The sequence below is a fragment of the Tauraco erythrolophus genome, chromosome 14 (genome assembly GCF_009769465.1).
Source record: "Tauraco erythrolophus isolate bTauEry1 chromosome 14, bTauEry1.pri, whole genome shotgun sequence".
Lineage (NCBI taxonomy): Eukaryota > Metazoa > Chordata > Aves > Musophagiformes > Musophagidae > Tauraco > Tauraco erythrolophus.
In genome coordinates, this window is record NC_141478.1 from 19731806 (window position 1) to 19792753 (window position 60948).

Below are 60948 nucleotides of genomic sequence, written 5' to 3' on the forward strand. Positions count from 1 at the left end.
TGCAATGCAGCACTGGGAAGTCTTTGCACAGACTTGACTTGCGTGTGCCGGGAAGGAAAGTGTTAAAATCCCAGGCAAGTGTCGCCCAGAAGCATTCTCCCCCTTTTTCAGCTGCTTTTCCAAGAGGCATACGGAGCTTTCAGGACATAAAAACTAAGCGGCCAGCACAGTACTGGAAGCAACCAGCTCTCCACCGCCTCGGCGCCCCGCTCCGCGGCCTCAGGGCGCTCCTGCTCCGCACCTCCGCGCTCGGGAGCAGCTGTGCGTCACCCGCCGGCGCTCGGCAGCGCAGCCGCGGAACACGCGCAGAGCGAGCCCCGTAACTGGGAAAACGGGTCAGCAGAGTGAGCGTTTCTGCAGCTGGTCCCCGCGCAGAGAAAGGCCCGTCCCAGCCGGTGCCTGGGTCCGAGCGGCAGCGCGCTGCCAGGGGCGAATACAGCTGGATGGAGGCTCCAAGCGGCCGGAGCGTCCCACCGAATGCAAGTATTCCTTCTCACGTTAAGTAAATAAAATAATAATAATAATAAAAACACACACACACACAAAAAAAACAGTAAGATTGAAGTAGTTTAAATAGACGTTAATCTGACTCCTTCAGCTCAAACAAGCACAGGAGGAAAGAAAAAAATGTTAGCACAGCCTAAGCAAAGGTAGGAAGTACCACTAGGGGGCTCGCAGTGTGCTCCAAAGAAATACGCCCCTATTTCCATATTTCCGAGAAAATAAAAAAATAAATAAATAAAATAAAAGAGCATGTAAGAGATGCAGACAGATAGAATGAATAAACTCAAACAAAATCACATCATCCAACACCTGCAGAAGGTTAAGCTCTTACAACAACAGTAGGAAGAAGGCTGAGTGAGAAAGGATGGGAACAGGGAGCAGAGACCTGTTACGACCAAGTTTCTTTAGGCTGCTCACTTCCCATTTGAGCACACGGGAACTGGTTCATAAATATTTAATAATATTCCTACTCTCTTTACCTACAGCTCTGCCAATGGTCACTATTTCCTCAGCAAGTTAGCATGTTCAGTAAAAACACCTGGAGAATTATCTTCTGCTTTTTCCTACAGCTTCTCACGATCCTGACCTGGTAACAGCATTGGTGTTGGGTAGGTAGTAAAACCATTCTGTGAGGTGCTGAACCATAGGCTGTTCTAAGAGACAACTTATTTAGATTCTAGTGTTTAGCAATGCGGATTTGATTAACCACAAACCACCACTGTCCTGTGCCACAAAAACACAAGGTATTGCCACATACACAAAATAAATGGCTTGGGATAAGAATGTATTCAACGATATTCAGCGATAAGCAAACATCAGAATTTTAACAAAGAAAGGGATTCTATCAAGAGAATATATTGTAGCACAGTTTCAAAATAAGAAGCAGCTACAGTAGTAAGGACTATACAAACTCTGAATGAGAGTGCAGCAAGCATCTATTCAAATATCAGTTGAACCGACTGTTTGTCAGACGACCAGACTGACCCCTCTTTCTCTAGCCACTAGTGCTGTGGGTTTTTTTTCTTTTCCCCAGGGTACAGTAGCATTGGATTCTTGGTACGTTCAAAAAGATTCTCTACGAGCGAGTTACAATGTAAAGAAGAAAAAAATCCAAACATGCAAAATACAGTATTTCTACTTATTAAAAGCGCACTTTTAACACACAGTTCTGAAAGTTCTTGCACATCCTCAACTCTGAATGAACTTCTTTGTTGGCTTTAGTGGTTATGCCCCTAATTAAGCATGTTTCATTGGCTTTAGTGGTTATGCCTATAATTAAGCATGTTTCCTGTCATGATCCAGTGCTACCGAAATGCAAGAGCTAGCAGCTGTTCTCGCTCAGACCAGACCAGTACATAGCCAAATGATTTGTATGAAATAGCACTCCTTTCACAGCCACCTAATTCCAGTTGTCTGCCTATGCAAATCACATTAAATGTAAAGTGCCAAATTATCTATAATGTCATTATACAGAAGTGAATTGACACCAGGGGTGGATTTGGCTCCCTATCTCTTAATCTCGTGATTCTGTATACATAACAGTATTCTTACAGTGAAAAGACTGGGATCTCATGTTTTCATTTTTTTTTACCTGCTATCATATCCCTGGCTGTCTGGTCCCACTGTATCCTAGATGACACACATATCAGCTAGTGTCTATCTTTAGAATCAAAGTAATGATAATGAAAAGCAGAAGGGCTAAATGGAAAGTACCAACTAGGTAAGACTTACTTGTGGTTACAAAGTAGGCCAGAGGCAAAGTCCCTGAGGTTCACAGACATATTCCTGTTTATGCCTTTGGGTCTGGCTTTCCACTCTGTCCCCTCTACTTCTCTTGCATATGAGAAATGCTTTGGTTTCATGCGAACACAGCAAAATTCTGCAGGAAAACTGGTATGGCTAAAAGAGTTGATTGCTTTATAAGAGTTAGAAGTTCTTGCTTCAAAAGAAAGACAGCTTACTGAGGGAACAGCACCCACTGAGTATATGGACAGAAAATAAACTGTTTCTTCAAATCTCCGTTCCATACTCTGAAGAGTATTTTTGATTATTAAATAAAATTAAAATCCACGTATTTTTAGAAAGAAGATTCAAACACTGATTGCTGAGGGTTCCACTACACTAGCTAGTGTTTCTCAAGCATGCTACCTGTATTTCACTGCATAATTGTCTTACTATACCAACTGGTTAAAATTTAAAGACAGTGTAACGTACAAACTCTTTTTCACTCCTTCTATCTGTTTGTATGTATCAAAAATTGGATAATTTTCCAGTTTGCTCTTTTTCACTTCTTCTGTTTGTGTTTATCAAAGATTAGTTTAATTTGCCAGTTGAGAGTTAGGCAATACTTACTCCCAGCACAAGTTACTGCAACAAATCAATACTTTTTTATGTACACAGCAAGATTTGACCTTAGTGTTATCAGTACCAGCCTTTCATCACACTTCACTGTATTTCAGTTTCTCTAAATTGTTTGCCAAAGCAAGTGATTTTAAGCTATTTAGCAACACATAGCATATATCTTGAAATCAGTCACAAATAAAGTTTACTAAGTCATCTATACAACAGCCTTACCGTTACACTGGCCATTATACCAGAGAACATGGTTAAGTAGCCACCGTTTATCTGCTTTAAAAGTTTACTTCACGGAGTAGAAAATATACTATCAAGCATGTACACCAGATTTAGTATTTTACAGCAAGATGTCTGTCAGCTGCAACAGCTTAACACCCACCTAAGGCCACAATCTGACCCCAGCTGCAGGGATCTGTTTCCGCAGCCTGAGCTCAGGGAGTGGGACAAATCATAGCACTCCAGATCGCCTTCCGTTGAGGCCCTGAGCAACCTGATCTAGTTGGAGATATCCCTGTTCCTTGCAGGGGGGTTGGACTAGATGACCTTTGAAGGTCCCTTCCAGCCCTAACGATTCTATGATTCCATGCAGCCTCTTGCTTTGAGCTTGGCTAGCCATGGCTGCTACACCAGGTGCCTTTGCTCTGACTTCTTAGTAGAGGTGCAAGTTTAATAACCACCACCAGACAGGTCATACCCCCTTAAATTGCCTCTATGAATTATGTAGTGACAATTTGACTGTGGTTTAAGTATGAAAGTTCTTACTCCTCAAAGGCAGATCAAGATAGTACGAACAGAGATCACTTTACCTGTTAGGAGACAGAGAGTTCTAACAACCAAGTTGCCTTCTACTGCCTTCACTGTTCACGTTGGTTCGCTACAACTTTTTTGAGTTTTCATACAGAGACATAATCAAAAGTTATGCTTTCAACTGGGGAAAAAAAAGAATCTGCAAGATTTCACGCCCATTACACCAAATATTGCAACAATTTATCTCCCATATAGATGTTCCGTTGCAGATTAGCTCTTCATAAAGATGCACTCTGTTAGCAAAAGGAACAGTTTTGATCTAGAAGGGCTACCTGTACATTTGTTCTGTTGCTACTTTCCACGAGTTAAGTTAGGGTCCCTTCTACTGCAAGAGTAAGTAACAATGATCACAAGGGAAAAGTTTTGTCCTCTACCGATGCCGTTGAAATTTGCCCCGAGTCTTTGGGGTTTGTTTTTTTTACTTGAACCCTACTCACAATTCTGTTTGCTTACAGATCAATGAGGAATAATAATATCCTATGGAGATAAAATAATTAAAACGCTTGTGAGGCCCCGGAAGGAAAAATGCTACAGAATTACAAAACATTACCATACTTCACCAACTGTTACAACTTGCCTCTTATTTAATAGTTATTGCAAACTATAAATAAAAAATAAGCTGTAAATACACAGTTACAAAATAGAAATCCTAAAATAACTGAAAATGATGGTTTGATGCTACTGCAGTAGATAGAAAAGTAGCTTTTCTAACACATGCCAAATAGGATGCTTAGACCCAACTAAATTTGTCTGGAAGTGACAACCTCTAAGAGAATGCTTCACGGGACTGAGCCCTGTCTTATGAATGAATAAACAGAACTTCAGAAAGATGCAAGACTCACAGCCCTCAAACTGACAAAAGATATCAACTGACTAAATGCACTTGTTATGATGAGCGAGAACTTTCTGTAGAGAATTCTTAATGCTAAAGAAAACAAACAGAAAGAAAAACCTTGTGCCAAATTTGTTGGTTTTATGATCTCATCTATCTAGCTTAATAAAATACACTATCTTGGAAGATGGAAGTTTCTGACTGCATTTCATTAAGCCTAATTCATCCATAATAAATCAAGCAAAAATTACTTCTTTTCTTTTCAAGGTGCTTTACATAAGACAATGCTTTGCCTCAGGGACAAAGTAACAATAAAAAAAATAATGGTTTCCTAAGCAGACTACATTTAATACCCTTAATTTCCTCATAGGGAGTCTCAATACAGCAATCACTAGGGGAAAGAAACTACTGCTATCTCTATATAGGCATCTTTTTTCAAGGCAAAATAACTACCGATGGGTTTATTACTGTGTTGTTGTTTCGCCCTTCTCAGGACAGATCCAAACCAGCCACTGTAAATGGATTATTATTGTAGTATTGTTATGGTAGCACCTGCAAGACACAGATCAGAAACCTGTTGCAATAGCTGTTGAAAATACATGTAAAAAATAATCTCTGCTCCCAATTTACAATTAAAGTGTAAAAAGTACATGCAGATACAGTCAGAAAACACAAGAAAACAATGTGAATATACTGATCAGCGTGGTGTAGCAATAATGAACTCAACATTTACAGAGTCCTTTGGTAAGCATCATGGCAGAAGAAACAAGACATACAATGAAAAGAGTAGAACAGATGTATGCATCTCATGGGAAGCAGTACAGCAAAAACATTAAAAATTCAGCTAGTATGTCCTAGAAACATCACAGGTCAATCTGAGACAAAAGCTATCCTCAATTTACAAAAGGGGAGGGAAAAAAGCAGTGAATGGGACATGTAAGCTGTGGAAAGTAAAGATGGCACAACAAAAGAGCCAATAGGTGCAAAGCATGATCAAGCTTTGAACCAAAAATTATTTTACAGAAACATTTAGAACAGATATCTGCAGGGCCAATTTGGATTTTAAAAGCTAAAATGAAAAAACAGCAGAAGAAAATCACTATCAGGAGAAGACTGCACACTTGCCATTACAGACAGCATCTGAGAGACTATTCTCTACTCGAAGCACTAACAAAAATAAAATAAAATAATAAAAAAACCCACCACCGCCAACAAAAAATATACACACAGTAGGCTGTTTCAGCAAGGGAAAAACTGTGAGTACTCTCTGGTGCCCAGTTATGGGGGAGGCAGCGGTGTGGTGTGTGTGAGGGGAAGAGTAAGCAACTCCTAGAAAATAGGGGCTACTAATGCTGTGCAATTTGGAGAATTTCTACTTACTCACATTTTCGAGACGAGCAAACTGAACACACAATCTTAGTCCTGCGTTTGCAGGCCCATACAGGACAGAAGTAAGGAAATGGAAAGGCTGAAAGTATTCCAGTAACTCCATCAGTAAAAACTGGCACCAAATTATACTGAGACAGACCGAAATCTTTATATTGCCAAAAAGTGTAAGAAGCCAAAGGTCGTTTTGGTTTTCCTTCATATTGTCTTTTGAGTTTAAACTTTCAGGATATATTAGATTCATATTTTATATCACTACTGAGTTTAGAAATTCAGTCTTGATTTTAAATCAAAGCCGAGAGCCTCGTTTATTCCTATAACTAATTATTTGAATTGGCAACAAAACAGCTGACATACATCGGCTGAACACAATTGCAAGCAATGGCAACACCGTTATTTAGAGAGCAGAGCCTACTCTATCACGATAGCGAGTCTCCGCATCGCTGTCTAAGCAGACCATCCAGAAGGTGGAAGCATTATCACCGTTCCACAAACAAGAAAATGTCTTCAAGGAAGTCAGGTGAAGCGGATATTCCCAGAGGCCTGAACTCAAACTGCCCGAGCTCTAGCTCGGTGCTTTACTCTGAGGGACATGCCGAGCTACCTTACCACCCTTACGCACACAGGAGAACAAGCGTTTCATAGCTGCCTGAGGTGGGACTTGACGGCAGCTGTCTCAGTTTTATCGGCGGTAACTGCGGCGCGCTGCGCTCCGCTCGGGAAGGGATTTCCGCAGCGCGGGGCCTGCCACAGCGCAGCCGGACCCCGCCCTGGAACTGACACACGGCACCTTCAGAAGTTTTAAAAATAATGAGACAAGCACCTCAGAAATTCAGGCAAAAATCTTAAACTGCCCCTATTCCAACAGCTTTTTTTTGACACTTTGAAGTGCATGGTTCTTTCTCTGCTGCAACAAATACCTGACACTCCTCTTTTTTTTTTTTTTAACAACAACTATTTTTTTCTTGTAAACGACCCAATTCTAGGAGCCGAAATTTTACGAAAGCGTCAAACGCTTCAAAACCGGAGGCCCCTCGGAAAACCGTTTCCGTTCGTCACTACGCGGCTGCCATCACGGTACCTCCGCACACACCGCGCCCGGGGCTGGCCGCGGCTCTCCGCCGGGCTCCGTCCACCCCAGCACCTCACCACCGCCAACAGGGATGTCTCTCCGGCACCGGGGCAGCCGGGCGGGATCCGGGCGGGCCAGCGGCACGCAGCGGCCGGGCGCTCCCCGCGGTACCTCAGCGCACCGCGGCGGAGGCGGGGGGAGAAAAGAGGGGAACGTTTCCCGCCACACAGGGCTGGCGCCGTCCGTCTGCGCCAGGGCGGGGAAGGACGCTGGGCCCGGGTAACGGCGGGCGGAGCTGGGCAGGAACGGCCGCCCAGGCCGCCCCTCGGCGCTGGCGCTGCCGCAGCCGCAGCCCCCCCGGGGGCGGGCCTCATGGCCGCGGGGGCGGGGCGCGCCGCTCTCCGCGCGCCGGTTCCGGTCTCGAGGCGAGCGCGAGTGTTGCCGGGCGCCAGCGAGCCGCCGTGCCTGTGAGCGCCATGGCCGCTGCTGCGTGGATGCCGACGGTAAGCGGGAGGGAACGAGCCCCGCTCCAGTGCCGCCTCGGGGCGGGCGGCCGGCTGCAGCGCGCCCGTGACCTTGGCCGCGGCGGCCCCTCGGCGCTGCCTGAGGCAGGGTCGCCGGGGAGGCTCGCCCGCCCGCAAGGTCGCGGTGCCGCCGGGCCCTGGCAGCGCCCCGCGGGACTCGCGGCCCCATGGCGGCCCCGCCGCGGCGGCGGGCTCCCTGCCCGGGGCGCTGGCGGGCCGTTACTTCAGCGGGCGCCCGGGGGAGGGGAGGGCCGGGGCGGGCCGGGCCGGGCCGGGGGGAGCGTCGCGCCGTCCCTGTCGGTGCGGCCTGGCGGGGAGGTCGCGCCGTAGAGGTCACGGCATCGGCGCGGCGCCGCGGTCGGGCCGAGGAGGGAGCAGCGCTCGGGCAGCGAGGGGCCATCCCCGGGGCGCGCCGGCAGCTGCGCATCTTGCAAACGGTAAAGACCGAAAACGTCATTCCTGAAAAGAGCACGCGACTCCGGTCATTACCGAGTCTTCTGGGAAAAAACGGAGCTACCGGGCTATGTCCGGCTGCTTTCTGGCCCGCTACCTGTCCTTCGGGATTTACGGGCTCGGAACTATTCCGAGGAGCAGCCGCCATGCCTGGGGCTGTCACGGAGATGCTGCTGCCTTTTGCTTTGAGTAAAAGAAATTTCTTTTACACCTTTTAATAGCCTCTTGGAGGCTAAGCCATGGAGGAAGCCCCACTTCTCCTATCTGCTGCAGTAAATGGAAGAAATGTCAAGAGTTAATCAAGATTTTAAGGTCAGAACGGAGCGATTTTGTTTAGCCTGATTCTCTGCTAGCATCACAGATGTTGAACTAACGTGCCAGAGCCATGACTTCTGGCAAGACTGCTCCCTTTCCAGGGCTATTCTGGAATGTGAATCCTGACTCCCTATGCGGGAACTGTACCATGGGGGCACTTAAGACTTGTCTAGTCAGGTTCATGTTTTCATTTAATTGCTCCAGCTGCTGCCTCAAAAAGACGGCTTGCTGTGCTGAACATTGCTTGCCTGTTGCAATGACCTTTTACATCTCACGTTGGGTTACAAGTAAAAATAAATTCTAGCTTAAAGTACTTCTTCAACAGCATTCATTACAACATACAAGAGAATTGCGTTGTTTCTAGCTGCTTCTGTTAGTGCCAACATAGTTCATCCCTTTTGCCATACAGCTACATTTAGGCATACGTGTCGGTAAGGCTAAGGGAGAACACATAAAGGTAAGAGAGAACACATCCACATTGGGCAGGAGAGGAATACAGACTGTCAAACACGTTGCTGTCTCGCCTCATAGCTGCAGACTGCGTACGTGAGTATGGTAGAATTGAAGTAGTGTCAGTCTGTTTACACTTTGAAGTCTTCTAGCTCTTAAGTCACAGAAGCGTGACAAATCCTAGAGAGGAGGGTAAGATTGGGAGGCTGTAATTTTTTTGTGCAGTTATGTTATCGATGCTGATACGATTGGGGATTTTGTCCGTGGTGCTCAGCTAGGCAAGAGCTCAAGCTGAGGTGTCATCCCAGTTTTGAAGCTTAATGCCAGTTTGGAATATTCAGATCTTAGACACTGTAATTCTTTGACTGTGCTGTGTAGACTCGTTGCTATGGTGAATTTTGTCTTTAATGTGCATTTCAATCACACTTTTTAAAAACCGTCAGGCACGCAGAAGGCAACAGTACAAAACCTGCGGATGTAAAAGGTGGAAGAACAAAATTCACCACAGTTTGAATGAAAAGTGACACTAATGCAAAGTAGGTTTGGAAACATTACCTGAAACATGTAAAGATACTGTCCACCCGTCAGTGAAAGTGTTTGATTTTTCACTTTGCTTTCCACGAATCTTAATCCTTAGCAATCACCTATTTAGTTAAGAGTTACTGCAACCTTATTCCAAAGGTGTTGGTCTAAGGACTCGGGTTATTTGCAGGAAGATCCCCGCACCCCCAGGCAAGATAGGAGAGTGTGGCACACTGGGAAGCATGGCTGTCCTGGGTTCACCTTGCGCTAAGAATACCCACAAGAGGTGTTTGCCACAGAATGTTACCAGCTTGGCAAAGCCTTAGTTACTCGTTTCATTTGGATTTTTATTCTAGTTTGAGACAGGAAGTGAAAAGCAACATGATTTTAAAATGCAGATTTGCTGCAATATTGTTAACTTTTTAAAATCCCATTTGTATAGTAAAATAGCATCTTTTTGTTTTACATTGTTCCAGGTTTCTCGATTGCTAGGTGCTTTCAAAAACCAAAAACAGGTGACCAGAAGTTTTGGTAATGCTGTGAGTATAATAGTACTGTTTTTTTCCTTTAAGAAGTTTCTCAAGAAAGGGGTTCAGAAATCTATGAGATTGCGGTTGTTTTTCTTTAGTTTCTGAAAAAATAAGACCTGAATAAGTGAACATGTATGCTTTTAATGCCATGTCGAATTTATATTGGTTAATTACTGTCTTTGGCAATTGCATATTAAAGCGTAAGTGATAATACAAAAGGCTGTAGAAAACGATAGAAGTGGCATGAAAACTTTTCATGGAATATGGACATAAGCCAGTCTTCTGAAACTCATCTGTAAATGGGCAAATATTGGGCAAAGTAGAAAGATTGTTGAGAAGCTTCTCATTTCCTTTATTTTGCAGACTTTCCTCTAAGCACTAGATTTACTTTACTGCTGCTTTTAGAATACCTTGTATCTAAAGTTCTGCATTTTCAAGGCCCTCTTTATTTTAGATGCTGATTGTGTATTTCCTTGTAGATGTTTTACCTTCTTTAGGTGTATGTGTCTGAAGTGCCCATGGGCCTTTTTTTTCAGTGAAGGTGGCCTTGAAAACTGCTCAGGCAGAAGCAGTGAATGTCTTTGGCTCAAATTAATTAAAAAAGCAGTCAATATATATTGAAATTTTGAATATTTTGTGTGGGGAAGGATGGAAACATACTTTGTGAGTTGATTCTAATTGGGGTTTTGCAAATAATGCTATATCTGAGCTGCCTTTTTTGAAGGTAATAAGGAGCCCTTACAGAACTGATGGAAACCTATAAATGAGACAAAAGAGCACATATGATTAGAATAGTGATTTTTTTTTTTCCCCGAAGTGGAGTGCTTTCTTCCACTGTTATTTAATGAGCCTGGGCTGTGCAATTTATTTCATCTGTTTGAAGATGATAAAAAAAACAAAGACTTGAGAATATTATGGGAGGAAAATAACTTGATATTGTTAAAAATGCCTCAGAGTTTTAGGAAGTCACTTGAGAAGTTTAGGTGTGCATGAGATATTTTATTTTCAAGGTGAATGTAGGTTTTCATAAATTTAATCTTTTCTAGCATGTGTCTGTATTACACAGCATGTTGATAATATTGGAGACATACTGGTAACAGAGCCGCAACTAGATACTACTATCTCCTCACCAAATTTCAAGAAGAAAGCATGCTGAGCTTATTTCAAGGAGCACTGAGCAAGAACCTGCCTTTCAGATTAAATATCTCTGTTTTGAAATAGGAATAGGATTTTTAAACCATTCTCTCAACGTTTGCACACTCCCTTTGAAAGCAAGCTAGTCATTCTTGCTTCTGTCCTGTACTGCAATTCTTCATAGTGAATATTTGGTAGCTGTAACTTTCTTTTCTTTTCTATTAGTTACTTGGTTCCTACAACACATGAAGTTGTTGTCTACGTAAAAAACAAGCATTCATTTGTTGTACTACTGGTATTTCTTTACCTAGGTACAAACAGTAACTCTAATCCCAGGAGATGGCATAGGACCTGAGATTTCTGCTGCTGTCATGAAGATCTTTGATGCTGCCAAAGTAAGTCCTGTTTGTCTTGCTGTAAGCATTGTAAGTTTAACTACAAGTATTAACGAGGTGTATTAAAAATGTTTTCCCTTTAACTTCCAAAAGATCAAGTCATGTTTAAGCTATTAACAATTCTTGACAATAGAAAGAGTCTATAGCATCAGCTAATAAAAGACAGGATTGCGATGCCAAGGCAGGGCTTGAAACTGTTAGCTGGCAGAGGAGTACAGAGTTCAGAGCAAATGCTGTGTTTAATTTTTGGAAATATGAACTCAATATATCATGTGAAATCATCTTATGGATGTAGCAATCCTGAGCAACTGATAGAGGACGTTATTTCATTCATTGTGACTTCTAGTGCAGATGAAAGTGTGTGAAAAGACTGGCTTATTCTTCGAAATCAAACTGCAATTATTCTGCTGCACTGCCAAAAACATTCACTTAAGTTATATGACATCTGAGTATATCCAAGAACTGTTGTACTACCTATCTGAGGAACTTCACCAGAAATTGTCCGGTTTCCATGAAAGGAAATAGAGCTCCTCAGGAAAGATGCCTGTTAAATTGTTCCACATTAGTTACACCACCAAGGCGTATTCCCTTTCTATTACAACTATCCGACTTAGATTTGGAAAAAGCGAAGATCTCTTAAATTATATATGGAAACTTTATATCAGTGTTGGTTGTTTCTGGGGAATCAAGCAGGAGGGCTTGAGGAGTAAAACCTAAGTTTACGTGTGAGTGCATCTGCAATACTTCATCAGGTTTGTTTGTTTTAAAGGGGATTCTCCAGTATGTTATGCTTAGATTGGTTCTGTTTGCTTATGAAGGCACTTTTATCTTTTCCTTTGTGGTCCTTCCTGATGAAATGAATGGGTGGGCAGCCTGTCTCCACTGACAGTCCCGTGGTGGATGCAAATTCAGAAAGCATTGTGGAACACTTGCAGATTTTCAGTTAGATAGATATCTATGTTATGTACTGTCTTCCAGGCAGCATGGATGGTGACTTCTCAAGGAATGCAGTTGTCAAATGTCTTGTCTCTTGTATACAAAGAACTCAACAGCTCTGAGAGCTTGAAAGAAGTAGCAGCATGTATATTGCAATTCTAATGAATTCTGTGTATGTGATGCCCAGGGAGTCATCCTGTGGTATTCAAAGTTTATAATGATATGTTGCTCATACTATTTCATTTTCACTTACTTAATTACATTAAAAAAAGAATGTTTATTTTTGAGTTCAATCATCTCCTGTTCACTCACTCGCCAGAGAAAAATTGTTTAGGAAGGCCTAGACAGAATTCCTTATGCACCTTTTTGTGAAAGGGAAGTTAAAACTTGAAGCAAAAGTCATGATATTAAAGTTAACATAGACTAAATGTGTTTAGGCTCCGATTCAGTGGGAAGAGAGGAATGTTACCGCCATCCAAGGACCAGGAGGGAAGTGGATGATACCTCCAGATGCCAAAGAATCCATGGATAAAAACAAAATGGGATTAAAAGGTACTTTAGGGGTTAATAATTAAATACTGGTGGTTTTATCATGAATCTGATTTAAAGCCAAAGTCCTTCATCTGTAGCACAATAAAATGGCTAATTACAGAGGACAGCCCGTTCTGTAATCTTAAAACGGTCCCTTCATTTCAAAGCCGTAACTTTCAGTGATCCTCAAGGCAATAGTTAAAGGTGGGTATTGTGACATGCCAACCTTTGGACTTGATGCAGAGTGCGCCTCTAGTGCAGTTGATACACAATAGTATGTGATAGTATCTTTTATTTCAGTGGGAAAACTTTTGTAAAAACTCCTATTCCACGTAAGGTCACAATTTGGCCTTTTAACAGCTGATTAATATCACTGCGTAGTACTCTTGAAAGCACAGAGAATTCCCATGGCACCTCAGCATAAGGGTTAGATAGGAGTTTGGAGATGCTCTGTAAGAGACCCACTTTGTAGAGTTTCAACTCTGAAATTCATGGAGGAGTTTGTCTTCTCATTTTCTCATTCATGCTCTTTTTTTTTTTTTTTTTTTTTTTTTACCTCAGGGCCTTTGAAGACCCCGATTGCTGCAGGGCACCCATCAATGAACCTGCTTCTGCGTAAAACCTTCGACCTTTACGCAAACGTGCGTCCCTGCGTCTCAATTGAAGGGTACAAAACCCCATACACAGATGTGAACATCGTCACGATTCGAGAGAACACCGAAGGCGAATACAGTGGAATTGAGCACGTGGTATGTTGCTGAAGTGGTGTGTTTCTGGTGGGTTTTCTGTGTTTCATGAATGAGAACTTTGCCCATCTCAGCAGCCTAGTACTAAGAGGTTTGGGTGGTGTTTTTTAAGTTTGCTACCTACAAAAAAGCTATTTTATTGTGAAACACGTTGTTGAGACTGCCTCACTCAGAATTCTACGACTTTGCTCCATACTACTGACTTGAAAAATGGGTTTATGCTCTTACTATCGATGCAACTACTGTCTTCCAGATTGTTGAAGGTGTCGTGCAAAGCATCAAGCTGATCACAGAAGAAGCTAGCAAGCGTATTGCAGAATTTGCGTTTGAGTATGCCAGAAATAATCAGAGAAGCCACGTCACTGCTGTGCACAAGGCAAATATTATGTATGTTGACACTTCTTTTGAGAAGAACAACAAATAGTAATATGCATTTAATGATGAATAACTTTTTTAACCTTCTTCAAATGTGCAACTTCTGTGGATGCTAGTGGGAGTAAGTAAAATGGGCAATAAGTAAAGTAAATGCCTCCTAAGTAAAATGGGCAGTACTGACCCAGTATTGATAGGGCTGTAATAACTTAATTACTAATGTTATTATTAGTAAGTGTGTAGTTATCCTGTGACTTGCCTTGCAAAGGTCTTATTTTAAAAACAGCCTTAACTAGGAAAATTAATTTAAAAACTGAGGATGAAAATGGCTTGTCTTTTACAGTTTCCAAGCTCCTTTGTACTGAACTGAGTTGTAACACGTGATATTATGTAATACTGCCTTTACAAACTCAGTAGGCCTGTAGTAGATGACTCACTATGAGCATTGATGTATGCCTGTTAAACTCCTGATGCAAAAATATTTTAGGAGGAAACTTAAAAAGCTTAACTTCTCTGACTGTGATATATTTAAAATACTATTTATATTTAACATAAGGCATAATTAGTCACAAATATTAAGTTCCTACACTCTCATTTTTTTATTTCATCCCCTGTTGCATGCAGTTTTATCTTCAGTATTGCTTTCTTACAATAACTGCAATATTCTTTTGCTTATTTAATTGCAGGAGAATGTCTGATGGGCTTTTCTTGAGAAAATGCAGGGAGGCAGCAGAAAACTGTAAAGATATTAAATTTAATGAAATGTATCTGGATACTGTGTGCCTGAACGTGAGTATTTATATGTTTTAATTGTGGTTATTTTTAAGTTTAAATTCTTACCCTTAATGAAAATATACTTCTTCCAGATGGTTCAGGATCCATCACAATTTGATGTGCTTGTTATGCCAAACTTGTATGGTGACATCCTCAGGTATGGAGATTTTAATTTAAGCTAACCCAACATGTAACACACTGTTACTTTCCCAACAGTTACTCAGGTTATATGCTCGCCAGATGGGTGATGATTTTATGCATACAGAGTTTAAAACTTTACAAATCAGACTCTAAATGGGATGAAAGGATGGTATTATTACACTTCAATTATTAATATATTATTAGGAGGGGCTATATGATGAGAATGTGCTTCTTATTTAGAAAAAAAAAAAGTTTCTGCTTGTGGAGGCTATGAATATTGTTCAGATGGGGCAGAAAAGAAATTTCTCCTAATGTGTGAAGAATATAATGGCTTAAATTGTAGTAAAGAATGCTCAGTTAGATAGTGAGGAAAAACTTTCTAATCTTAAGCACTAAAATAGGTTGTGTAAGATGATGTTTAGAGCAAGCTAGCCATACAGTTAAATGACTCTGCATAGTCACTGAAGAAGGAAATGTGTGGCCTCTAAATATCCTATCAGCTCTTGTTTAGGTACTTGATACCTTAAAGGCAAAATCCATCAGCACACATTTTACATTCTGTAAAATGTGTAAGTAGAGTGTAAATTCAATTAAATACTGCGTGTAAAATTAAGTATCTTAATCTGAACGTGTAAGCGTATGACATAACATTGCTTCTCCTTGCACCTCTAAGGAGAAACTGAGAAAATAGCCTGAATCAGAATTTGTTTAAAAGTTCAACAGCAATTTACATCTTAGAATTCAGCTCCTGATTTTGTACAGATAATAAATGTAAAGGTAACTTACGTATAAGAAGAAATGCTTGTTGAGCTTCTCTTAAAATTGCACTCTCTGATAAGGCTCTCTGTTACCTCTACGAAAAATCAGACTCCAACTAATGCTTCTTGCTTTAAGAATTGGTGGAGGAGTCCGTAGGGCCCTCACAGCAGCTCTTACGCTGGTGACTAAAAGAGATCAAATCAAATGAGTCTCGTCATCAGTATCATTTCAACTCACTTTACCTAATTCAGTATCACTGATTTTAACGTTCTCATAGAAATTCCATAAATAGTTTCACAGTTCTAAATATTTTCAGTAAATTTGAGTCAGTTCTTGAAGAAGGGCACTTTTGTCACTGGGGAAAATCTCACCCACAGTGCTTTTTGGAAGTGTGAACGTAATTCCAAACAGGTTTCTTGGCCTGAATAGGTACAGAGGGAAGTCTCTTATCTTGAAGCATTAAACACCTAAACTGACAAACGTGACTGTATCAATTTTTTTCCCCAAACTCTATATAAAAGATAATTGGTTTATTTTTAGCTTAAAGGTAAAATATTGTTCTGCAAGGTCATCCAAACTTTTCTGCTTGTGAGTCCTTGATTAGCTAAGTTGTAGGCAATGAAACAGTCTGCTAAAATAGCAGTTTTAAGAGCCTTGTTTATCAGTATGTTCAGCTTTGAGGATACAGTATGATGACTTTAGGCAGAGTTCGTTTGTCCTTCCCCATGTTAATTCTGGAGGAAACCAAATGCACAGTGCTTACAGCTGATCATCTGCTAATGACAGACTTGTGACTTACGGGCTGTTCAGAAAAGAAAGGGGGAAAGCTAGTCTGGTGTCACCTGGAACATGGTCCTTAAGCTGCATGCAATAAACTTTAAAACTCTTAGTAATTCATCTACCTGAGCAAATTTCTTCCCATCTTTTTTAGAAGGACTTTACATATGAAAAGTAGTTCTCTGGCCTCTTCAGAGGAGGAAGTAAGACTTCTAGATAGTTACAGGGAACCGTACATTACAATTTTTGCTAGTTTTTGAGACATCTACAGGTATTCTGTGCTTTGAGTACCTTTTGTTGCATCTATGTCTCAGTCAGCTTTACTCTAGTATTTGGAATTTCCTTTTAATTTTCCTTTATTAAATTGTCTCCTGCTAGTAGTTCTACAAATTTTCAAATGTTCTAATGGAGTACAAGAGGCTAACAGCATCTCTTCTTTCCCAATGTTGTTCTCAGACTGTGTGGGTATATAAAATTACTGTTGCAATAAAATGAGAAACAAAAATATCTTAATACCTTGCAGACAGGCAACTGAATATGAAAAAACTTGTGGGTTTTTCTGTTTGGGTTATTTCTTTTTTTTCAGTGACTTGTGTGCTGGACTGATTGGGGGTCTTGGAGTAACACCAAGTGGAAATATTGGTGCTAATGGAGTTGCAATTTTTGAATCCGTAAGTCATCTTATGCAAGCTATAGTAGTAATAACTACTTAGTCTCAACTTGAGAATCTAAAGCTTTTCCATGACATACAATGTGGCTGTGATTTAACTAAGTTCTCTGTAGAACTATATTTTACTGCGAAGATGCTGAAACTTTACCCAGAGAGAGTAGTTCAAATTAGTTTTTTGCATGTCCTTTTGCTGACACTTTGTTTTCCCTGTTTTTTGTAAGATAAAAACCCCCTGTGAAATAGAACTTGAGATACTAGGTAACCTAGTTCCTCCTTTCTGATGCCTTTGAACTGAATTGTTCTGGTCTTTCCTGTCTCTTTTCCACTAACTGTCCTATTTTAATATGCTTGTGCATGAGGACTGTGTTTCAGGTTGCTTGCATACACTTGAATTGCCCAGGAAATTTTAATCAGCATATTGACATCATAACAGATAGGTTCACTTTTATTTCCAGGTTCATGGAACAGCACCAGACATTGCAGGAAAAGACTTGGCAAATCCAACTGCCCTTCTTCTGAGTGCTGTAATGATGTTGCGTCACATGGGACTACACAAACATGCCACAAAAATTGAGACAGCTTGCTTTGCTACAATTAAAGATGGAAAGGTAATAGTAGAGTGCGCAAATAAATGCAGTGAATTAAAATCATATTCTATCACAGCAAAAATTAACTTAGAACACTAACACCAGAACAGTGGGTGACCTGCTGTGCTAGCCTGACGCAAGAGCAGTGCTGTTATCCTTCTCTGATACTAATTATCTTATCTTTGGTGGTATTAAATCTGCCCAGCTCAGTGATAAGGACAGGCTGTAGCATTCCTTGTGTCTTGGTAATGCTCATCTTACATTTCCACATCTTTGTCAAATGTAAAAGCTAGAACGGGATGTCTGTTTTCCATTAAGGGGATTAGAGGTTTAAGTAACTGGCAGTATTTCACTTCTGAAGTTTATAATGCATACAAAGCACATATATGTAAATCTGGATCCTCAAGTGAAGGACATGGATCCTGAAGTGTGTAGGGACATGGCAGTGCTAGGTTAAACAGTTGGACTTGATGATCTTAAAGGTCTTCTCCATCGTAAAGGATTCTGTGGTTCTGCGACACTCATTCACCTTTCACAGGCATCCACATCTTAATCATCCACTTTGTTTATAGCATTTCGGTCCTGACTGTAATACCTCTGCTCCTATTTTTTCAGGTCAATTAATTTCTTTTTTCCTCCTAACTGCTTTCACTCCTTTTTTTGACTACAGAAGAACAGTTTTGATCCAGTATTTACATTTCCCCTTAAGATTTTATGTGATCTCCCTACGGCAATAAGTGTCTCCAGATTCAAGACTCAAATGGACTGTTCTGGAGGAGCTCACACTCTGAAACCTGACTTGAATTTGTGCTCTTAGTGTTATTGGTTCACTCATCTACCTTGACATCCACCTTTTCAAAACATGGCTGGAAAGATCCTGAAGTTTGCAGTTAGCTGTGCTGGTTCAGTTATTTTAGGCAGGAGCATAAGAAGCTGCTTTGTAATTAGAAGAAGCATGCTTAAACAAAAAGCTGTCATCAGTTAATAAGTGGTCTGTTTGCAGCTACCTTACTTTGTGTAGGAGCCAGTTAGAAAAACAAAACACTAAACTTACAGGTAAACAAAGAGGTGCTCCTGTAAAGTTCCCATTTACTGCTCTGGAAATTATATCCTCCATCTGCAGGTCAGTAATTCTATGGAAGATAACATAGTGCAAGTTTTGTGACATGGCTACTTGTTTACTAGTTACTTACAATGTTATGATTATGTGCTCACAATGGAGAGAATCTTTTTGAATTGAAAAAAGCATCATGCAGTTAAAATGACAAGATACTAAAATAGTAACTAAAGCAGTAACCTTTATTGCCTCTCGTGCTTGCTGTTTCTCCCTTTCCTCCCTTCTCCTCAGCCATTTCATTAAGATCTCTCTGTGTGTCATGGAAGGGGAAACTAAGGATTTTAAATTACCTCCTAGACTGCTTTAGTCTTGCTAGGTTGGACGAGCAATGTTGCCCACTGGTTTTATGATTTTACTATCTTTGTGCTGCCAGACAGGAACTGTACTTGATGAAAAAATTTACGTGATGAAACTGTCAACATGCAGCATTAAGAGCTACGTGTGCTTTTACTTGCAAAAGACAAAAATACTTGACAATTGATTACACTATTATGTGGCTAAGGGACTTTGGAGAGCTTTAGCCAAACGCACTTTGTTCTTGTAGTTAAGGTTTGAAATCTGATCACATAATGCTGGATGTTCATACTCAAGTTCTCTACCTGCTTCAGTCTGCATAGTCCTTATTGATGTAGTCTACAGGGTACGCCGAAAAACTCAAACTTGATGTATTCTCCCTCACCCCCATTAGGATCTGTAACATAACATGTAAGAAGAACACACAGAACTGTTTAGAAACAAGGCTGGCCCCATAAAACATTTTAGTAATTTTTTTTTCCTTCTTTCAGGTCTTGACAAAAGACTTGGGAGGTAGCGCCAAGTGTTCGGAATTCACAGAGGAGATCTGCCGCAGAGTACAGGACACAGACTAAACTTCTCATGCAATCTGTAATAACTCCGAAACGACACATCAAGTACCTGATATCCATATGCATACAGTTTGCTTGTCTCTTAAGAGAGCAAACTTTCTAGTTAGGGCCTCTCCATTAATAAATTTAGTCCAAACGGCTACAAATCATGCTTGTGCCTGCTTTCAGTGGACTTTTCTAAGTGCTTTGTCTTATTTATTTTTTTTCTATCTGGTGAACATTTTTATGTAAGTGAATTCTTTTATTGCCACTGGAACTGTCTACAATTTTCCATTTCAACGGGAGGTTTTTACTTTCCACAAAGAAAAATTATGCAAACAAACCAGTAACAGAATTAGTGAAAATGTAAAAGCACCTTAATGGTTAAAACCTATTTTATTGATCTTACTGAAATTTAAAAGATAGGTTTTCAGCCTAACAATAGCACAAGATGACCTTGATACAGAAACGGGTATTAAATAACTTAAAATAGCAATTTCATGTTAAAAGCAATGAAAAAAACACTTCAGATACTCTGGTGATTCCTGAAATACAGCCTCGCCCTCCAAGGGCATGAGTAAAGATATACAGAATTCTAGAGGTTTAATCTATTTGTGTGTTTTTAAAACCCCATAAACATTAACCAGCAAGGGGAGAGAATTAATGTTGAAGTAAAATTATTTTTCAAATCTATATACCAAAATAATTCTTAGAAATTTTCCTCTCTGAAACACACTTTACAACAGAGTTCTAATGAGAGTAAATTACACAAAATTACTTCTGCCGTATATTGTGAGGGAAAAGTACTAACTTTACAAATTTATACTAAATATTTCATGACTTATGCTAGAATGCTTTTTGTGTTGTACTTTTATGCGTAGTCTGTTCAGTGTGTCTTACTGTATTGACTAGTAATTTTAATCTAGAAACTCTGAATGTAAGGAACTAGTCCTAAATGGATTAAGAGAGATTGAAGGTTTGGCTCTGGTGCCTATGTTCCAGAAATACATTTCATCCCTATTCAGGGGATCTGAGACTATTTTTTCCTGCTTACTATGCTTAATGGGCGCAAAAGCAACTCTCTTCCCTCCCTCCTTCATCACATACAGATTGTTATGTGAGTCATTCTGATCTGTATGTCTTAAGGTATGCTTCCATTAGTACGTCCTACGAGAAAATGTGTATTTTAAAACTCATGACTATAGCACAGGATTATCCCTACTGTCAGAACGAGGCTTCTTAAAGCTTAATTCTATTAATAGAAAGTAACTAAATGGAGTAATATCTATTAAGACTGTTCAGGCTGGTTGTTTCAGAAGTAAAATCAATTTTGAGTAACTTCTCCCAGTGTCCCTCTATAAAGTAAGCATCCCAGCTTTTTTCATACAGCCTAACAACATATTGGAGGAGGGACAATGAGCTTTATTCCTCGTGCACTCTGCTTTTGGTGAATAGGGCAACGTTTCTTTCTGTGTTTTACAAGTTGCTCCTTCCTTGTTTCCTTTAGATTAATATTATTAAAGAACTTCTGGATTACCATTACGCACAAAATTGGGAAAAATAAACTTTTCCAAGTCCTATTGCTTGTTTCGTTTGTATAATCCTAGGCTGCTATCTTGTCTTACGTGTTGAGCTGATTGTTGGTACTTGCAAGAAATCTTAAGTCTGTAAGATGTGCAAGACTGGTACCGGAACTTTGATGGAAACAATAACCTCTTCTGCATGATTTCTTTGACCAAGAACAGTGGCTGGAGCCTGCCCGCTTGTGTTGGCCATTGTAACACTCTGCAGAAGAACTGCAGCTCACATTGGTAAGAATCGGTACAATGTGAATACTGAAACGTGCAGGTAGTGTTGCGACACTGACAAACATTGCTTCTAAATATTTTTGCTTAAAAAAACCTCAAAAAACTGCCAACAATTTTAAAGAAGGTTCTGTTCTAAATAGCATTTTAATGTGCGAGCTCCTGTATTTGCTACTTTGTGTCTTTGAATCTTAGGGAGATATTCCCCCAACTGTTTTGATTATTTTTTTTTTTTTTTTAAGGAGAAATAGTAATGCTTATTTCAACATGAATTTAAGAAACAGTGAGTTGCTGCTTTCACAAAAGTCTGAATTCTAGTCACTGTAAAAATGGAAGAGTGTCTTTAGTTTTGGAAACGTTGTGTTAGTGCACAAAAATAAACTCTTCTCTGGGAGGAAAAAAAACAGCCCTTTTGAGTATTGTTTAAAGTAATTATCTTTATCATTGTAGTGGTATAAGTTTCACTAAGCAGTACTGCTAACTACTAATCTACCAAAATGTATCATGAGCTACAGGTAGCCTCCTATAGAACAAAAAAAATGGGAAGGGAAGATCATTGTATAAAAAATTTTCCTTCTGTTTCAGCCTAGCAGAATTAATTAATTATACCCGCTTTGTACAACACAAGAAGATGCTTTTGATCTTAATCATTTAGGGCATAAATTAAAAACAGTATTAGAAAACATGCCATGTAAATGCTTTTGCAAAAAGAGCACAAACTATTAGGTGAGTATCAGTAACAACTAAATTAACACAGCAGATCTCTAGTGGTTCAGCTCAATAGACTGCAAAACCCAAACAAGCATAATCTTCATTAATGCTTTTGATTAGGAAATACTTCCTTTAGCTCACAGATCTTTCGTAATGCTTGGACGAAAGACGACTTATTCTTCATAGAAGGAGTCTACTTCATTTCTGTATTTCTCAAGCACGGTGAGCCGTTTTAACTTCATTGTCGGACCTTAAAAGAGGGAGTTAATCACAATAACAGAAATAGGAACAAAAATTCATAGTCAATTTGAACTTTGGTTCCTAAGATACTTTATTGAAGAGCCCGTTTGGAGGAACATCTCTCTGTAAGTGGAGATACCTGCTAAAAGTGAGAAGCAGCGTATGTAAGGTTGCCTCCACATAAGCATGAGGATGATGACTGACTACTACTACTTTTTTTCATTAAAAATAATTGAAAGGATGATGTTTTTGAAAGCTTTTAAGCAATTTCCAGTTTATTCAAAGAGCCTGGTAATGTGTTTGGGGCTCTGTTGTCAGGCTTTCGGCTGTCTTGCTTCTCTTTTTTTTTTTTTAATGAGAAATTTTCAGTGTTATTACTGGAAGTTATTAAAACTGTAATGCACAAGGAATTAACCAGAATGTTTGTTTAAACATGATTTAAACATGTTAAACATGATTGTTTAATTGCCCAAAGCAATCTGAAATTTAACTATACAGCTGTATTTGTAAGTGAGCACAGATTGATACATCTGTACACAGCAAAACCTCTGATTTTTGTATTCTTTAACATATGCTGCGTAACGTTTTTTCGCTTTCCCTCTAGTGGCTGTACCCAGAATTTGGCATAAAAGCTGTATTAGCAGTTTTAGATCATCAGCCTCTTTACTGTGTGTATACCTCAATATAAATCAGTAAATCTTACCTAGTTCTCCCCCAGAAATGGAAAAATCCCTTGGCAGGACTATCCATTTTTGAATACAATGAACCCTATTAGTAGCATTCATGTTGACTTTGTTGATTCCCTCCTGAATGGCCTGGTAGATCGCCTGGTCTCTTGTAGCTACAATCTCTGACACTTTAGTGGCTTTACTACCCGTCTTCTCGCAGAAGTCTCTAGCTTGCTCAGTGAGAACATCAGTGGGATCAGATGTATCTGGGTCCGGCACGCTCTAAAATATCAAATGAAGTGAATCATCAATAGTTCACTCTTCCCAGTGATCTGATCAGGTCCTCCCTGACTAGTAAGAATCAAAAAGGCTCAGCATCAACACCCAAACATTCTGTAAGCCTTAAAAAGCAGAAACACCTACAGGCGATAGTGCTTTTCATTCCACTTGGCTACCAAATGCAAATATTTTTGGCTTATACACAGATAACAGACAGACTTAAAATGTGTTGATAAATTAGGCAACAAAGTCCATCCACAGACCTTGAATTTCTACCACATTTTCCAAATTACTCCATTGTTACAAGGGAACATTCAGATCATCATTAAATTGAATTACAGTGGTATAACGTAAACAGCTTGAGATAGAAGCATTCTTTGAAGTTAGACTTGTTCCATTAGTATTTCTATTGTACCAGTAGATGGGGAGTTACCAGTCGTAGAAGTAAACAACTTGAGAAAAACCAAAGAGTAGTTCACTATGTGAATGTACACAGAACAAAATGCAAATGTTTTAGAAAAAAGTGATTTCTCAATTGCAGCATGTACCACAGCGAAACTATTAATTATTTTGTTCTACAGTCATCCTTCTTGAGCAATATGGAAAGAACAAATTGTAGAGAAATGTTTCTGTTGGAAAGTTTCTGTTAGAAATTGGTTTTGCCCCTAACAGGAACATTTGTTGGTTTTGCTTGTCTGTAAGAATAAAAGCTATTACTGTGCTCCGTTACAGAGATTTCTCACTCTGTCAACATTTCTTAAATAAAAATTTGCATTTAAATAAAAAAAAAAAGGTCTTGTATGTATAGGAGAAACAGCAGTAAACACATAGATGTTTAGCAGAACATGTAATCATAAGAAGGATTTGTAATTGCTGTATTTTTTTTCTCCACTACCATCCTCCCATCTAATTTTGGGTCGTTTTACAAACAGTTCAAAATTCTTCTTGTTTTGTTAGGTGCAGGTGTATAATTTCACTGAAATCAATATTTAAACTGGTGTACCTTGAGGGTCAGCAACATGGACAAAAACTTCTTTTTATCTCCAATCACCATAGCATGACTAACAATTGGGAGTTCTTTTTTAACAGCATCTTCGATTGGAATTGGAGGCACGTTTTCACCTCCAGCTGTAATAATCAAATCTAGGCAAAAAAGAAAGGCTATTAGTTGAATTCAAATAAATTCTGAAGATCAGGTTAATGTCTGGTTTGACCCACTTTTCTTACTCTGACATAAATCGCAAGAGAGATTGTTTCCAAAGACAATGTTTTCAAGGAGAACAAAGCCTATTAATTATCTTCAAAATAAAAATGCTAATATTTTTAAAATATGTGCTTAAGTTCTCAGTTCTCCCTTAGTGTAACATATTTGCTCCAGATAACTTTTATGTAATCCAGCAACAGGTTAGGTATTCTCAAGGCACTGTAGCATAACCTGTAATTTTTCTACGAGAAATCACCTCTTCCAAATTAGCATAGGATTCATTCATTATTTCACTGTTGCTGTCTCACAAAAAGAAAGTTCATTGTTAACATCGTGATTAAAACTAATTCTTAAAGCCACCAAGAGGGGTCAGACAAAAACAAGTTACTAGTGCAGGAAGACTCCTTAAAAGCAACATGGAAAGAAGGGAGAGAGGAGCGTGAGGAGGAAGTAAAGGTCTAAAAGAGGAAGTCTGCTGTGGAAGTAGTGATTCCTGCCCTACTTTTGAGATGAGGGGAATATGGCAGACTGGAATCTTAATATTTTTAAGGTTTGTAAACGCTGGTAGTGATACCTTATTCTATTGATAAAGGAATGCACATTTTTATTTGAATGCATTTGTTCTGAGGTGTAATACGTCTATTCGTTGGAATTATTACAAATTTGAGTATTATTTAAGTAAATTCCAACTCTTTGCTTTCATTACACTGGCGACTTCTCACTGTCCTCAAACAATAGTCTTAGCAGCATTTCAGAACATGCTTCAAAAATAGTGCAGACAAACGGTATAACTCATCTTCTGTGTCATAATGCAGCTGACTGTATGTGTTAAGGATCGGGTTGGTACCCGATTCCCTGCCAGCAATCAGCTTGAAGAATTTAGATGCAACCAAGGGAATATAGCACCCTTTCAGCATTCACAGGTTTGGGCCCTACCATCTCTACTGCTCCATGAGAACCATGATGAGAAATAACTTCCGGTCAACCTTATCATGTGGAATAGGCATTGATCTTGCAACTATCAAAGCTATTTCTCTCCCTAGTCGACACTGCACACCTTTGAGAAAGCACAAGTAGTGTTTATAGAATGAGAGACTTCTGTCAAACCACAGATACACACCGCAGTCAGTTGTGTATCCAAACTTGCAAGAGGTCTTTTTTTTTTTCCTTTCATTCCCCCCTCCTTTTGTCTTAGTCCTGTCTTTGTCTTAGATCCTTTAGCAATCTCTATGCCATTTATTTTTTCATTGTCTGAGATGTCAGCTTCTTCCCAGCTGATCCAGACAACCACAACAATTCTAACTTCTTCCACACCTCTACAAATACTCCCCCTGTAAGGACTTCTCTAGCTACATCTTCATGCTTTGCAGCTAATGAGTCCTAAAACTCCTAAGACCCACAGAAGCAAAGGAAGAAGTCCTGTCTCAGTCACTAGAAGAAAAGCCTCTCTACTACCTTCTATTAGATTTTACCTTATTTGAGCTTGGATTTAAAACTTTAACGAAACTGGACAGTCAGTTATTTTACCCTAGATGGTCTACCTATCCTGTAATTTAGAGTAATTGTTATTAGGTCAGCAATCAAGGAAGATGTAAGTGAAAACAAATATTTGTTATGACAGAATGAAACTCGGCACTGGCAACTGCTGCGCTAAAAGAAAATGAATCAGAGAAGAAAGCAAATCAAAATCAAGATAGCTGCATTTGGTGCAGGCTATTAATAGTATCTACTCAAGTCCCGATTCCTAACAGGACACTACATCATCCTATGACAAATTCACGCATCCATGTTATCTCCCTCGTGATTCATCTTATATTCTAAGATGATAGTTACTCAGTTTTCAAATCTTCTTCAGTTACATCTCAGCTGTGACCAGCCCACTCTCTGAATATGTATCATGAAAAAAAGATTCCAAGTAAGCAAGTGACCAGTCTTACTCATATAGGACTTCAAGCTATGGACTGTGAGACCACCGGGGTTTATTGCTTTAGCTTTAACCTTCCCTTATGCTCTCAAGCTTCAATACTAGTCTCTGCAAACGCATCACCTAAGGCATCAGAGGAACCTAGCTCTGACCTACAGCTACAACTTTTATACAACAGAGGGTTGTCTCTCGTTACTGTCTAAACATTCTAATGTGCAATTAAGACAATTTAGCAAGATTCAAAGGGAGACTGGGCAGCTTAATAGATCATTAGAATTAAAGAAGACACATTAAATCTGCATTATTATTTTACATTACCAATTGTAATAAATACTGAACAAAGGTCTGGGAGATAAAAAGCCTCATTGTAGGAACTGAATTATCTCCACCTATTACAGACTAGAGGGCCTGAACAGGGCACACCATGCCTTTCCTCATAGGAAAGTTTATTTTACCTTCCTGTTAGGTCAACAGTGCTGCCATTAGAGGAAAGATGCTTAATTAGATGGGCACATGTGACTGAACAGTTACCATAAACATGGACCAAGATTTTGCTTACTACCTTTAATTCTTCCAGTGACATAGAGAAAGCCATCCTTGTCTAGTTTTCCCAGATCTCCAGAATGTAGCCACCCATCCTCATCAAAGGCTTCTTTTGTTTTGTCTTCCATATTTAAATAACCCATGAAAACAGTCCTTCCCCAGAAACAGATCTCTCCATTGCCTTCTGCATCTTCATCCACCAATTTCACCCTGCAGCCAGGTGCTGGTTTACCACAGCTATTGGAGAAGAATAGAAAACACCATAAGGAGCACAGAAATACAAAATATAACACTGACAAGATGTCTAACACGTGAAATCCCTGAACCACCAAAATATTAGTGACTGTAAATAACACCCTGCTGTAACTGTTTCAAAGTTACGGAATATTAATTCACTAGGGCAGATACGTTAGAGTACCTAAGCTCTTTTCAGCTGTCTACCTTGCCCCATGCTTTTTGGGTTTTTTTTTCCCTCTCCATCTTCAGGTGAAAAAACACTTTTGTATTTGAGGTCCTGCATTTTAATGTTATCCTACTCTAGGCCAGGGCTAGGATATGCATCAGATTTACTAACTGTGTCCTGCATATAATGCTGTAGATCACTTCCAGTGCTCTTGGCATGGCACTCTGCAGAGGCAATGTGTCCTTGCCTCCCAAAGTCACAACAGAGTGGCAATGCACTGAGAGAAAATAAAATAAGTGATAAGATCTTTGCTGAACTTAGTAAATACTCTTCTCCTAGATACAATAAAATATACCACATTTGGGGAAAAAAAAAAAAAAAAAGTAAAATTACCTGTGCTGCCTGTAAATACGAGGCCCAGATAGGCAATGCGGACCTGTGGTCTCACTCATCCCATAGGCCTCATACAGAGTGATGTTCAGACCCAAGAAGAAATACAGCGTTTCTTCGTTGAGAGGAGCAGCACCACAAAAGTGCTTCTGACAGCAAGAAAGACCCAGCGCACCGCGTATTTTTGCAAGCACTAAGTAGTCTGCTAATCTCGTCCAGAACTGCTTTAAATCACTGCTGAGTACAAACCACATGAGAAGGAGACAGTAAGTCAGAGCAACCTGTGAAATCTCCAAAACAAAATCAGACACAAATTTAGTTTAGAGATATATTTGCCACTTGGTTTTGGGTGTTGACAGAAGTGACATCAGTAAGAACAGGTTACATATTTGTCCTTTTATCATTTATTCAGTGTCTTTCATTGCTAGTGAACTCTAACTCTTGAGGTGTCTGAGTACTGCACATACATAAAGAATCTATAAAAATGTAGTGTATAAAACAAAGCTCTCGTATTCCTGATTCTTTGTAAGTTAAATGCACCTCTGAGAACTTATACCCCATTAAACCGTGAAACTTGGAGGACCGATCTGAGAAGCTGAATGATCAGACAAGCAAAGCAGTATCACTGCATGAGCTTTTGGAATACCATTTTCTGTAAGCAATTTCACACTCCATCGTATCAACACTTTAACAGACTTTGGAACAGGCAAAAAGTGGGAATTAAGTTAATATTTGAATTTATACAACATTCTTTTTCTAGGCAATCTTATGGAGAAAAATACCACCGTTACTCAGAACACAGATAATGCACTTAGAGCTCAGAGAATTCACAGGGGGTCCCTGAGTTTGTGTACAGAGATGAGATGTTCTTACTCACATGGTGCGTACCCAAACTGGCATGAGCCAGTCTGTCTGGGCTGTCCCCCAGAATTTACCCCCTCTCATACACCTCCTCCAAATTCATGCCCCTTCCTTCCACAAACCAGTAACGAGCACTTGCACAACCACATGGTGCACTGCATCAGGGAACTCTCCCAGCTGAAAACTAACCAGTTCAGTTCACCAAAGACACAGAGCTGGGGGATGTGTTCGTGGGAGTAGGTTCTCAGGGAGGATGGAGGGGCACTTTGAACAGTCACTCGTGTTTAAGAACAGCCTACTCTTATTGATAACTACTCTCTCCCTCTTGCATTATATTTGCTGTGTTGCCAGGCCAAATTTTACCCATTTACATTCCGAGTCTCACTGATGCTTTGTGGTTTATTATAAGCAGATAGCTACTTCCAGGTTGACGAAATCTAACTCATAATACATACCTGCTTGAGCAGTTTAGGTTTCTCTCTAAGCTAAGTGACATAGCCCATGACAGGATTTTCTTCTTCATAAATCCTGACTGAGCAGAAGCATCCTTTAATTTCTCCATGATTTTCTCCCATACTCGGGGAACTCCCATGTGAGATGTTGGCTGCACTTCTTTTAGTGTGTTGATCAAGCTGCCCTGTTAAAATCATTACACCATTTCAAAACATTGCAAAAAGCCCACAGCAGTGATAAAGAGGCTTGGTGATGTAGTCTGCATCTTGCAACGCTAACATGTTGAACATCACTAAACACGTAGGCTATAAAAAAGGACTGCTGGACCTACTCCAGTCAGACATATGCACTAACATGTGCCAGCTCTGACACATCAGGGGAGGTACACACACAAGAAGGAAAACATATCAGTGGGTTAGTTCCTTCTGTCTCCCTTTCCTCCAAAAATTGCTTGTATTTCTTTTGCTTTAGATGCATATTCTTCTGCCTTAATAGAAGCTTATGGATCTGGATTTTGCATTTTAACTGGAGTCTAGAGCACTGGATCGCAAGTCTAATGGATTCTATTTTTCCATAATTCTTACAATAATGGACTCTCAATTTTCATCTTCTGCACATCTTCAAAGACAATACTCTCTCCTTGGCATCTTTTCTAAGAAGAAGTGCAAGCTTAATTAGGTGCAATACAAGACAGATACCTTCAGAGCATCTGGCTCAGCAAAGTAAACTTGCTCTCCCCATTTGATTCCAGTCCACAGGTCATACATCTGCGCAGCTACGTGGCTGAGTGGGAGATAACTGACTATAGACTCCTGTTGGACCTCTGCAGGTTGCATATCTCCTGCTCTGCTGCAATGTGCTGATGTCCAAGTTACCTGATTAAATAATAAAACACATTAGGTATGGTGTTTTGGTTTGTTTTTTTTTTTCTTTTTTCCTTTTAACACAAAGTAAGGATCTTCATGCTATGCTAAGGTAACTATGCAGAATCTGTGCTCACAGAAATTGCTGAAGACATTGCAATCTTTGATAACACACCAGACTGTCAATTCCCTGGGGGACACTCAGTCAAAAGCAAGATGAACTTAGCAGCAACACAGCTTGCAGATAACATAAGTAAATGCAGTCTTTCTGCTGCCTGACTGGGCTATGAACACTACCAACTCCTCACGCCCTAGGGACACACTGAGCAGGGCAGCCATGGGCTGGATGGACAAGGAGCAAATTGATCTGCCTCTTCTTTTGCAACTCTCCTACTGTCCACACTTTATATCAAGCTGGCACTTTTCACTGGTGCTACGTCTATATGGGGGTTGGAACTAGATGATCTTTGAGGTCTTTTCCAACCCTAACCATTCTATGATTCTATATGTTTACCTGAAAAAGAACAACAAAAACTCAGTGATCAGTGAGCTCAAAGTGCAGTTTAGTATCAGCAACAAGCTCATTGCCTTGTATTGATCATCACCTGTCTAAGCACTAATGAGAAAGACAGCTGCTGTATTCCACTCCTCTGGAATATTCACAAGTGAGACACACATGCACAGATATATCCCTGTGAGTGGCACTGCATACATGAATATTTGTGAAGATGTGCTGCTTGACTTCTTAGTGAAACTGTATGATGTTCCCCTCCCTCTTCTTCCTAATTCCCAGTTTATCTCAAAAGATGCAGGTCGAGGATGCTAAATATGCGTATCTTCATTATCAGAATATAGTGTATGGAAGAGCCACAAATGTAAGTGATTGCATGAGGGGGAAGGGAAAAGATATACGTGCACAGCAAAAAAACCCCAAACATCCCAAACCAAACCAAACACCCCAAAACCCCCTAACTCTTTCTCAGAGGAGTCTAATCTAAAATAGGTAGGGAAGGACACAGAAATGAGATTATTTGAGATGGCAGGGAAGAGATACAAATCACATGCAGTATCTGTTACCACAGCATGTTCCTGCCAGCTCCTTTTCTTTGTAATAAATGAGAAAGTACAAGCGTATGTTCAGTCTAAGGAAATACAGATTCTCGAGAGAGGTTTTAAAGGAGCAGCATGCTGCCAGGCCAGGCCACTCTGAGTTCAGGCAGCAGCACTGGACGAGTGGCTATAGGAGACTTACTCAGTCGGCAGAAGGGGATGTCTTTGAGATGTGGTTATACTGATTATTTATCCTTCTTATCCTCCAAGCCTCGCGGCATGCAGGCACACTCACAACAGAGCTGTGTGGGTGCATATATGACTGACTCAGCATTGGTTTTGCACATGGACAGTGACAAACATCTTTTGACTAAAGAAGGCAGCAGCACAGTTACAGACAAGACATGTTTTCCACTGTTCGTCAACACAAAAATAGCCTGTTTGTGATCACCAGCCAGGAATAGTTTGGCAGCTAACATGGAAATGACACCAGACTCCTTTGAGATGGAAGAGCATAGGATTTGCAACATCAGAACACTCTTTTTGTCTATCAGGTCCACTGTGTTCTGCTTCCAGATCCTACTGTACTGATTCCCTGCATTTGGGTGAATTGCTCCGCACAGTGTGTTTCCGCATTATTTTAACAGGAGAGACCATAACTTAGACCAGCCCTTTCATAGATTGTCTATGCACTCAGAAGGGCTCTCTATCACTTTCCAATCCCGCTCAGCCACCTTGAAAAAAAAAACAAAAACACTTTATATATATATATAAAAACAAAACAACTGCAGTCCAGGTCTTTGCTAGTAGACCTCTGAGGAAAGTCGTTTTTGCAAACGACTTTGCTTTTCTCTACTACTGGAAAATTTTCTGCTTGCAACATGCAGGTAGGGTTATTGCAACTACCAGGGCTACATACAACTAAAGTTGTATTATTCCCCAGTGACAGATGCAGAAATCCAAGTCTAGGAATGTAATAATGCCAAAGTTTAAAAAACCCTACACATCCACCTCCAATTTTAATAAAATTTGAAAAGCAGTCTATCAAGCTGTTTTGATAATGACTGGCTGATGTATACGATTTGTTCGTTTTGAGATGACCTGTGACATCACCTGAGAGACTTTATGGTAATCTGTGAATTATATTTATGAACATATGCATTATATTTTACAAAAACACCAGTGAACAAATATCTGATATTAATAGCAAACTGTTAACCTTGTGAAGTGCTAGTCTGAATGGAATTTCATTCTTCACCATGCTTCTACTTTACCAGAAACAGCTGACTACCTTTTGAGCATTGCTTTGTAGTACACTTTCCATGTTGCGAAAGCAAAATGATTTCGAGGCTCTAGTAGGTACCAGTCATTTTAAAACACAGGAATAAATATCCTTGTACGTTGCTCTTTTGATGCTAGAGGAAGAGCCTAAAGTACATACATTGTCATGACTCAGCATGGCTCCTTTCGGCTTCCCAGTTGTTCCGGACGTGTATACTAGTACACAGCACTGATTCGGCTTTTGGGAGTTAATAATATCATCCAAAGTAGTATCAGATATGTCATCTCCCAACTCCAGAAACTCTTCCATCTGGAACACGCAACAGAAAATACAGGATATCAAGTGGCTTCTTACACATGGGAAAGATGCAGTATTTTATCAGTCTCAAGACTGGCAGAAAACTTCAGTGCCTTGCTCTGAACATGTTTCCAAGGCAAATTTCCCCAAGGTCTTGCCCATGTAATACATGCAAACTGACTATCTAAAATTGTGCTGCCACAAGTCTTCAGTGTCCAAGAAGGGAATGATAATACTGTTCCTCCTCCAAGATAGATACTATGGACAAGTCATAGAGGCTAAAATTCTGTTACTCTCTTACACTGTTACTAGAATGATTTTGAGTCTTTATTTAAAGGAATTTAGATGTCCCATTTTTAAGTAAGAGTACACTTGTGACGTTCCATCTATAATTCCTTGTCCTCTCTATAAATACAAAGTAATTGGATGAAAGCTTCTGTGCAAAACCATCATCATCTAGATGTGTGAATGCCCAAATTATCCACTATTTTATAGCAGAGTATACGATGCTGGTCACAACTTCCATTCAAATTTGTCTCAACCTAGAATAAGCTAAACCTTTTATGATGCTGGACTTTTGTGCAGCACAAATTGGCCCAGAAGAATGCTGAACCTGGTCCTCTGTGTTATACTGCTGGCTCCCAGATACTTCTATTGCGTGCACCTGATATGCTGCTAAGTGTACCATTGATTTCAGCGCTAACTGAAAACTGGGGTATAACAAAATTTTTTGAGAAAGTTAATAACCAAACTGTCAGTTTCCCATTGGAATCAGATGATTCACACTGTGCTACAGGACTGCATTATTCAAATGTAAGATGCAGAACCTCCATTCTTCAACGACTCCTTGAAGCTCTATCTAGGACCCCATACCAGTAAAGGGGATGATGCAAAGGACAGCAGAGGTGAAAAAGAAGAGCCTGTGCTTGAGGGGAGGTTCATTGTCTCCTTCAGACCTCTGCCAATAGACAGTGTACTTCTAAGGTTACAACAGCTAGCCTCTGTGGCACCTAGACTTCCTTCCCTTGGGTGGCAAGGTTGTCCTAAGGATTCTTCTGATTATCATCAGTTTTATACTTTCTTCCAACAAACACATCTCTGAAAAGAGAGGCAGTACAATGCACTGGTCTGTAGCCAGCAGAGGATTTGTCACATCCCATCCCTTCCCACGGAATGTGGCTGCATCAATTTCACTAGCTCCTGGAAAGTGGAGGTGTCAAGGGTGTAATTGTTCCTATGTGACTTAGCAGTTGTTCCTCTTTTCCTGACCTTACTGTATTCTCATACTAGAACGCGTTAATCACTGTCAATCTGTTGCCTAGGCTTTGTTTACTGAACAGCACCTGCAACAGCCAGTGTTCCCATTCCACAGAGCCTGAAAGGTACAAACAAACAGTCACGCACACTACTGACTTTGCATTTGCCTTCTGGAAACAGGCAGTGACCAGAGAACTAGGGCTCTGCCCTCACTGCAGCGATCGCTCATGACATGTTAGCTGTCAACTTGCAACACAAATCCCTTTTATCAAATGCCATGTGGTTTGGGTGGTTTGCTTTACATCAAACCTAAAGAACAATCGTTTCTGCCTTTGGTGACTTCATCTCTGATTTTTCTTTTAAAGGACAAACTATGGCAACTCTCAGACACCCTCACAGCTACCCTTCTCCAGTGAGAAAATATGTCTAACCCGATACCCAAATCAGGGTGTTTTCAAATGTATCGATTCTCAGCTATTTAGGTTTCACCAACTGAATGTTGTTCCAGAATTAATTGCTAGGACTTACTCTTTTACTAAGAAATATAAATATTAAGATCATTTTTGTAGCTGTTTATTAGTAACAGTTATAGGCTATCAACCATAGCAAAGGAAGATATGATTAAAACTAGCACAGAAGATTTTTTTCTTGTGTACCTAGTAACCCCTCAGATTATCAAAATTGCTAATATTTTTAAATATTTCTATACTGTTCACTCTTCACTAATATCTTTTTTCCCCCAGTTGAAGTTTTTCAGCCTAGAATTTGACAATCTGTAGTCCTCTTAAAATGCTGATTTCTGTATTCTTATTAGTTATTTTCAATTATATTTTCAAAATAAATTGGAATAACATGTTTACAAAAATCTGTTCTGCTTCAAGTCCTCATATTTCTTAAATTAAAGGCTGGACTTCTACGCCTCAGAAAATTCTGATCCTGGCTTTGTCCCTGTTTTTGCTTTATTTTTACCATCTGATACAAAGATTCTATGTATACAAAGAAAATGTGGTCCTCTGTGTAGTCCATAGCTGCCTATCACCAGAAATATCGGGTGCAAACAAAACGCAACAATCATCTGTAAAAGTACAAGCATTTTCATGTTCTTGGATCCAGTGTAAATAATCACAATTTGGCTTTTCACTAGCACCAGTGGACAACTTTTATTTTGAACAGTTTGAGAACACACATTCCATCTGAAGTCTATAGGTGTTTCGTTAATCCAGACAATTAAAAAGCCAGGAAGACACAAGACAGGCACTTAAGCAAGGTAGCGCTGATTTTAAACATCAAGTATCAAACATGAAGTTACAGTCAAATTAAACAGAAAAAAATGATGAAGTTTTTAAATGCATTTGCTGGAAAACAGCAATGCGTTCTAAATGGTAGACATTTCACAATAATACTGCATGAATTGTAACTCTGTTCGAGCATTCACATACCGTATACAAATTTGGATGTCTCTCTGGAATGGAGTCCTTAGATAGCACAACTGCTTTCAAGTGTGGCAAGCGATTCCAGATCTGTTGGATTTTTAAAAACAAATTTATTATTTTTTATTCATAACTTCTGCAGCTTTTTTTTTTCCCAATAAAACACTGCGAAAACTCTAACGGCTTGACAGTCACAAGAAACTTCCTGTTTCCCTCCACCCTCAAATATCATCCCCTAAACTCACAACTAACTAGCTCAACAAGGAGGGCGGGAGGGAAGACGGGGAAAAAGGAGATGTTACACAGTCTCTCTCTCTTTGGTTTCACTCAAAAGATTTTTTTTTTAAAAAAACAACCAAGCAACAAACCAACCAACATCAGAAAAGACGACTCAGCCTCCTTTCTCATCATGCACCAGAGGGCACATCAAGGAACAGTCAAGGTCAAGCTAGAAGCTGACCCTAGCTGCTGTGGTTACCAATAAAGATAGAGGAAGTTCCTCAGCAAAAACTGTTGTTAAACTGCTAAAAATACATTCTACCTTTTTATAGGAAAAAAAAGAAAAGAAAGCCATATGCACATCCTAAGGATAAATAAAAATACAAAGCTGCGGGCTTGCAGGCAGACAGCAATGGCTGCTGCTTTTGGTAGCTCTTTCTCTTCTTAGCATGGCCTGCAGAGAACATTCATTTCACTGAACTTTTGCCTCACAGATGCCTTTGAATTAATCACATTTTGAACTGACTTGATCAATCCGCGCTAATACAAAAGCAGTGGCTTGATGGTAGCCATTATGGATTTATTATTAGGAGAAAAATAAAAATGTTACATTATTACTTCAGTCTTGGGTTCTTCCAGAATAAAAAAGAAGTTTCAAAAAACCTTCGGCTGCATAAAGCAGTGTTGGCCAGAGCTGGTTTTTCTTTTCCTATATGTATGAATTAGATCCCTTGAATTCTTCAATTTGTATTCTTCTGTCCAAGTTCATGACAGCATAGCCTGGTCCAAGAAGGCTTTTCCGATTGTATGTTTTTCCAGAACACTTATAAAAATCTTCCTCCAAATCACATAAAAAACCCCAAACTATAAATCAACTAAAGTATAACTTATATGAAATTCATTTGAAAAAAAAATCAGGGATCCTTTTCTCTGGTAGGTGCATGTTTTTGGCAGAAACCTCCATCACGGAGGGCCCCTCACATCAGCAAACAGTGCAATTTGGTGCAAGTTTGATGCCACATCTCCAGTCACGGGCCTCCCTCAACATCTCACTGACAGACAAGCCCTTCCCAGGGTATTGCCCTGTGCTGCTCCCCCAAGTCATGCAACAGGGATCTTTCTGTCAAGTTGGTCTTTCAATCTGGCACCCTTGTGGAATCCCACTTGAAGATGCTGAAGAGTTTTGTCAGAATTGTGACCGTTCACTTAAAAAGCCTCCTCCTCTCTAGCGTCACTAAAGTCCATCTCATGTCAACCATCATGCTATCAAAGTGCAGGAAACTCAACAGCCTTAATGGTTAGTATTACAAGAAGGAAAAGATGACAATTTGGAAAGAGGAGAATCTGAACCCTAGCATCCTTAATATTGAAATTGAAAGCCTTTACAAACTTGCATCATCCTAATCTCACCCATTCAAGTACTCTACTTTTCCAGACAGAATCAGGTGGTGACATTATAAACATGGGATCAAACTGTGGGTTTTTTTGCCAGGTAAGATTGCAGTGAACCAGCCAGTGAGCTCTCTGCTGCAGAGAATCAGAACTGCTTAGGTATGAGACAGACACTATAGAGAAGAGCTGCAAGTTCCCCAATAGCTCAAACACCAGATATCAGATTTCCTAATAAGAACGCTCCCGTGAAAGGCTCTGTGATACAGATAGTGAATACAGTATACATACAGCACCAAGAAATGAGAAAATTGTGGATTTTAAGCAACCATTCAGCCATGTGGTACCTGCATTATCTTGTCCAGTTGCTTCTGATTTTCCACAACCATGATATTGGTTTTGCTATCATAAGCGATGTAGTGGCAGGCCTCTGGAGAATTGGTTGTATATATTCCTGTGACAATTCCTCTGTATCAAAAATGTACATATATTTATTTATACACACATATACATGCACTTAGTATCAAAAAATAATAATCACAGATCAGATGAAAGTTGAACAAGCATGAAGACAGAAGTAAACAGGAGCACAGCTTTCACGTGTTTTTGGAGTATTCAGATATACATGAATATCTCTGATATAGGTACATTGCAAAAATGTAAAGTCTGTTCAGTAGAAGATGCCATAGACCAGGATTCAGCATTTTAACCCACTTGAGGCTACATGACAGTTAGCTCGGGAAGTGGTAAAAAAACCACTTACGGCCTCTTTCTGTTCAAGCTGCACACAGATAACTAACTTGAACTTCACTGACACAGAAGCAGCTTAAGAGGTAAAATCCAAATTGTATAAACAAGTATCGGGACAGAAGGAATCAGGCTAGTTAGTATTTATCTCTCACTTCATCTACTTGAACATATCCTGCTGTAGACAAATATCACTAACATAAAACTGGGAGTCTCATCTGTTTCCCACATCTTCCAGTATTAAGATACTGTAAAATAGCTTCTGTGTGACTGTCACAGTTAAGCCCATAGCAAACAGGATCAATTTATGAGTGTCTGGACTGCTTCAGATATACTGAAAGCCACGAGACTCCAGTAAGCCGCTGAACATGCTAATCAGCTGCAGCACGACTTCCAGGATATGACACCCAATACTGATTTGCTACATTTCCAGACCCAGCAAAACAGAAATCCCCAAATCCCCCCATAAACCAAAACAAAAAAAATCTTACCCAGCAAAAACAGCTCCAACAGCTGAGATGAACCATTCTGGAGAATTAAATCCAAGGATTGCTACACTGTGGAATCGTTCAAGACCAAGCTTAAAAATGGTAAGCATAAGGTTATACAGTGTAGGCACGCTGGAGAGAAACATACAGCGCAACACGTATATGCAAATACAAACCATGGAAAAATTTTGATTTATTTCTTATTTCAGTATTGACAAGACATCTCTGTGTTGATACTTATAGCAAAACCAGTCTTTACCAGCAATTAACATGATCTAAGCTTTACACTACCTTCTGCCTGGTTGACCTCTGCTGTCCAGAAAGGCCTGAAAACCGCAACTCTTTAATATGAACAGAGGCATAATGAGTACTAATCTTATCCTATGTTTAGAACATTTTAAAAATCTATCCTGCCAGGTTCATGAAAGTGCTGCTTTTACCTATTTTTCTTTTTTTTTTTTTAATCTTAAGGCCTTATGCTGAGCTTCGTACCCATGACTGAGTGAGACAGTGTAACAGCAGCTCTTCACTTGCAGACAAGTTGCCTTGACAGTAATGTTAACTCTTTGACCAAAACTAATTTTCATTGTTATTATTTTAATAAAAAATATGACTGCTGATCTTCAGTTAATGAGAAAAAAGTCTATAATTGTGGTTTTGGGGTTAGGTCTTTGGGGAGGTTTTGTTTGTTAGTTTGGTTTTTCAGGAGACAGAAAGGGAGAAAATGGAATTGGTCTTGTTTCCCTGTACCTACCTTCAAGAAGCTCTTGGCTGCTTTCCTGGAAAGGCAGTAATACTCTGAAAAAGTTATCTTCTCCCACTTTCCATTCTTTTTGCTAGCCAAAGCATTAAGAGATCCATATTTTTCTAGGCTCTCCTTGAACATCTGATGGACCGTTATGGGGGTTTGCGGACATGAGTTATCTATTCTCAGTTTGACTCTGCCATCAGCAAAGGAAGTCCACAGAGACTCTGGAAAGTAAAGCATTACCATCAAGGTATTCTATCATTGAAAAATATTGTGAAACTGTACCAAAAGACAGGAGGATTGAATAAAGACTGCAGGACTAACCGTAACTCTGGCATTTCCCACCTTTTGAGAGAAGGGCTTTCCAATTTTCTATCAAAAATTCCATGTAGAAAAAGAAATCTTTCTTTCTCATACTTTGTTCTGTGTCTTGAATAAAAGTGTCACCAAATAGAATTATGCTGATCTTCTGTGTGTTACAGACATCACCAATTCCAGAAGATTCTGTTTGCTGTTGCTCAACACTACACAACTCCCTATCTCCTGAGCCAATGGAGTAGCTGGTGAATAAGATATCTATGGAGATCTGAAAGACCTGAAACTTCTGTCCCTGTTCAGCATCCGAGCTCCTTTTGCTTGTCATAACTCTCCCCTTCCTCCTCTAAGTTATTCTGCGTCATCCTGCCCCTGCTCCCCACCACTTTCCACAGGTTTTTCCTTTGGTCACCTGCCCTATGTTCTAGTGTGTATATCCACTCCATTCACTCCTGTCTTGCCCTGTTTCCACATTATCTTTCACCTTCTTCTGCTCTTGCCTTCCTCACCCTGTCCTTCCTGTATTTTTCCTCCCCTTCTTTGACAGGACACAGGCACAGAGCACCAACTAATGTCACTTGGCGCTCACCACCAGTGTCAAGGATTGGGGCCGTCTCTGGCATTCACAAGAAATTACTGTCTCAAAAATCCTACTTGGCTCTTGCAAACCCAGCAAGAAGCAGGCTGAGTATAAACATGCTCCTTAGAGAATCTAGAGGTTAATCAGTTGGCAAAATTCAGGTGAATTCTCACAAGGAAGACAAAAAAACACTCACAACTTCCCTTCGAACAGTTAGTTCCCGTACTTCTGAACAAAATAGTACAAGAACATTTTAAGAACAACATTTCTTAGATTTACTTTCATAAATGAAGAAATATTTTTAGCATAAACAACAACAACAACAACAAATATATTCTACAGAGCGCTGGTGGAAAATTTCAGACCAAAGAGCTTAGGTTTGTCAGAATTAACAGTAACAGAAAATACAACTTTTTGAAGTTTCTCATATAAGCTAATAAGCACAACTGTCTTTACTACACTTATGGAGAGTAAAAACTGTAAAGAATGCTCAGCTAGTATCTATACTGTTTCCTGGTACCTCAGAGGCTGAAAAAAGCAGTTCTGGAGTGTTCATAAGTACAACATGCTTCACATCCCTCTCAGATGCTGTTCCTCTAGCTGCTTCACAGAGGGAGGGCCTGGAAACTCCCTCTTGAGCATTTCTGGCAATGTATCAATGCATCCATGATGGATCCATGTGAGCACTTCAGAACACACTTGCAGCCTCCCTCAAGTCAGGCTTGCAATATGGACAGATAACTAGAGGCACCACAAGCTACTGTAAGCTCACAAATGTACATAAAAAACCCAAACCAAACAACTTTCTCTAGTAAGGAAAAAAAAGTCTCATTACTTTGCTGTGTAGAAAAAGTCAATCATAGTCAGCTGACGAAGTACAACTACTAAACTGAAAAATACCAATACCAGTTTAGTTTGCTGCCAGTATTCTGTGGAACTACTTCTGAAGATTTCACTGCCCCATGTGGTATGCAAGCATGTGCAGAGCATTTTGGAAAAAAAATTAAAAATCACCTTTCTACCTCCTCCCAGGTAAGGAGGTAAAAACCCTCATGCAGAAAGCGAGTGAGCTGAGCAGTCAAAGCCATAATGTGTGTGAACCCAATGCTCCTGACTCCCATTATGTTCCTGACTCACAGTCTTGCATTTGTTCTCTTGACCGTCCTGACAAACAGAAATAATGACAGCAATAAATACAAATAAAGCTGCTTAATCTCCACGTGCCTTCATTTTCTCATGTGTAAATTGCATATAATGATTTTCAAAACATAGGTGTGGAGCTTTGCTTAGATCAGTGGAGGAAGAGCATCATAAATTCAGACAGTTTAGAAAACAAGTAGCTATGAAGAATTCTAGGTAATAGACTGACTTTATCAAAGTGTAAACAGTGGCACTCAACAAATATTTTATGAGTAGTGAAGGCAAAGCAGGTGTTTCTGCACTTAACCGTAATCCTGGTGTGAAAAGGATGAGAGATAAGTCCCATGAGAGACAGAAGTTAGTGTTAATCCAAACGTTTATTTTCTGCAGTGACACACCAAAGCCCAGACAAAAAAAACTCTACGTGATGTTCTGGCTCCTAAACCCAAAGATGGCAGGGATTGCAGATGTGGTTGGGCACAGGTGGGCAACTGCTCTGTTGAAAACAAAACCATACCATACAGATCTAAAATAAAACATTCTAGTCAATGCATAACAAAAATGCTCTTGAACAAGTTGCCTAATTACTACTTTTTCACTGCAGACGTAGATAGTATAATAGTTTCCATAAGGAAGAGTGAAAAAATCAATCAAATCATTGCAATATCTATACACAGAAACAAACAAAAAAAAGTACTTTGAAACTGAGTGTCCTTTTTTGTTTCCTTATGCAATTTTACTGGTGTCAAAAAGGAATCTTTGATTCATACCAAAGGCTAAGAAAAGAATTTGTTTCAGAGAAACTCAGTGAATCATCTTAATAATACACAACACATATTGGAAAGGAATATCAACTTGAGCAATAGATTTGCAGGTAGAACTTAAATCTAAAAACCAGTTTTTAAATCTAAGTAATAAGCCAAAAAAGTCTAAAGATCTAACTAGTTGGTCCCATAGAATTTGTAAAAACAGCAGAACATGAACAATATATTCTGCTGTCAGTTTGCAGAGGGACTTTGAGCAGAGGACTCATTCTTCTCAGAAAGAGCCTGGGAAGGAATGTCTGACTAAAGTCTGAATGAACCAACTGTAAACTTCAGGAAAAGCAAAATAGGTGCTCTGCCTCACTAGCATCTGAAAGTTAAACTGCAGTGTCCAGGCTGGAATTGAACTCAGTACTACCTGAAACCAAAGCAGACACCGGAATAAAGATCCTTTAAATACATTATGAGCATTGGTACGTTATACACCCATAGATTTACAGAGAGCATAAGAAAACATGAAGTCAAAATACTTGTGCTTTGTACAAAGCACACAGCTCAAGCACTTAATGCCACTGAAAGTTCCCTATATGCAAAAGGGAATGTTTGTTCCTTTCCTCTTTTTTCCAGTAACTCCTGCTACCTGCATTATACTTTGTACCGAAAATTCTTTTTCATTCAGAAATATGTGACCTTGGCTCATGTCCTTCATATGAATTCACCGAGGCTCAGAGATGGTGACAAAACATTTGCTCCTAAAGGAAACTATTTTGTCTGATAAAACAAAAAAGGCAGAGCTTTTATTCAGATAGTTAATCTTGATTTTCACGCTTTGAGCCTCTTTGAGTGTTTTTTTTTTGCCCCATAGTCATTCTCCTCCAAATCCAAATTCCATGATCAGGCTAAATTTTCCATGATTCATTGTCTTTGCTGCTGAAGGAAGAGAAGGCTCAGAGTATCTCATACATAGAGCGTATAACAGGATGACTATACTGCAGTTTGTCTTAGGAATTGCCCCAAAGACATCTGATATAAATATTTTGGATTTTAGGCGTGCAGTTTTTTCAGTGAAGTGCAAATTTTCAACAAGAAACTTTACAGGAGGAAAAAACTCACAACATAAATACAATTTTTTATCAGTCAGTTGTTATTCCTTTCCACCATGTATGACTGAACAGTTGTGACATAGTACAGGCTGTATCTCCCAGCCTTGATATCAAAAATTATTTTAAACAGATGAACAAATAGTAAAGTTGTTTCTTTTTGATTTCGTTTTTTTCCACATGAATGATCAATCTAGTTGAAACTGGTGGACATCTGGGATGTATGAAGGAGGCTGTGTACTAGTAAATAAAAAAGAAATACACCAACCCTACAGTTTATAGTTAATATATGAATGAAACCTTCTCTCTATTCACTACCTGACCTGCAAGTATTCTGGTGACTGCCAGAATGGATTTGTGAATGTAAATGACTTCTGATGTTTATGGAAGAACAACTCAGAGCCATATAAAATGCAAAAGAATCAAGGTCACCTTTCAGACAAGTAAACAGACAGACTGATTGTGGAATGGCCCTGTTGCATGACCTGAGTAACTCCAGGCGATATTCCATAGATGTGCCCTGAGAAGCAGGAACTAAAACAATAATTTAACTTCTGCTTGAAACTGATTCAGATTTAACTCACCAAACAGTGTCTTGATTATATGCCAGTCCCTGCAAAACATCACTCTGCTCTAATGATGAGAGAAGGTATTCAGCTCTTTGCTGAAGGCATTTCTGACGGACAGTCATCATCCCAGATTCCACAGCTATGATGCCATCGTGTTCTGCTGACAACACAAATACACTATTCCTCCTCTCGCCCATTATTTTTCAATTTTCTTCAAGATGTCTTTGGCCCTGAAAGCTTAACTTCTTTTTAGTGAAAGCTGGAGCTGAGTGCACAAAGGTCGGAGTCTGAGAGCTTGGCATGCGTGTCGAACTTCCCTTTGTGCCAATGAACAGATTAAACAGAAGTACAAAACTTCTGAATTCCCAGTGAACCTGAATGTATCAGCCAGAATACATACATAGTGAGTCTTTTAAAAAAAATATGAAAACCAGCTTCCTGTTGCTTGCCTGGCCACAGCTTGGGGAGGAGGAGGATTTTCTGCTACATTATCAATTTTCCGCAATAAACATTTAACTTTAAACTCTCAAACAGGAAAGACAGAATAAATAGCCGAAATGCTTTAAATTAGCCAAAACACACACAAGTATTTCAGTTCATGGAAACTTGTACCTTTTCCATCAGAGGAAAAGGAAACATTTATGAATTGCAATAAAATATTAGTGATGTGAAGAGCAGTAACTACTACCAATGTGGATCAGAGAAATAAGATACTCTCCAAAGTGACACGGAGGGAGTGGTGTATCAGGACAAGTACAAAATAAGCTTCATAACAATACCGACGCCTCTAAAACTGATTACGATGCACCAAAATGGAAGTGTGTAGAGGGTGTAATCAGGAGGAAACGTCACCACAGAAACATTGCCCAGGCATGCAGGAATGGAAAGTCAAAACTCAGTTGGAACTGAAATTGGTGAGTAATGTGAAGAGCCACAAGAAGGGCTTCTACAGGCACATCGACAGCCAAAAGGAGAACAAGGGACATCATGGGCAACTTACTGATGTAGGACACAAAAAGGACTCATGTACTCTATGCCTTCCTCACCTTGGTCTTAAGATAAGGCTTCCTGGGTTTCTGTCTAGTGGCAGATGATGTCGTTTACCTTTAGTAAGGTCTCCCCCAGCATTCCTGGAAGGCTTGGACCAGATGGAATTGGAGTAACAGGTGGATAAAAAAATTGGCAGGATAATTAGTCTTTGAGAGCAGTGGTCAACATTTCTAAGTCTAACTAGCAGTCAATTACAAGTGACATTCTTCAGCAGTTAGTCCTGAGAACGATACTGTTTAATGACTGCATTATTGTGTTGGACAACAGAATGCACCCTCACCAGCTCCAAAGATGACACCAAACTCAGGGAATTGGCCAACATGCCAAAAGGCAGGACTACCACTCAGGTGGACCTCAGCAAACTGGAGGAATGGGCTGACATAAACCTCAAAGCTGGACGAGGGTGAATGGTAAGTCTTGCACTTGGTGTAGGACAACCCCACGCAGCAGCATGGACTGGATGCCAGCTGCCTCAGCAGAAAAGCCCCTGCAGTTTCTCGTGGACAGGTTGAGTGCGAGTCAGTGGTATCTCCTGGTGCAGATAAAAGCTAACTACATCGCAGGCTTCACCAGTAAGATAACAGTCAGCAGATCAAGGAAAGTAATTATTTCCCCCTCCTCAGTACTCCTGAGGGTGCGCCTGAAGCAGTGTACAGTTTTGAAAGCCCCAGTGCAAGAGAGAGATCCTGACAAATTGAAGCAAGTCCAAAAAAGAAACTCCCGGATAGTCAGGGGCCTGGAGTGTACCGTGTATGAGAAACCCATAAAGGAGCTGGGTTCTTCCATCTGGAGATGAGAAGACAAAGAATGAACCTAACCTCAGCCGGCCACAGACTGAAGGTGGGGTGCTATAAAGAAGACAGATTCTTCTCACAGGCACACAGCAGAAGAATAAGAGGCAAAGGACATGAGCTGCAACAAGGAAAATTCTTGCTAGAGAACAATAATTTCACGATGCAGGTGACTCAGCCTAAGAAGAGGGACTGAGAGGCTGTGGAATCTCCATCCTTGGAGGTTTTCAAAACTCAGCTGAAATGAGCCCTCCTATAAGCAGAAAGCTGGACTAGTTGTCCTCCAGTGGTCTTTTCCAATATAATCATTTTGCAATTCCATCAGTATAAAACAAGCACGAATGAGTTCTCTTTTAACTTTACACTGGTTTTAAGCCAATATAATGCTTGTTGCCAACAGTAAGGTTACTCTGGTTTTACATATGCGTTAGAAAAAAACAAAATCTGGCCTGATTCTGCAGGAATGAGCTTCTATACATCGGTGGAAAAGAATGGGGAAAAAATTCCAGAACAATCCAGGGTCCTCATTAGGCAAACTTACTCCTGAGGTTGCAGAACATATCGATTATAAAATGAGAAAGATGGTTCTGCACAACTAGAAAACACCAGAATCTCCTTCTTTTCTCTTGATATACGAAGCAGACCCACCACAACTACACACTGAGCTCCCTTCTCCCAAAATATTTTTGGGAGAAGTTTTTGACGTTCAGTCCTCACTTCACCTCTCAGCACCTGCATAGTTGTGTGATGTTTCCAAGTCAAACACTGCTTCTCATTTAAATGGATAACAAGTAGTGCCACAGATTCCCAAAGTCAAATAAAAGACAAAGGCTAACTTAAATTGTAAGCTCCTGATTCATCAACTTAGAAACATACCTAAACTCAAATAAAGGAATTGCTTAATTAAAATGGATGAGGTGTGACGTGTGTTTGCAGGAAAACTACAGTGGAACAGCTGGAACGGCTTCTATCCTTAGCTGGTCATCTCACCTTTCTTCCAGAGGCTGTGGTCACCGCTGCAGGAGTGGCTGAATGGCATGTGCATTCCTTCCGCAGCACTCTGGTTTACAACCCAGCACATTACTCTAAACTGCAGCCAGCAGCAACCTCTGGGAGAAAAGCAGGGTAGATAGCTGACAGCAGTACTCAGCGTCCCAGATAAATTTTTAGAAAAATAGGTCAGAGCCTTCACGAGCACACAAGCAAGTACTCTGCAGAATGGCAGCCTCAGTAACAACCTACATATACAATGTGTGTCTCAAAGAGTTAAAAAAAGTGACCTGAAAATTTGAAAACAGAAGTTAGTTATCACCTTTATCTATCCAAATTTATTTCCTGCTTACTGGAAAAACAGAAAGCAAATGGCTAGCAGTTCAATTCTCGGAAAGAAACCGATTGTGTATCAAAGAATTACCTTTTTTAAAACAAATATATACACATACGAGTATATATTTATACATATGTATAAAGCCTGCATGTGAGATTCCTACATAGATCTGTCATTTCTTCAAAATCCACTTGGCAGTCAGTGCTTCGATTGTCTCATAGAACAAATATTCCCTGTTTAAATGAGCAAATTTAGATACCAGCAGCAGCTTCACCAAGGCAACAGGGAGCTCCCTCAGGGCTGCAAACCTTCCAAAGAACCTTGGAAAGTTCTGCTAGTAAACCTCCTCTAGGCCACATGGTAGCACAACTAGCTTAATTCACCACTGAAATCAGTTTACAATAGCAGTAGTATGCATATGCTACAACACAACACAAACTGACCAAACTATAGATATTCCTTTACAACCTCCAGTTACTACACAGCATGGCAAATCCTCAAGAGTTGACAGCTGGTAAGCAGGCTGTGATGCCAAAGGTAACACAAGAATTGGTATGATTTCCCACGGGATCAGGCTATTTTTCACTTTTATCTAACAATGATCTCGAATACAGATAAAAACTGGAAGAAACTACTGAATTCATGCAAATTCACAGAAAGCTCCTGAAAATGTTTCAGTTGCCCTGATTCGTTTCAGTTTAATTTTTTTGTTGGCTCCCTCTCCATATCCCAGCCTTGAAAAATTGTCAGTCATAGCTTGCTAGAATAGACATAAAAATTACTTTAAAAAAATTGTAAAAAGAGCTCAGATTTCCAAGGATCATCTTTCACATGCTCACCTGTTGGCTCTATGGCTTCATCTTGCATCTCCTCCAAACGAGGCGGCGAATCTCTGCAGACCGTCCATGCATCTGTAAAGGTTCTAAAACAAAATACACCTATTAAAAAGCTATCCAGGACTGCTACTGGGATCCAGTATAATCAACATACAATATATCCAAGGGAAAACAAAAGCGCAGCTTGCAAGCACTCAGAAATATAAATAGGAGAAAACAGAAAGCTCAGAGGACCAAAGAACGTTTTGCCTCTTTGTTGCAAACTCTACTACAATCAGGTTAAACAGGGAAATGCCTTCACTCTAAGGATGACATTCTTATTTCATACAGTGGACTGTTGGCTTCAAGATCATGGAATATACCAGACAGAGACACGAATTTTGAATCTCGACAGAGAGGCCATGAACTGTGCAAGCATAAAGAATGAATTATCAGTCTTAACCTTGATCATACTGCCACTGCACTAATATCACAATACCTTGTAAACTGTCACTGTTGAAACCTGTTGAAGCTCTGAGGTTAGGGGTTTTTTGTTGTTGCTTGTTTGTTTTTAAGGCTAGGAAAAGAAGGAGATTTAGTTCCTAACAATAAAGAAACAAACTATCATTATCACATGGAAAAACCAAACTTTTTTTGACTTAAATTAACCAGACTAAGTTTAAAGCACAGATAATACAAACTCAAAACCAGAAAGTCTGTAAAGTAACGACTCCAAAGGATTATATCAGCGAAAAATCTAAACAATAACTAAGCATTTAGAAATGACTGACCGCATAAAGCAGTCAGTTAACAGAACAAGGGGTGGGAACCAGCAGCCTTCAGAGCCCAAGAACAAGCTTGGACTACCTCCATTCCATCTCAACAGATGAGTCCTGAGGGAAGCTCAGGAAGTCCTTCCCCTCCGCAGTGTAATAAATTAACTCAAAATGTAGAAAAAGAAAGTCCAAAGAATGCGCTTCTCCACATTCAAATAAATAATGAACAACTTCAAAAGCAGGTTTTTACACAGCAGTGTCAGGCAGCAAACGGCAGGACCCAACACTACGTCAGACATTATTCCCTATATATTAACAACTACGTTTTGTAGAATACGTGGGACATGCCTAGAATTTATTGTTATTCACAATAAAAAAATCATACTTTAAAAAAGCCTTATCTAAGCTGGATCCCTTTTACAAGAATTTAGCAGATTTTGTAATTCTTCACCAATCAGAAGTGTCACAGTTCTTTTCCTCTCTTGTTACTACTACGCTGTGGATCTCCGTGTCTCAGAGCAGAAGTACAGGTTGCGAAAGCAGCCAAAGGAAAATGAGGAGTCATCACTAACCTCATCTGCAACGTTATTTCCTCTCTTGTTAATGGCATAATGGGACAAAATGTGAAAGGGCTTGTCTGATAAGCAGAGAGTTAGGCTCTGAAAATACTCACTGGCTTGGTGAAAGCAGAACGTGATGAGAAACTGAGTAATTTAAATATAGAAGGGGATTATACTGCATTTTGAAAGGTAAGCCTGTGTTTGATACGTAGGAAAACGGTGACTTAATGAAGTGGGATTGCAATGACAGAATGACAAATCAGGAAGACGCATTTGGGGGAAAAAAAAAACCAAACCAAAACACCAAAACATCTGAAATAATTTGAAAACAAGCGCTTGTCTGCCATCTCAAAACACATAATAGTTCTTGAAATTTTTCCTATTTTAAAGAAAACTACATTTGATGTTTAGAAATCTTGTGCAACATTTTCCTTTAAACATCTTTTGAATACGAAAGCTTTTTACATTTGTATTATTTTACAAAACAAATAAAGTCTGAGTCAAAAGATAGCTGAATGTTACCCTTGCGGAAATGAATAGCAAAAAAAGCCCTCAGAAGAAAACAGCTCTGATTACGAAATATATCAGAAGAGCCTCCTGTGAAGCTACTCATAACTTTTAATAATCATCGTTAATGACTTTTCCCAGATAACAATCTCTTCAGTTTGCTTTATTCTCATCTGACTGTTACAGGATACTGGTTCATATCATGTTCCCTTAAGAGAAAAATAATCAACCAACAAGTCTGAACTTGTGGATTTGCTCTGTTAATTGTTCAATATGCCAAAGTGGTATGAGGAGCTCTATGCTTTTAATATCTTTAGGAATGTTAAAGTCAGTAACACTGAGTGCAAAGTAGTTGCCACCTGCCTCTACGGACTAAGTAGTCAATTTGAGAGTTGTGGGGTTTTTTTCCCCTGGAAGTAAAATTAAGAAATTTTCTCTTCCATCAACAATTTATGTGTATATACAGAACCAGCCCTTCTGAGTGAATACATTTCTAATGTTGTTACTTTTAGCTTTTGTTAAGAGTTATTCCTTTAAAAATTAAGTAAAGATCCAAGAACGGTTATACTACCTGAAATTGTTCAAGTAAGACTGAATCGAGTAGAATTCAGTGGGACTGCTTGACCAAGAGCTTACAGAGTGTACTGCAGCAAGGAGAAAACACATGGCAGAACTATGGTTTGGTAGTGAGATGCCCCAGTAACACCAAAATGCTTTCAAAATCTGGACTTTTGCTGCTAAATTTGTTATCAAGGCTGAGGTTCTGCATAAATTATTTAATGTTATTAGTGCAGGGACAGCACGTTCCAAAATCCAACTACCAGTTTAAAAGGGGATTTTCTACATCTAGCTTTTGCTTTAAAAAATAATAATAAAAGAAAGGTTTATGATTCCAAAAGTAATCCATAAAAACTTCTACAAAGCAGACACAGAGGATATGACAGTAGAGGTCATTTTAGCAAGCCAAGTAGAACAAACTGAGTTTATGTTACACAACATTGACCAGCTAGAACTAAAAACATGCTTCTGTGTAGCTCCATTAGCAGGAGCATTTTTTGAATTACAGTATTTCCTGAGGTAATTTAGGATTTAAGGTACCATTCTATCAAACAAGATCTTGCCTACTGCTTGAATTCCATGCACACATGCTCCCCCTTCACCTGAGACGAAGGCACAGCACGCTCAGGCCGACCGGCTTATCCAGAGGTCTGGGGCAAATCCTGAAGTAGCACAACTCACTCGCAGCTACCACCACTACTCTGGGCCAACTAGGTGTTACTCACACTGTAGCTCTTCTCACGCATCAGGCCAACCTAAAAAGCAGGAATTTGAACATTCTCTGTATTGGATTGATTAACAAAGGGAAAGTTTCATTTCCTTCTTTGTTTCCAAGATTGTAACAGCTCTAGTGAGTTTCACCTTTGTTGAGCAGTGCCAGTAAGGCATGTGCAACTGATACTATAATGGTAAAATAATGGCTGTTGTAACTGACAGTCCTTACCACTGGTGATGATTCACCAGATGCAAAGCATCCCATCGGAATTTGCTGGCACAGCAATTACTTTTTTTAAGTATATTACATGGAACCCAATGAATACAGTACCATTTCTTATCGTCACTGCAGAAGCTAAATGTAAGAGCTAAATCTCTGCACTTTTACCATTATGAAACAGCAGTGCTCTGTGCTGAACATTATACTCCAGAAAAACGGTTTTTGCTGTTACCATAATGACACCGAGTGTCTCATTAACGGCACCACTTACTGTGACGCTAATCTCAATATTTTAAAGAGACTTTGGAATCAGCCTTTGCCTTCCATAGGCTCTAGGTTGCCTTCTCTGGTAATTAGAATTTCTGCTTACATCTCATATCCTGGGACAAATACAGCCACCTATTTGCTGTCCTCTAAATTCTCCCTATATTGTACTGCATGTGTGGGCTCACCATATAGTGAAAATATATTTATTAATGAATTTTACTCTGATTTAATGTATGAGAAATATTCACTGCTGAAGATACTGCGTTGATATAATATCAGATAAGTTGAGATCAATGTGATGCCTAATTTTAGAAGAACAACATATTGAAGGTGTGAAGCTAAAGCTATGGTCAACCATGTTCCTTCAGTTCCTGTCTGCTTAACTTCCAAAGCTTTTTTTTTACAACCTATTGCAGGATTTTTGGTCTTTCTTTCCTTCACAATAAATTATCCTGCAGATTGTCTACAACAAAGAACACAGCCAATAATGAGGGAATGCTCAGCTAAAGCGTCTGCTGAGTGCATACGATTTCTCTGTCACTTACATGCTTTTTCCAAAAAGCAATCTGTTTAGCTTCTCCTGGGAATGCTCTCAGCACTACTTCCAGACTTCATGGCTCTCAGGAAGGCTCGCTTGCGTTTTGCCCACACTGCGATGATTCAGAGCGGTGCAGCTCCTTCATCTCCTTCACTGTTCCTCCGAGCGTATGGTTTACAAGCTCACCCATCAGGCTACATTCAAGCGGCAGTAAGCATGTTACTACGTATTTTTTACAACACAGTCTCCATCTTATAATGAAACTCCTTTCTCTGTTTGCCTCGCCCAAATAAATATTTTGTAATATGCAGCTCTATCTTAGGAAGCAAGGTGTGAAAATCTCCATTTGCACACATACTTTTTTCTCCGACACTTTTGTTTAATTTGCTGCCCTAACTATTATATATGAATCTTATTTAATACACAAAAAATAGGCTGAACTGGAAAATACACGTTTTTTCCAAGACAGAACTTCTTCATAAATTTTGTTTTAATCTTTCTCTGCTTGCTTCACCTGAGGATGACTTGGTGAATTTCATCTCTAAACTCCTCCAGCTTGGTTGTTTGATTATTGAAGCGATCCATAATAAATCAGGCAAAAAAAAATCCTTGTTCTAATCAGTGTGCATCTTTTGCTGCTTCATTCTTTGTGGCAAGTTTCCTAAATATCTATTTCTGTTCCAACAACGGGAAATTACACACACCACACCACACCCCCCCTCCTTGAGCTTTTGTTATATGTTCTCCAGGGCAACCCAGCTATATACATTCCACCCACCTTAATCTACATTAGAGCTGGTTTTGGTAGCATGTCTTAGGTCTACATCTGCACATTCCAAAGTACTCTTCATTGGGTGTCAGGCGTTTTCAACAGTTCACTAAGGCATTTGAATTCAAGACGGCATCATTAAGTAATTATCTGATAATTCTTTTGGCAGCAAAAAGTGACAGCTTAAATTACCTATGGGTACCTCTGAAAACTTTCATGATCCTGGCACTTTGCCTAGACCCTCAGAAACTAAGTATCTTCATCTGGATCCCATTCATGAGTAATCCTGTCTTGATTCCCCACGCATCTTGAAAGTGCTGCATCCAGTATTTTAAAACAGAGCTTTGGGGAGGGGTTGTAGGAGGGAGCACAAGACAGTAAATTTAGAATCACAGATCTGCCCTAGAGTTCTAGAAAAAGACAATAAGGTCACTCTGACTTAAGTCAACATAGCAACATACTGCCAAAGCTTTGATAGCTGAGCAGCTAAATAGAAATCTGTGACCAGCACATAAAAAGCCAAATAGCAAATAGTACATCTTCACACTCTGAGGAGCTGTGAATTGTTACCTAAGACATTTTGAAGATGTCTTCTCATTTTCTACAGCACAAGGGAAAAAAAAACAAAACACCACAGTAAAGAGACACAGTATTAGTTCTTCAGTTCTTTAAACCCTAATTTTGTATTACATGTAAGATTCTTTGCATATCAAGGACCAAAGTAAAGAGTCACAAGAGGTCCTCATGGTCCTTTACAAGGACATTGCTGTCTATTACAACAGGTTGTCTTATTTACTAATTACTCCTCTATTCAAATTAGGGCACTATTATAATACATTCCTTATTCATTCTATTTAAAATTTCCTTTTGTCCTCAAAAACCAGGTTAGGTTTAGGTTTTAATTGGTTTTCATGCTCTCACGAGACTTAAAAAGGGGGCCACAAACCAGCCAGATATGTTCTTACTCTTACAAAAAGGGCCAGCTGATTCGACAATGAGTTTGCTTTTCATAGTGCCCAAGAAACCAGTCTTTCTCAAGTTACTCGTATAACTTCCTCCCACACAAAGGGATATTTAAAAGCAGCACAAAAGCTTAAGAACAAAGTACTAAAGATAAAGTTAACAGCTGAGACCTATTTCACCATATGACACAGTCAGCATACACCTTCTAGTAAAGACTCTCTTCATGTGCAAAAAATAAAATGAATGTGGGTTTTTTTTGTTATGACTAAATAGCCTCAAAATCAGGCCATTTATTTTGTGAGCAGACCAGTCTTACTGATAGCTGAGAACTATGTGGGTGAATGGGAAGGAATGAACATGTATGCAGCTTTATTTTATTCCCCCTCGAAAAAGGCTCTATTCAGCAGTTGGAGCATACTACAACCCTGCGCTGACCTTGGTACAGATTTTCTGGCTCTGTTCTCCCCTGCACAGCAAAATCGCAGACCTAAAGCTGAAATCTTCCGGCAGCTGCCTCCGTATGGCTGTTTGCAGGGAGTACAGCAAAGGGAGGTCACACAGAACTCATTATTTCATCTCTTCCTCAGTTTTCAGATCACCCTGATTCAACTTCAGCCTTATAAAAGTTTTTTTTTTACTCTTTACATTTTGCTAGAATTTTATTTTGTCTATTTCTTTCTGCCTGGAATACTACTTCCAGCATACAAAGAAAAGCTATATAAAGTTTGCTACCTAGATTCAAACCACACCAGGCGGACAACGCTATTTAACAGGACAACATGCACCGGCTTCTTCAAAAAACTAAGTACGTACTTATGCCAAGGACTTTGAATGCATCAAAAGTATTTGGAGTTCTAGTCTCTGTGATATTCTTTCAACAGAAAAAGAAACCATATGCTAAACATCTTTTTATTGAATTCAAACAAAATACAGGAAACTGAAGCTTCCTGTTTGCAGTGGTTGCACATCACTATATGTTTTTTAATTCTTTTTTTTTTTTTTAATAAAGAAAATCTGGAAATTTTTTTTTGCTTAAGTATGTCACGTAGAAGCACGCACAGACTAAAATAGTATTAATAACTTAGAAAAATTCTAACTTTCATGAGTCAGTGTATACTTATACTAACCACAAGCCAAATACTGTTTTATGATCTTTGGACAGATTAAACAAACAAAAAAAAAAAGACAATTCTAGTATTAACTGCATTAGGACTCCAGAAGCAACAACAAATTCAAAAGCTTTCAAAGATTTATTGAACTTTTTTCTTTTCCAAAAACATTAAGTCTACAGTTTGCTCCTAATGATGCTTATCCAGGATTACAAAGCCCAGAACAGAATAAACTATTATGATAAAAATGTCCCCAACTAACAGTTTACCTGAAAGGGTCACACAAATCTTCCAAGTGACATAACATAAAAGTCATTACCTAAACAAATGTAAAGTTAGATTTAACTTAACAGAAAAGTAAGTATCTACCTGACACAATAGTTCAGTCTCTGGGAATGGATAATCAGTACTTAGCAATATTGACAAACTTACAATAATTAGAAGTTAAAATATTTCCTATGAGATGTGTTGTGCTAGTCTTAAAATAGGTATTTCCAAAAACTCTAGAGATGGGGAGCTTTCCCTAACAGAAGATACCATTTCAGTGATGGAATAAAAGGAAAAAAAGTATTTTTTTTTCCTTTTGTGCTACCTAGGACAGAAAGAAGACAGCAGCCAGTAGGGTTATCTTACATGTAAAAAAGTAATATAAGCCCTTAAAACAAGCTTCTAAAATTAAGCTCCCCACTCCTGTCTCTAAGATACGGCTTACCTGATAAAGTTCTGCTGCCTTTGATGAGAAGGCGATGCTCAACCAGGGCAAATTATCATCTAAGGATTATTCCCCCAAATTCAGAAGGGAAGAGAGACCTAGTTCCATAGCTGCAGCTAGGGTATTTTTGAAAGTCCCTTCAAAGTAGATTACATGCATTGTAATACGTGCAGAACAACCGGTACTGAACTTCTAGAGTCTTCAGTGCTGCTCTTACCATCAGAGACCACGAAGGGATGGTACAGGAGCACCGACTGGTATTTTTTTCTGCTATTTTCTGGTATTTGTGAATGCTGTTCATCTCACCACATGGTTGAAAAGCCATTAATCACTTAATATACTAAAGCCTAAGAGTCTAGTAGTTTACCAGCATTTTCACCAGCATTCCACGTTATTGCTAAGCTGTGAGGGGCTGAGCCACAGGAACTAAGCACACCTCTTGTTAGAACTGCTACACTCAAACTTCTAAACTTCTGCTGAGCCCATTTCCGGGGCTAAGAGTCTCTGTGCTATAAAATGAACACTATACAACTAGATATACGCAAATAGGATACAAGCAACATAGCCCATACCAAATGATGCGTTTAGCTTTAATGCCAAACCAGAAGTTAGCATAGGAGAATAAATCCATTTAGAATCTTCATTACAATTTTTACTCTTTCTAACCTCAAAAGATACACCTTATTCTGCATTAGATAGCAGAGACACCATTAGACAGACAAGGTTCTTGTAGATCAAGGTTCAGCAGCAGAAGACAAACTTAAATTGCGAAAAATTGGTAAAACAATTTGTTAAAATAAATACTCAAGGTACTTTACCCATTTTCGTGGCCTTCTGAAAAATTCACTGCATTTTCATCTTCTAATTTTTTCTTGAGAGTCTCTCCACTGTTAGGCATGCTGACAAACCCTCTAAAGCTGGTCACAAATATAGTTAAAAAACTGTGCAGGTCAGGCATAAATAAGCTACTTGGACAACTGAAGAAACCAACAGTAACTTGTTATTTGTTAAAAAAAACAACACGTAACACAAGAGGAGGAGACTACAGCTACAAAAGCTATTTCTTTCTGATTTTAACATGCTTGAAAGGTCGCAGTGTCTGTGAGCTGCTTACTGTTAAACTTTCCTTTTAATTCAGTTTTCTTTAATAATCCATGAGAAGAATTTTAATGAGTCTACAATGCTTTAAGATGCAAATCTTTTCTTGTGCTGAGACTTCCAACAAATTCGTTCACAGAAGTTAAATCAATTCTAATGTTATTGACTCTAATTTCAAAAACGAACATTCAATGAAGTTATTTTCTTAAAGAAAACACAGATTAATTACATTAGGAAATGCCTTCAAGTCAATTATACCTATGAAACCCTGTATTCCAACAGCCAAGCACCTCCTCCAGCATCACAACTACACCAGCACTTCACTGACTTCACCAAGCCAGGCCTATCACATACTGTAGAAGTTCCTACACATGACTAAACAAATTACTTCCCAGGATGTAAGAAAGCCTAGTTTAGCTACTTAGGCTACTTCTATACTAGTAAATAAAAAAAGATCCAGGGAATGGCTCAAGCCACCCACAGTGAGCACCTCCCTGGAATGGTTTTGGTCTGTGCAAACTGGCATTTCCCTACACCAAGGGATAAATCAGGCCGGGGCTGTTACTGGGAGATGATGTTAATGACTATCCTGTCTGGAGGAGGAAGAGGAGGATGCAAGCTGTGCTACGCCATTTGCCTTCAGAGCCAGAGAACACAATCCAGAATGTTTTATTTAGTGGTACAAAGACAGCCATAGCGATTAGGAAAATGTAAGACTAGTAAGCATCTAACTTTCTAGAAAGATGTGGATTTTATTCCAGAGTATCTTGTACCATATCCAGATGCCTAATTGTAGATAATGCAATTCGAAATGAAAGGAAAAGAAAGCAAGCTTTGCAGTGGGACTCTGTCTTTCTCACACTAGAAACTTGCTTTGAAAATATCCAAACACAGAACAGAGTATATTTCAATGGTAAAAACATGTCATCCTACACAGCCAAAATTCATTTTTATCAGGATTGATTTAGTTCCTTCATTTTGGGATAACGTTCCAAATTCTGACTTTGTTCCAATGATTCTCTTCAGAAAGCCACTGGGTATCCTCCATGGGCTTGCTCTTCCATGTGCTTGCAACTAGCCTTCCAGAAACATCATAAAGAAAAAACAGCATTAAACTCTGCTGCAAGAAATCTCAATGCCGTTTTCTTCTTCTAGTCATCTAAAACGTTTTACATGCCATGTTATATGAGGGAATTCAATTAGACAACCACTGATTACCTTGCTTGGGTTGCATCTTGGGCGCTGAGCAACTAGGCAACAGGCTGGTCTCATGGAAGAAAAATGGCTGTTAGTTCCCTAAACATTTTGTTCAGCAAATGAACAAAAACCCTCACATGTACATCTTCTTCTCACATATACATACCCTCTTCTATACCTACTAGGTTTAGAAAGGATTTTTTGATGGTGTTTTTCATATAGTCTTCCTTAAACTAACTGATGGTTAGAAAATTATTTTGAAGCAATACAAGGATTCTCTGATACTAAATCACTCTCCTGGTAACAAAAGTGGCTGCAGGGCAGCCAGGCTATGAAGCCAGGGGAATTTATCAGGAGGGATTGGTGGAGAAGAGTTGCTTTTGGACTGTGTGTTGTTGGACTGTAAGAGAAAACTCACATGATTGTACTACACTGTAAGTTTCCTGCAATTGTCAGATAGTCTTGTCGTATTAGCAATAGACTTACGAACACCATGCTGTAACAGTTCTTCAAAGAATTTGCCTTTGTAGTTCTGGTACAAAATTTCTAGGTACTCTTTGAGTTACAAGTACTGAATCCTAAAATATGAGGCTAGCGACTTACGTAGAGTTCAGGAAAGAAGGATCTTCAGCTTCAAGTGATTTTTACACGCCGCAGTTTACAGGATGCTATGGTCCTTTACTTTTATGCCTATATCTACCCGCCTGCAACTTGCACAAGACTGCGCTAGACTCAGACTGAATTTTTGCAGTGGGATGGGCTGCTTATTTCCAGCTACAGGTTAAGATTCCTGGGCGTTGACAGGCTTACAAAGCTATGAAGGAAATTAAGAGGCAAAGAAAGCTCATGTACTATTCACGCCCTTTGCTCTACAATTATGATCGGTATCTTTCAGGAATCAATGACATACTTAGAGTTGAAGAGACAGTCACTACAAACTTTCACTGTCACAAGATCCCAAACAGAAATATCACAGAGGTGAAAACAAAGCAGCGTTGTTACTAAGGTCAGTAACCAACAGAACTACAACGTGCTGATCGGCCTCAGCGTGGGTAGAGTGTACAGCACCCCTTCACGATTGGGACAGGATGTTTCGGGTTTAACTCACAACGCCACTATGGCAACATGAAACTGCCCAAACTTGTGTACTCCCTCATTTCTTTACTTGTAAGGCACGAACGTTTATGCTTCTCCATAAAACTTTTACTTATTCAAAAAGAATGGAGGATTATACTAATTCTGGATGCTCCTTGCTGTTCATCCCAATTAGTCTAAGCAGGTTGTTGGTACGTGTAACAAAACAACTCTGTGATTGGCACTTTTTTGAAAAAAAAAAAAAAAATCATCTAGCTGGTAACAGACATCTTTGTGTAAAACAATGCTTTTTGGTACAAGCATGACATTAAACTGATACTCCTATTGTTACACTGGACTTCTAGCACTGAGTCTAAAAACAATAAAAATCCACCTCACAACAACCACCAGCAAAACATCTAATTCCTTTACAGTTTCTATTTCAAAGGCTTTGTTATACTTATTTACAAAAGTGACACTGCTTCTACTCTTTTTTCATTATTTCAAATCAGTCCTCTTAAAGCCTGGCAGCTTTTTAGCTTGCTACTAATTGCAGCCCACTGTCTGCTATGCTCCTGAATGGCTGTTAACTGAATTTACTGGGATTATATACAGCTTCCACACAAGATACATTCATATATCTGGTGGGTTTTTTTTTTCAGTTTCTCATAGAATTAAATATGAATTTTGGCCTCTAAACCATTTTAGCTAAAATAAAAACATAATCAATTCCACAGTTACTCTTAAACGAGAGTAGGTTTCAGGGTTTAAGGAAAATTCGAAATCTAAGCATGTCTTCAAACATTACTGTGGCTATGCCTGCATTAAGTCCTAGTAAACAAATGAGTCTGAAAGTACACCTTAAAGATCAACAAATTTACGCTAGCTTGGGCCAAGGAGAAGATGCTGAAGGCAGATTCCATAATGAAAAGCCCCAGGCAAGCAACATCTTTATAAACTCTCACACACACTTTTTATATTAATTAATTTCTAATGAAAGAGTCCAGATTAGGAAAAGGACAAGTGTCACCCCTAGCTCTATCCCCCCAAACTTGCAGAACTGAAGAGAATTTATCTATACGCAAATCAGAATTTCTAGACAAAAACAGGTGAAGCACAGTCTATCCCACAAAACACTTTTTTTTCACTGACCATGCCACACCAACTGGAATTTCATTTTGCTTTTCTGAACCCCGCATTCTGCTTTCTAGAGAATTATTCCACAACATTATAGAGAAAAACACAGATTAGTTTACACAAAGCTTCTGGAGTCTGAGCACTAATAACAAAAACATCTTAGACTTATCTGTAACCACCAGTTTGGACTAATTAAGGAACAGAATAGTAAGGGAGGAAAAAAAGTAGCTGTGCATCCACATCTGGAGAAAGAGGCAGCTGTTTCTGAGGGACTGGAGAGGGGCAGAACATCCTGCCCGGTCAAAACAACAGTTGGCCTGAGGACAGGCACAGCTAGAAACAATGTTGCTGCTTCTTTCCGGGGAAAAGATTGTTTAGACTGAAAGTAAGAAGCTTGTATTTTCACATTTACCTGCAGGTGTTCGTCTGTCCAGTCATATTTGCAGTCGAATTTTCTACAGGCCCGAACCACCCAGAGATGCCCATCCTGTAACCAGTCATAACTGTACTACAAAAACAGGTCTTTTTCACTCCTCCTGCATTACCATAACTTGAAATTCATTGCTGCAGATTGCTGCACATTCTAATTAAAACTTCCCTCAGAAAAAACCCTCTAAAGATGCTTTTCACTCACCATACACTGTCCTAAAACAGCTCAAAACAAATGGCATCATTTACACTTCCTCGCAGATATGGATCCTTTTCTTTCCAACATGAGCAAAAAGATTTTCCTAACAGCTTGTTTCTGTACTAAACATCCTTTTCAGATATTCATTCTGGGGGAAAAAGTTCCAGTACCATTAAAGGTCCATACATGAAACTGTTATACTTTAAATAGCTTTTTTAAAGTATATTTTAAATAAGACTAAAAATTAATTTATATTTATTTATGAATATTTTAAATATTAATTTAAAATACTATTTAAAGGGTGTCTTCCTAACAGCTTTGTAGAAATCATGATACCTGTTCAGGTTTGGATGCTGAAAGAATCCAGGTCAACAGCAAGGAAAATCTGTTGTGATTCTGATTTCACCTTCCAGAGGGACTACTGAAGCCCTTTATGGAAATGTAGTGTGACTAAAAACAGACATAAGTTTCGAGCCCTCAGACTCCTGATCACTTTTTTTTTCAGGTGTTTGTAATGAAAGTTATTATTGGAACTCCTTCAAAAAAAATCAAGGGTGTTGCAAGAAACTGCAGCTGCAATTCAGCAGATTGTACTCTTACCTGTGTCTCTGGGATGCTGCTTCCAACAACAACAGCTTCACACTCGAGAAGGCATTATTAATGAGAGGTGGTAATTAATAGACAAAAGATGGAAATGCAAACAAGGAGATTCTATAAGTATTTCATGCAGCAGAGATTTAAAGATAAATGCACACTTCTTGTAGCATTGACAGACGCTGTATTCTCCCCAGGCCAGGCTGGAGGCAAGCGTTTTGACTCTTGTTTTGTGCTAACAGTGGGAATACCTGTTTCAGAACCCAAGGCAGAGTCCTCTGGTGCTTAAAT

The 60948-nt window shown here is 39.4% G+C and overlaps 2 protein-coding genes across 3 annotated transcripts; one reads left to right on the forward strand and one right to left on the reverse strand.

Annotated features, from left to right (window-relative positions):
* The first annotated feature begins 7432 nt into the window (after positions 1 to 7432).
* IDH3A (isocitrate dehydrogenase (NAD(+)) 3 catalytic subunit alpha) lies at positions 7433 to 21294 on the forward strand. The gene is made up of 11 exons (XM_086620143.1): positions 7433 to 7459; positions 9697 to 9759; positions 11196 to 11279; positions 12653 to 12767; positions 13308 to 13495; positions 13746 to 13879; positions 14551 to 14653; positions 14731 to 14795; positions 16902 to 16986; positions 17441 to 17593; positions 19475 to 21294. The coding sequence occupies exons 1-11, from the start codon at positions 7433 to 7435 to the stop codon at positions 19556 to 19558; spliced, it is 1101 nt and encodes a 366-aa protein (XP_086476269.1). The 3' UTR covers positions 19559 to 21294.
* A 504-nt stretch (positions 21295 to 21798) lies between these two features.
* On the reverse strand, positions 21799 to 55827 carry ACSBG1 (acyl-CoA synthetase bubblegum family member 1). 2 transcript variants are annotated; one of them, XM_086620166.1, is made up of 14 exons: positions 55748 to 55827; positions 47261 to 47343; positions 38792 to 39009; positions 38041 to 38129; positions 37150 to 37270; positions 35204 to 35284; positions 32370 to 32519; positions 29714 to 29890; positions 29018 to 29199; positions 27705 to 27935; positions 26928 to 27145; positions 24241 to 24380; positions 22994 to 23240; positions 21799 to 22300 (listed from the first exon to the last, which is right to left on the reverse strand). In XM_086620166.1, the coding sequence occupies exons 1-14, from the start codon at positions 55825 to 55827 to the stop codon at positions 22224 to 22226; spliced, it is 2094 nt and encodes a 697-aa protein (XP_086476292.1). In that variant the 3' UTR covers positions 21799 to 22223. The 2 variants fall into 2 exon arrangements, with proteins under 2 accessions (XP_086476292.1, XP_086476294.1); XM_086620168.1 differs by lacking the exon at positions 55748 to 55827 and having other exon boundaries at positions 27705 to 27938; positions 47261 to 47339.
* Between the last annotated feature and the right edge of the window lie 5121 nt (positions 55828 to 60948).

Coding starts and splice junctions, on each gene's coding strand:
- IDH3A (XM_086620143.1), top strand. CDS start 7,433: ATGGCCGCTGCTGCGTGGATGCCGACG. Junction 13,880..14,550: donor GTGCACAAGGCAAATATTAT/GTATGTTGACAC, acceptor ATTTAATTGCAG/GAGAATGTCTGATGGGCTTT. Junction 14,654..14,730: donor TGGATACTGTGTGCCTGAAC/GTGAGTATTTAT, acceptor TACTTCTTCCAG/ATGGTTCAGGATCCATCACA.
- ACSBG1 (XM_086620166.1), bottom strand. CDS start 55,827: ATGCCTAACAGTGGAGAGACTCTCAAGAAAAAATTAGAAGATGAAAAT. Junction 32,520..35,203: donor GACATCCAAATTTGTATACG/GTATGTGAATGC, acceptor TGCGTGTTCCAG/ATGGAAGAGTTTCTGGAGTT. Junction 27,936..29,017: donor AACCTAAACTGCTCAAGCAG/GTATGTATTATG, acceptor TGTACTCAGCAG/TGATTTAAAGCAGTTCTGGA.